At 41.5% G+C, this 63826-nt stretch overlaps 1 protein-coding gene across 3 annotated transcripts; it reads left to right on the top strand.

The window, feature by feature from the left end:
* The first annotated feature begins 5632 nt into the window (after positions 1–5632).
* Positions 5633–48128, top strand: GCGR (glucagon receptor). 3 transcript variants are annotated; one of them, XM_072403407.1, is made up of 14 exons: positions 5633–5853; positions 23064–23201; positions 26785–26881; positions 28173–28280; positions 29773–29894; positions 33175–33281; positions 35778–35931; positions 36789–36942; positions 38059–38119; positions 40979–41048; positions 42098–42186; positions 43193–43331; positions 44838–44879; positions 46466–48128. In XM_072403407.1, the coding sequence occupies exons 2-14, from the start codon at positions 23148–23150 to the stop codon at positions 46748–46750; spliced, it is 1482 nt and encodes a 493-aa protein (XP_072259508.1). In that variant the 5' UTR covers positions 5633–5853; positions 23064–23147; the 3' UTR covers positions 46751–48128. The 3 variants fall into 3 exon arrangements, with proteins under 3 accessions (XP_072259508.1, XP_072259509.1, XP_072259510.1); XM_072403408.1 differs by lacking the exon at positions 5633–5853 and adding an exon at positions 14199–14274; XM_072403409.1 differs by lacking the exons at positions 5633–5853; positions 23064–23201 and having other exon boundaries at positions 29778–29894.
* The last annotated feature ends 15698 nt before the right edge of the window (positions 48129–63826 follow it).

The following is a 63826-nucleotide window of genomic DNA, read 5'->3' as shown; positions in this document are numbered from 1 at the left end:
AGGGCAGAAAATGGGGCAGGAAAGTGATGCAGCAGAAGGGCAGAAAATGGGGCAGGAAAATGATGCAGAGAAGGGCAGAAAATGGGGCAGGAAAGTGAAAATGATCAATTATATTACACACACATATATATTTACATACATATATCTAATTATTGTGTACTGGCGTGTTGCAACGAACATTTGCTCCTTGCACATGCGCACTTCAATACACACAATGAATAGCAAATGTTCTTGGCACAATGGATCCCCCAGGACGGTCGTTCTGTACAAACGTCTCTCATTCATTGGCATCTTTGTCCTCTCGTTAGGCACTTATTTTGTTAACGATTATCGAAGGATCGGTCATTTATCGTTCGTTTCCACCAACGTTTATCTGACGTGTGTTCATAGCCTAATCCTTTTGCATCCTGTCCATGACGATTGTACAATGTTCCCTTCTGGGTAATTCTATAAATCTCCATTATTATCCAGCCCCCTTCTCATGCAGCTCATGTGGCCAGAGCCTATAGCGGGGTATCCGGACCTTTAAAACCTTGGGGAACCCTAGAAATAACTTTCAGGTCTCAGGGAACCCCGGCTATAATTACTATATCTACAGATCACAGTATTTTAGTGTGGTGGTAAGTAAGAAGAATGCCTCTTACATTGCCGGGCAGTGAGATGAATGTCACCTAAAATAAAAAAAAGTTGATGTACCCCTTTAATTGGGCAACCAATGGGCCGGGCACAGCACACGCCACTTGTATTGTCGCCCATTCATGCAGCGGCAGTACACAGCTTTCATTGTGCCTTTTATTAGACATTCGTCCCTATGGAAAGGTTGCCAGCAATTTTAACAGAAGAGCAGCAGATCGGTGTGTTTACACAAGCAGAACAACAAATTAATCAGCGGTTGCCTGGACATACCTGCTCACCCGCTGCTCATCCAAGTCCATCCTACGTTGGCCCCGGAAAGTTGCTGTTTTAGCAGATTAGGTAACAGATCTGTGCTTGCTGGGCTGTGCAACCCGAGCGACCTGGAAACTCATTAGGGGTCCAAAACTTTTATTAAAAAAGTGAATTAAAAAAAAAAACAACCCGAATCTTTTTTTTTTTCTTTGGAAAATAGCCACAGCCTGGAGTAAAAGAGACTAGCACCTGCCAGCATGCTGCACAGAAGGAATTGAGCTGTATATGTGGAAGTTGTGGTCTCTACAGGGCCCAATCAGCAAGGACCATGATCCCTTTTATACAGATGTCAATAGATCAGGTGAGCCCATTGATTTCTGCAAATTTTTTCACCAAAACAAACAAAAGCGACAACTAAAACTATAAAATTTGTCCCAATTACAGGTGCATCCACACTTGGCTTTCTCTGACTCCCTCTACAAAGTTCTAAAATACCTGTTGGTCCTGCCAGTAAAGTCCACATGTGGCTCCCTGTGGTGTAAGGGACAACGATGCTCCACTGCTCCTGAATTGAGGGCAGAGTTGTTGCTCTGCTGCTTGCTCCAATGGGATAAAAGATGTTGCAGAAAAGGGGCGTGGCTATTGGTGAGTCATATACTTGTAAGTTGTCAATCAGCACTTGGTCACACCCACTGAATTGACAGCACCACCTCTGTTGCTGAACCCCTCCCACTGTGGTCTGCAGTGTCTGGAAGGGGGAGTGTGTGAGTTACACAGGAAAGGTGATTTAGGAAAGTCAAGGAAGACTATTTTTTTTTAATTCATTTATTGAATATCAGCTGAATTGAATTAGTCATTCTATGTTACACAAAGCATCTCACCCACCCAGACAATACCGAGCATTAGTCAAAGCTGACATTACGCAGACCGCTCAGCTGAGGCAGCCAAACTATAACAGAAGTTGCATTGGTTGGGGTCCAATCGGATAATGATTATCAAAAAAGGGAACATGCTGCTGGAACATGTTATGAGGAACACGGGAAGAATCCCAACAACACCGCAATACACAAAAGCCATCATGTCATTTCCTCTTTTGAGGTTTAACTCATTAGAATCCCAAATTTAGAGAGCGACTGACTTATGGGGAATCGTGCACAATGGTGATTTGTGTGGGTTCTTAAAGCTGAACTGCCCCGTGCACGAGTTAAGCTTTCATTGTACCAGGGGGTGATAGATAATGAGATGTAATTACCTTATGCCTCCAGCAGGGTTCACTGCTCTTGGTGGGACTGGTCCCTTGGGCTCTATACATAATGTTGGGGAGGTTGCAGTGGTGCCTGCTCATGCCAATAAACTGCAGTCATAGGGGAGGCGCTACACGCAACTTCTACCCATGGCAGCCCCATTAGGAATGAATATAGGTGGCAGTAAATAGTTCAAATCTGCAGCTGCTGGCTCCTTAAGGACCGACACTATGGGGCCACCGTGCCAATCGCCAGGTGCTGCACAGGATCACTTGATTTTGCTGCATTTCTGAACCATTCCATTGCATTATATGGTATAAGAGAAGCCCATGGCAGTTCTCCTATACCATATAATCCAGTACTGGCAGTCATGCATTGCAGGGGGAGGAGGGGCAAAAGGGGCAGATTTTGGAGCAGAGGTGAGCACAGAATGCCATGGTAAGTATATTGCTTATTCATCATCCCTGGTTGAAAGTTCCCATTTCATCTTACAATAGTCTAACTTATATGTTCATAGTTTGCAATTTCTATAAATTTGAGCGGATGAATGACAAAGTCAAGAAGCCAGTTGTTAAAGTGCACACTGGGCAGTGTTTCTATTGGCTGGTGGTGGTGGGGGGGAGGGTTCATGACATACCTCTGAGAACCCCCAGCCAATGAGAAAATTGCACACCTTTGAAATCTGATGTCTATCTTGTTAACCAAGTCGGTTTGAGCGAAACAACCTTGGACATGTTGGCTACCTGTACGCCAAAAAAAAGCTTTAAATAGGCTGAATAATTTGAATTATTATATAATTTTGTTTAGAAAAATTGTAATTTTTTTTTTATTTAAAAAAAAGTTTTTTTAAAATTTAGATTTTAAATTCTTAGTATTAAATGTCCCCTAAAAATCCAAGCTTCCTGCTAGTCTGGCTCGCACTATTCACCAGATGTTTGCCATGAGACAGAAGTTGCATTTCATACTGATGGCATTCTCTATGAATAGCCATGGGCAGCATGGTGGCTCAGTGGTTAGCACTCCAGCCTTTGCAGTCCTGGGTCTCAGGTTCGGATCTTGGCCAGGACACTATCTGTAAGGTGTTTGCAGGTTCTCCCTGTGTTTGCGTGGGTTTCCTCCGGTTAGTCCAGTTTCCTCCCACATTCCAAAAACATGCAGTTAGGTTAATTGGCTTCCCTCCAAAATTGTCCTTAGGCTAGGGACATTAGATTGGGAGCTCCTTTGGGGGACAACCAGTGACATGACTATGGACTTTGTACAGCACTGTGTAATATGTTGGAGCTATATAAATACTGTGTAATAATAATTTTAATAGCCCCTTTCTAAAGGGATGCTGCAGCTTTTCCCATTACAGCACGGAGATTGCCCCACGTGGGTATAATGAATGCAGATCTCTCATTCACCAATCAGGACAGGTGAGACCACCAGCCACAGGTAAGTGCCCCCTTGCCATGTCTATAGTTCACCCAGAGGGGTTTGAATTATTCTTATATTAAACTAAATGTAAACCCAATCACCAAACTCTCATAAAAAGTTTTATTGTATCAATATTTGTTTAAGGTTTTATTATATTATATTTTTTTTGCAGCTTTTATTATATATTCCAGGTGATCTGCTATGAAAGTTCTTTTTCAGGCTCCTATAGGGCAACAATTCTATAAATTGACCTCCAGCATTGCCCCATGTATATCTCCTGTGTGTAATTTGAGGGACTGTCCCTTGTTACAGATCCCCCTGTCCTCTTAGTTCCTCCTTGGTTGTTCCTCTTTTTTTGGGTGAATCTATACACCCACGTATATTACTTTGGGCTATTTTGCATGAAACCATCATCCAGGCTCTAAATGATTCCATTGTTTTTTTAAATGTGAATAATTAATGAATTAATATTAATAAATATTTAAATATTATTATTAATAGTAAGGAAATGTAGAAGAAAAAAAGCAATTGAAGGTTTACCAATCATTTATTTTGTATTGCTTTTTATGGTTTGTAAGATATGGGGGCGTCATATACCTATATTACAAATAATGATCAGTATATNGCACCAACATATTACACAGCGCTGTACAATAAATAGGGGTTGCAAATGACAGACCGATACAGACAGTGATTATAGTAAAAAGTGTCCCTGTTCCAGATCTCCACAAGTGGGGCGCTATGCACATGGTTTGCTGGTGCGCAGACTTCAAGCAGCCATGCTAACACCTTTTAAGCTACGTACACACAACTAATGATTCTTACCTGGGATAGATGGTTGTGCTCAGGTTAGGCAAAAACAGTGGTTCCCTGGCATTGTTCATCAATCGGCTGATTAATGAAGATCAATCAAGAACCGCCAGTGTGCACTGCTATAGGGGGGAGCACAGCAGGGCACCCCAAGGTGATATATCCGCAATAAGTGGAGCCGATTTATATTGTCTAATCCTAAGCCCTAGATACTTCCCCTCATAAAGCATTCACTCTCAACCTTTTTACCCCTGAGGAACCCTTAAAATAAATTCCAGGTCTTGGGAACCCTTACTAATACCAATTTACAGTGGTGCCTTGAAAAAAACCTCCGTATTAGTGTCACACCTATTAGTGTTGGCCCAGAGCTATGCCACCATCATGAAATAGGAGGTCAATCAGCCAAAGTTCAAGGAGCTCTAAACAACCTCCGGATTGCAGCTTTTGTGGAAAAGTTCATCTTCAATCCCCTGCAGTACTGCTTCCTGCCACAAGATGTCCTCACTCTGATGGCCAGCACCATTCCACTTTAATACCAAGACATCCTGCACCTTTTTCTAAGCCTGTGAATGGATGGTGAAAAAAGAAGCAGCATCATGATGAGCTCATCTCTTGGTCACTGTGCTCTTTTCACCTATCAGCATGTCTTTGTCAGCACATGAACTGATTGGATACTCATACTGCTTCTTCCTCCCTACTATGTGGGTTATCTCTGCTGCTGAATTATTGGTCTTATTCAAATCAACTGGTCTAATCTTAATTTTTTTGCTTTTGAAAACAATGAAATTGGGCGTTATAGGCAGCATGGAATGAATCCACCAATCGTCTTGCAGTTGGGGTATCTAAAGCGAGTAAGAGACTAGGGGGCTGACTCATATTAATGATTAAATATAAATATATATATATATATATATATATATATATATATAAATGTTACTTTTGAGTGGACTTACCCTTTAAATATCTGTAGTTGCAATACATGCCAGGGTTATCAATCTTTTATGCATAAAAAGAAAAAAAAAAGTGTTTTAATTTATAAAAAAAGCGAAATGCGCCAATTTGAAGCTGCAGGGAGTTTACAGGTTTCTACTTGCTAAATAAAAATCTTGCATGATAAATTGCTGCAAAAAACCCCAAAATGCTGCAAAAGATTTCTGTCTTTTAGGACCCAGCAGCTGTGCAGCCTGCTGTCTCTGTAACCCCGCCCACAAGGCTAAGTGACAGGTGCTGGCCCCGCCCACAGGGCTGCCTGCTTGCAGGAGCTGTCAACTTGCAGACTTTGCTGGCTGCAGGAGGGGGCTGAGGGCTGCACTGGAAGAGTTCTGATCAAGGAGGAATTTAGTGGTCACCCAAGGCAGGAAGAATGAAGAGGATCTGCTGTCCTAACAGATGCTGATGGAGGAATTTTATAGAAGTGGAGGGGGGTAAACTGGAGACTTATGAGTGTGCAACTCCACAAGTGCCTCCTGCAGACTGCTGCCCTGCCAACAACTTTGTAAGTAATCTCCTGGCTCTGCCACCCTATTGCCTGCCAACTGGGGTTTGGAGAAACTTCCCGGGAATTTTTCAGCCCCTGGAAATGAATAAGATTTTTAGGGTACTGGCCCTTTAAGACTATATGATACAATGTTATAAAATGAGATAAAATTATTTTTATATTATTCAAATGGATTATAGTAACGTGGAATAAGATTGATAACTTATCATAGAGTAGAAGTGAGCCCCAGCTGAACGACCTTTGTTACTGAGTATTATGAGTTTCTTTTTTTTTTCTTTTTTTAGAATAGGTTTTTTTATCTTTCTTTAAATTCTTTGTAAAATGTCAGGGTTGCAGATTTTCTAAAGACCCACGGCAGCCACTTCTTGTCTATAAATACCCCAGGGGTGGCTACTTAAGCCTACAGAATGAAGCTGCCATAAGGTGACAAGGTAGGTATAAAATTGGAATATTAGGACAGAGTGTTGTCACCTTATAACAGCAGGTGGGTGAACCAGGAACAAAGATCACCAGGTAGATGAAGATTCAAATACATTAAAAAATTTAATCAATGTGTTTAAACTTTTCTGAGACTTTTATGATCGGGTTGACATCTGATAAGGATCATCCAGCTGTTCTTAAAGGGTCCGTTGGCTCCAAATCTGACATTTCTGATGCATTAGATTTTCAATCTTCGGAGATTGTGTTATTGCTTCTGTTCTCTATAAAAATGATAAGTTTTTGTGATTTTGTTTTTTGCATGTTTGCTTTGTTATACGGACGGCATCCTTGCAATTTTCTGCATATTTGTCATTCTGATCGATTATTGATTTCATGCCAGGGATCAGTTCACGCGCCTGGAATTGTAAGCTGCCATTTCGATCAGTAAGACTTCACCTGTTGCTGTCTGGCATGCTCAATTATTAGTCCGATCGCAATTCTGTACTCATGTGATTTCTATTGAATTCAGAGCAGATTATTGGGGATTTCTTATTGAATAATTCTGCATAGACCTGGGCGAGCTGGCACTTGTAGTTCAACAGCAGAGTCTCTGTACCCTGCAGATATGATTGCACATAACATTGCATAATTATCATTGTATATGATACCCACAAATTATATAAATAATGGGTTGGTGACACCAGCTCAGGTATGTGGGCACCTCTTACCAAATGATTGAGTTCAGGCCTCTCCGGTAAAGGAAACTACAGTATAAAAAAAATTGTAGCTGTAGGGTTCCTCCAGAGGTTGCTGGGGGTTCCTCCAACTGTGGCTGGTTGACCTCAGATTTGGGATTAAAGTCATGCTAAAGGGCCCGCTGCATGGTCATTTGGGTTGTCAAAAGATCATTGGTGCCACAGTAAGGGTGGCATTCTAGCTGCAACTGGGGTGGGCATTCTTTCCACTGGCTACCAATGTAAGAGCCCCCAATAAATAGGTTTAAGCAGATGTTCCCGGAGACCTGAACGTTATATTAAGGCTCCTCCAGGGGTAAAATAAATATAGAAATGCTCTTATAGACAATTATGAAAGAGGTAAGGGAAGATTCTTTGCTGTTCCAGCATAACTGAGCGCCAGTGCAATCTCAGGAAGACTTTACGAGTTTGGTTTGGAAGTGACCACAACCCCACCGGGCACCTAAGGGCTCCTTCTCACTGGCACCTTGGTGCGCTGGATGTGTTGATGATCCGGGGTGCCATTCAGCAATGGTTGACTTACCATCAGACTGCCATGCTGTCATCACACCTTCATACCTTGCTGTACTTTCAAAAAGTGCAGCATTTGTTCTATATGCATGCAATGCGCTGCAACCGGCTGCCCATTTAAATGCAATGCATGCATGCAGGTATGGTCAGTACGAGTATTGGAAGATTGTGAATCAGGTCTTACTGCCTAACATTAGTGGCTGATCTCACATATGAGCGCAAATTCCTAACAAGACCTCTTATGGAAAGCCTTTCCAGAAAAATGGAGGAGTTGTACCCACTCCTGGGGTATTGCACCATTGGCCACAGTAATGGAATGCTACGTCCGACAAGCTTGCATGGGTGATGGGCAGGTGGCACAGATGGAGATATATTGTGTGTGTGTGTATATATTGTGTGTGTGTATGTGTATATATATATTGTGTGTGTATATATATATTGTGTGTGTGTGTATATATATATATATTGTGTGTGTGTGTGTATATATATATTGTGTGTGTGTGTGTATATATATATTGTGTGTGTGTGTGTATATATATATTGTGTGTGTGTGTGTATATATATAGTGATTATAAATCCTAGGAGGGCTGCCATTGCTGACTTTGGCAAATACCCATTGCCTGGCTGTTATGCTGATCCGGGGGCTTCAATGCTTTCTGGCGCAGAATCAGCGAGTTGCATGCTGGAAATCTGTGCTTGTCGTGGGGGGGTTACAAGGTAGCGTGCAAATGCTGCCACATCGGCCTGTTCAAGACATAGAAATTAGTGAACCCCTGGGCTAAAAATTAAATTATTCTTGGAAGGGGGGGGTAAATTTTTGATTCTAGAAGGAACACGAGCTTAAACATTTGCTGCCATTTCTTTGTGTGCGGTATACGCTTCCCACAGATCTGTTGTTCCCATGGGAATTGTGGGGTTAGGAGGCATGTAGCCCAAAGTGGGGGCAGCCGCTGCGCAAGGAGCGCTCGCTAAACTCATAAGTGGAAGAAGTGAACGAGCGAAGAACCCAAGGCAGCCAGTTACCGAGATCCAAAAAATCCAAAAAGTTTGCTGGGTTTTTTTTCTTGCCGGGAATTCCCGACTTGCTTCTAGGGTACCAATGTGACCATTAGGAGGGGGGACTGCGGTGACCGGATTACAGGTGCTGCCTGATCACCTGCATGGGAACTGGGCAAATGTCAAAAGTTACTCAGGGCCATATGGGGCAACTAGGGGAGAGATGGCCAGGAAGAGTGCAGGGCCGGGGGTAGAAGGAGAAGAGGGGGTGATGCTGTAGTATGTGAATGGGGTTGGGAGGTACCCACTGATTTTGTCCCTATTACATAGGCAGAGCCCCTAGGATTCAGTCATCCTCATGCCAATTCTTTTTAGTTTTGCCACCCCGGTCCCCTTTTTTTAATAAAGAGGTGCCAAGTCCAAGGAATGCATTGAAATTAAAGAGAACCTGTCAGAATAGAAGTAATGCAGCTGTCATTGCCATACCTGTAAACCAGCCGCTGCTCCAAAATGCTGCTTGTCTGGCTCTCATTCTTCATCTGTAAATGGAGTTATCAGCATGCTGGTTCCAGGGCTTTTTTCTGATTTTTAAGTAGAAAGTATTGAATACTGAGAAATGGTTTGATAGCCAGGCAACTCGCATTTTTACGAGGAGCACAACAGCAGATTTCTCTCCAGACCAGTGCAAGCTCCAGATCTCCAAAACTGCACATGATTTTGCAGTTTGTTTTCTCTGCCAGAACCATTTATGTTCCTTGGTCAGCCAATGAAAGGGGAGGAATACTGGCAAAAACATGGAGAAATGCTGGATGGCGTCTTCTACTGGTGAGACTTCAGTTCTGTGAATTCTGTAAATTGCACCTGTACTATGGTTGCACTCAGAGCTGGTTTTAGGGTATGGCACAATAGGAAATTGACCAGGGCCCCCACCTTCTCCAGGGCCCTAAATTGACAGAGTGTCTAGAAATGCAGGAAGATAAAATCTTGGGAGGGGAATTGGCGATTGTTGAGGTCCCCAATCTTTTCTAAGCATTCAGCTGACAAAATGGCAGGGGGTAGCGGGAGCTGGAATGTTATGAATTCGGGGTGCATACTTGATATTAGCTCAGGGCCCCATGTTGTCTAAAATTGTCCCTGGGCCATGGGGAAATGGCAATGGCTTCTGGTCTACCACCTTCAACATGTCCCCAACAGACACAATGGCAGGGGGTGCAGGGAGCTGGAAAGCTGTGACTTTGGGGCGTCCACATCATAGTTGCCCTGAGTTCCATGTTGTCTAAAACTGTCCCTGGGCTGGGTAATGTGCAACAGTCTGGGCCATGGGGCAATTGCTTGGAGTCCTCCGAACTGATCTAAAGACTCCAAATGTAAAAAAAGCAGGGGTGCAAGAAGATGGAATCCAACACATTTGGGGTCCCCACTTCATATTTTCTCAGAACCCCATGTTGTCTAAAACTGTCCTCGGGGTGAGGAATAAGCACCTGCCAGGGCCATGGGGAAAGTTGAGGAAGTTGGAATTCTACACATTTGGGGTCCTCGCTTCATTTTTGCCCAGGGGCCCTATATTTTCTAAAACTCTCCCTGGGGTAAGAATTAGACACTTGTGTGGGTTCCCCACCTTCTTCAGGGCCCCAATTTATGGAATGACAGGGGAGCAGGGAGATGGAATTCTGCACATTTTGGGCACCACCACTCACAGTGACCCCCAATCCTGAGCCTAAAGTTCCCTAATGTGTTGTTGGCCAACGGGGCCCGTGTCACGGAGCTTGGCACTGCTGTGTCCCCTGCGGGCCCTTGTTTGGACTTTGTTAATTTATAATGCGTGTTGTCAGCTGTGTATTTCCTGAGTTGTGCAATGAGCTGCAGAATGGGAAGCAGCAGGTGCACGTCTGTAGCCATATGGAAAACCTTCCTATATACTGATTTGTGCACAGATAGCCCCATGGTGTCCCCGTCTTCAGTCAAACATTAATTCCTCCAGAATACAGACGGGGCGGCTCACACGCTCCCATTTTTATGTTCTCTTTGCATTCCTTGCTGGCTGACCGTGGTAATTCGCTTCTTAGCCTTAGAAAGATTTTTACCGCAGCGGGTGTCCCCATTAGGATATATTTCCTCTCTTCCTGTTCTAATAGCAATTATAATGTTCACTTCTATGGACAAAAGTATACCCCCCATGTAAAGGTGGGGGTCTGTTTTGTAGGTGACACATTGCTTCTCTATGGGCTCTGTGTTTGTAGATAGCGGGGGACAATGCAAACCTGTGTTAATTTTTTGCTATGTGCTGCGTTCTCTACTTATATCTGGAGGACCACAGAAAATGAGGGCAAATCCCCATTCATAAAATCATCTCCCTTGTTTCCATTTGTATTTTTGAGCTTGAAAATAGTGGAAAAGATTGGAAATGATTCTTCTTTTTTGCATTTCATCAAAGTGACTGTGGAGTTAAAAGTGTTGATTTTTCCAAACCAACCAATCAGATTCTAGCTTCCTGTCAAACATTTTAAAAAAGCCAACTTCTTTTTGGATGAGGAACTCCCCACCTTTTATTTTAAAGAGAACTTTATTTTGAATAGTGCTGCAACATGCCACAGTACACACATGAAATCCAGCTGTGCATTGCAATAGTTCAGAATGAATTGGCTTCCTTATAGCAATGCCTGGTAACACGTCAAATGGCACGCATTGGCGTGTGTATGTAAACCTGGCATTGATGCCATTTGCCCGCCTTTCATTCTCATCCAAATGCTTCAACAGTTAGGACCCTGAGCAGCACCAGGCATGCAGATAATGACCCTTCTCTGCCATTGACTCTACCAAAGGGTCTGGCACAAGTTCATTCTGAGGTCATCCATGACAGGTGTCCCCTTCATACATGGATCCCAACATGTAAAGGAACAATGTCCTAGAACAGGATATAGCTGTCATTGTTGTGTATGTTATTGCTGGGAGAAAAACGTCCCCATGCGGCACAGATCCCATTCACAAAAAATACATACATCACTTCAATTTTATTCCATTTATGAGGAATGGGGAAGGCGCCATTTTTGTACAATGCATGGCACATGTGGATACATAAATACTTGGCTCAACTGGGCTATTGGACCTTGAAGTTGTTTTATTAGGATAAAGGAGAGGGGCATATTCACACAAATGAATAGAAAAATGAAAGCCAACTGAGCATTTTTCCCCAGAGGAGGGTAAGGAAGAGAGTTGCATGGCCAAAATGCCCGTATGGGCTGTAGTTGTTGGAGTGGGATTTTTAACCCATCTTATACGCCATCCCCCAATTCAAGGTAGCTGCTGTGCACTTTATAAATCCTCTGTGTGACTTTGATCTATATTTGATCCGGCATAGACAGGTCCTCTTTATCTGTGATCTGTATAAGTCTCTATCTTCTAATTTTTGCTTCTGAGCTAATACCTTCTTGCTGGTTGTCGCCATATTCGCCTGAAGCTACACGGAAGGATGTTATCTCAAATTGGCAACTTTAATTGCTGCTTTGTATCTGATTATCGCTACCTAGAATAAATGAACAACTTTCCATGGAGTCAGCCAGGTGGGGTAGCATTATTTGAAGGTGGTGGAAATCTCTCTGCTCTCACTAATCCGTGGTCAGGGTGTGGGAATAATTTAGCTCCAAGGTTTGGCTCATATATGTGGGGGTACAACACCTGCCGGATTATTTTATACTGTTTCCTATTGGGGAGATTTCCCTATATTTCCCCTCCTCTCCCAAAGTGAGTGCAATTCCCATTTTACACAATGCTTACAAAAACTTTGCATTTCCTGTCTTGAGGACGATGACCACAAAGAGGGGTAAATTTTTCCTGATGAGGATGTAGTCAGCAATAAAAAGGTAGAACCCCCAACCCATTCTGTTCACAAGTAGAAAAAAAAAGTTTTGCTATGACGTACACCTTGTAATTGAGCTTTACTGACCTCTGTAGCTGTGGGTACTACGGAGCAATTCAGCATCATTAATCACAGCAGAAGTTCTGAAAGTTGTTCTTATTCATTACACACTATGGATACATATAGCTCCCATAAACATTATATCATTTTAGTTTTTCATTTAACACTTGAATAATGTTAAATTTTTCTTTAATGTTGAATTTTCTTTTTCTTTATCCAATCTCAAAATGTACATATACAGACCGTTAAGCTTGCTTACTGTCATATCCCTGAGGAAGCCCATTCAAGGCGAAATGCGTTGGAATTATTACACTTTAAGCACGGTCTTCTTTATCACCCTTTTTTGTATTCCTTGAATATAAGTATGTACATTGTTACCCATATACTGTGAAGTGTCAAACAGTTATGAGGTATAGATTTGTCTGAACTTGTTTACTAAATGTGTTTAAATACAACAATTTTGTTTCTCAAAACTATCTGCGAGCCCAAAACCTCTTTCTTTCCCTCCTTTGATTTGAATGAAAGTTGTTCTTATTGGTTCTCTCAGCAGCTCAGCTCATCTTGCCCCTCCCCCTCCCTCCCAGCAGTGGCTCAGCAGCTCAGCTCTCCCTACTCTAGGAAATGACATATTTCAGTGCCCTTCCATGTGCCACCACAATTCTGCCTGGACCATATTGCTTCCTCCCATCCAGTGCACCCTCTTTGGGTTTAAAAGACTGCCAAGGCACTGACTCACTCCTGAGGGTAGTTCATTGTGGTGCACTACAACCCAGTTCCATTGCAGAGCTGCATTGAAAATTGCATTCAAAATGAATGGCACGGCAGTATACCAACGCATGGAAAGGGCATTGCCGCAGTGCACGAGCCTAAAGCATACAGACCAGTTTGAAATAAAAAGATGGCATTGGCCTGCCAGAGGATTGGATAGACCCTCCGGTTGGCCCTAGTAAAATGAGCTTTGTTGTGCCGCCTCGCCCTCTAGTGGCCTGCCAGGGGTGTAGTGGGGCGGGCATGTGCGGGCGCCCTTACTTTTTCTGGCCCCCATCTAGGCTCTCCCTGCCATGGATAGCTTTCACTATTACCATGCCCCCTCTTGATTTTTTACAACGACACCCCTGCCTGCTGCCATACCACAATGTGCCAAGAAAGCTATGAAATCCAGTGGGCCCTCCTTCTCATGTTTTCGGGTGGCCTCCAGCCTCACTTTTCTGCTATCTCAGTTTCAGGCCACTGTAAGGAGCCTTGTGATTCCTTGCAGCCCCATCCTACCCCACCACCCAACAAGTGGCATTATGGGAACTACAGAGCAAGTTTCAGGGTCAGCTCGGGATACTTCCACCTTTAAACGGAAGTCAGAAGTGCAGAGCCAGGCACCGAGCTCACCAAACCAAGTGAGAAATGTCTTTGTGGTCATCAGTTTTTGTGCCTGGAGTAAGCAGCATTGTGAAAGGCCGGCTTTGAAGTGGTGAAGCTGGAGGCAGCGATCCTGGAAAGCCTGGTGACTTCTCTCTATACTAGAAAGAAAAAAACAAAATCTGCTGCCGTAATAAAATAAAATGCTAAAGTCAGAACTCCGGACACAAAAAACTCTTATTAAATATATTCCTCACTGGTCACAAAGGATAAAAATCCATATTGTGTGCACTGAATGCCTTTGCAGCACCTGTGGGAGGGACTTAGAAACCCCACCCACTCCAGGCTGCCTATAGAAAACTACAGGAGGGGGCGGATACAAGACCAGTCACCTTGTACACATTGAAGGAGCAGCAGTGACCGGTCTTTATTAGGTAGAAACTCCTAGCAAGAGGCAAAGGCTGGATTGTAAGAATACTCGTATGTTGTATTTGGTCAATATTCACTTATTCTGGAGTTTAGCTTCAAAATTACATTTGCTGTAGATTTTGTCTGCATGTGAATAATGAGAGCTTGATGCAGATATAAAAAGTCAGTGCAGTTCTGTATTTATCGATCTATGCTGCAAGGGAGGGAGAAAGAGTCAAAATGATGTGCTAATAGGAGGAGAGGGCAGAGTGATCGATCGGCTTGTTATTGTCCTGCTTCTGCGTTCACTGTCCAGTCAAAGGTTGAGGAAGTGACCAGACCTGTAAGTAATAACTATATCATATAATACTGGATGGACAGGAATACAAAGCAGATAAATCTCCACCGTATGTGTATTATATTTCTGTATTTAGCAGGTCCGGTGTTATTTATTAGCTGTTTTTGTTTTCTGCTTTTCTGTCGTTTGCATCTCACCCCAGCTAAGTCTGCGACTGGCTTACCAGATATAGCGGTCTGCGGTGCGTTGACCTTTTCTCTAAGCAGGTCACACAAACTTAACGGGGATTCCGTGCACGCTGAGGCTGCGACATCATAGAAATTCTGGGTTATTTGTGGTGGAAATGGGTTTCCTGCAACTCTTTACAAAGTGCAAAGTCTTAATAAAGAGAAAAAACAAAGGTTGTGTTGGACTTAAAGGGATATTCCGCCATAACTAAGCACATCCCTATAAGAAATAAAGTTATCACTGTTCATCGTATTGTAAGGCAGCAGTAGAAGTGTAAAACATTGAGATTATTTTTATTCCTCGGCCACCCCTCCTGGTGCGTCTGACCTTTGAGCCATACAAATATTTTCCGTAGTGCAACATTCCGATTCTTGGCAACAATGTAGCGGTTGATGTGACTTTTGGCCCTCCAGTTGAGTGTTGTTCTGCTTCGGTACATGCTGCGGTTGGCACCTGCTGGCTGGCATCTCTCATGCTTTGGCGAGCCAAGAAATTCAGTCCCTTTATTATTATTATTTTTATTTTTCGTTCCTCTCTCACTTAGATCTTTGGTTACGGAATCTTCAGATATTAAAGGGGTTAAGCCTATCGACCCCCTTTGCCTAACTGCCAACTGGACCCCAGTGGCTCTCCATTGAATGGTTGGTGCAGGTCATTGGTCTTCGTATTGGCGCCCGACTTCCTGGTGCATCTGACCTTTGTGCCATACAAATATTTCACTCAATGTAACAGATGATGTAACTTTTTAATTTCTGGTTCAATGTTGTTCTGCATCGGCACATCGGCTACGGTTAGCAACTGCTGGCCGGCTTTTCTCTAACTTTGGCGAGCCAAGAAATTCTGTCTCTTTACCATCATTATATTTATTATTTTATTATTAATATTAATATATTATTTCCTTTTTCACTTACTTTTGGTTATAGAATCCACCTATATAAAAAGGATTAATCTTATCCAATGATTAGGTCAGCAATGCCAAACTGGCAACTGGACCCCAGTGGCTCTGCATTCAATGGCTGGTGGAGGTCATTGGTCTTCACATTGGGGCCCCACGTCCTGGTGCATCTGACCTTTGTGCCATACTAATATTTTCCATAGTGTGACACTGCAATCTTTGGCTACATTGTAACAGTTGGTGTGACTTTTTTGGCTTCCCAGTTGAGCATTGTTCTGCGTCGGAACATGCTGTGGTTGGCACCCGCTGGCTGGCTTTTATCTTTGCCGAGCCAAGAAAATCTATTCCTTCATCATTCATCTTCTTGTTATTATTTATTATACTTTTTTTCTTCTCCTCTCACTTTTGGTTATGGAATCCTCCGATATAAAAAGGGGTTGCTCTCATCCAGTGATTAGGTCGGCCATGCCAAACCGGCAACCTAACCCCAGTAGCCTGGTTCATTGAATGGCTGGTCGAGGTCATTGGCCTTGTGTTGGGGCCCCATTTCCTAATGCGTGTGACTTTTGTGCCATACTTATATTTTCCATAGTGTGACACTGCGATCTTTGGCTACATTGTAGGCGTTGTTGTGACCTTTTTGACCTTCCCGTTGAGTGTTGTTCTGCATTGGCACATGTTGCGCTTGGCTGGCCTTTCTCTTACTTTGGCGAGCCAGGTAAAACGGTCCTTTTCTTTTTTTTCTTTTCACTCTTTCTCCTACTTAGATCTAAGCTATGACACCCTACAACAAAAAATATTAGCCAGTCAGCCATGTCTAAATTGCCAACTTGACCCCAATGGTTCTGTACATTGAATGGTTGGTTGAGGTCATTGGCCTTTGCGTTTATTTCCTCTACTCCCTGTGCACGTCACCTTTTTGCCATACATTTTCCGTAGTGCGGCACTGCAATTTTCGGTAACAATGTAACAGTTGATGTAATTTTTTGAGTGATCTGTTGGTACATGGTTCGGTTGGCATCTATCATGCTTTTGGTGAGCCAAGTACTCCAACCTCTTTCCTTTTTCTCTCACTCCGGAATCATCGGATATGAAAGGGTAATTTTTATCCTGATTTAGTCAACCGTAACTAACCGACAACTTGACCCCCGTGACTCTGCATTGAATGGTTGGTTGGTGGAGGTCATTGACCTTTGTTGTTCACCCCATTATCCGAAGACGCCACATTTCCATTACACGGCACAGGTAGCATACAGAGGGCCGCATATGAGTCTGGGTATTTTTTTTTTGACCGCTGCTTCCTTCTATAATCCCCTAAAAACTGCGTCCTGAACTTGCATCCTTGCTCCCTCGCTCTACAGGTGTCCTGGCAGCCTGTTTTGGTTTTAGGAGCTCAACTTAGACCGAGGTCAGGGGGTCACCTCAAGAAACGACAACTCATTAGCAATTATTTAGCAATTAGAGACGTTTCCTGAGTGCGCCTGGGGAAGGTAGCAGCTCGCGCCGTGACCTTATCGTGAGTGCTAAAGCCTGCCGAGGCAGCAGAGGCTCCCTTTTGTGCTGAGAGCTGCGTAGCTGGCTGGAGGTGCCCGCCGTGGAATCTGGCTTGATCTGGCCCTGGAATGCCACCCCTAAGGCTGTATAAGAACAATATTACGTGTGTCTGTGTTCCGCCAACATGGCAAATCTTCTCTCCAGCCAGATTAAACATAGAAATGTGAAAGAGTTTAATCTGCCTAATGAACAGGGCTTTTGTTTTAGCAAAATACAAAGCTCGGCCAGGGGGTGCAAAAAACAGGTATAGCGCCCTCAACGGAGACCAAATCTGAATACAAGCACCCAGTGTAACTCGTGCATGGCAGGTATGGTCAACATTGATCCTTATCCCCAAAACAATCTGATTGGGTGCTGCGGTCAACACATTTTATTTTTTTTATATCAATTTTGCATTCTCTGGCTCCGTTCCTGCGTCATTGGGTGTCACCTTATATCTATATCTTGTTTATTGCGTCAGAAGGTTTTGGTTTTCTTGTTTTGATGAGTGCATTGAGGCTTTTGTTGTTGTTGTTGTTGTGTAACTTTTACAAATCTCCTTCCAGTGCCATGTGACTACACAACCAACCTGAACCTCTGCTGCCTATCCCCCCTTCCAGACTTTGTTCACCCTCGCAGTATTTGCAGTGTTTTCAGCCCTCCATTCAATGCAGAATGGATAAATGCCAAAAAGTCACTTTATAACCCCAGATAACTATGCCAGCCTTCAATTGCATATGTGTGTATGGGGCCATTCATATAAATAGTCCATTTGCACACAATTACAACATTTAAAAAAGAAGATCACATGACTTTATGTTTATTTATATTTCTATTATTTAGGTGAATTATTATAGTGGACTCATCAGGGTTTCTCTGCTGATCTGAATCTTTAGGCGTCTTGCTGTCCCTTTTATTGCACGCCAGCAAGGCTTAGCAATTGCCCAGCATGCTGATCAAGTTTCCTATCTTACTTTAATATTTAATCCTAATTCTTTAAATATGAGTTACCATTTTAATGGTAATTTAGATCAAGTGCCACTTTAATATCTTTGCATTTATTTAGATTTCCAGAACAACATGGTTGCAATGCTTGCTGGACTCAATTAGCTGGTAGTATACAATGGAAGGATGCTGTAGTCCCCTGCGGTCTGACCAACGAGTCTGATTTATGAAAGCTCTCCAAGAGTGGAGAAGATAGACTGTCATGAGAGAACCTGAGTGATCCAGCAAACCTAGAATGGATTTTTTAATCCTGGGCTATGTCAATTCTAGTTTTGCTGGATCACCCAGGTTTTCGCTTGATAGTCTATTTGCTCCAAAGCTTTAATAAATTGGGCTCAATGTGTTTTTTGACTCATTGGCCATACATATACTTTTCAGCCAACTACATTCTAATCACTAGACATTGCAAATACAAATGCAAGTAATTGCCAGAAACCAAGCAATGGACCACCCAAACTCAGTTGATCATAAAAACCCAATTGGAAGAAAAAAAAATTAAAGCAATGATGCAATTTACTGAGGGAAAGAAGTTTAATGGAGTCTAAATAATGGAAAAGAAAACTTTGTTAACATTTTTTCTACAAATAGAGCAGTTTTCATTTCATCACCTTTGATTGATCATTTTACATCATTAGTTGCTTTGTGATTTTTGGCAAAAGTTGAATTCAAAGATCGATCATTCAGAAAATAATGTGAATGTCATTTTAATCTTTTGCGGCTGAAAAAGATGTAACCAAATCCTGGCAATCACCTACGTATGCCATACTGCACCCCAACGCTGAATATCCATGCACCATTATTAAACAATATTTATATAGCGCCATCATATTCCACAGTGCTGTACAAAGTCCATAGTCATGTCACTAGCTGTCCCTCAAAAGAGCTCACAATCTAATGTCCCTACCATAGTCATATCTCATTACCACAGTGTAAAGTCAAGTTTGGGGGGAAGCCAATTAACCTCACTGCATGTTTTTGGAATGTTGGAGGAAACCCACACAAACTCCATGCAGATAATGTCCTAGGCAAGATTGGAACCTGGGACTCAGCACTGCAAAGGCCAGAGTGCTAACCACTGAGCCACCGTGCAGCAGTCTGGAATGAAATGGTTCATGGGCCAATTTCCAGTCCCTTGTGGATCATTTCAATGGCCCACCTCATCACAAAGCTTGTGGACCACTTGAAATAGATCTAGTCAAGGCTCTAGAATGCTCCAAATACACAGCGGTCATAATAATGGCACTCAAAGGACCTACAACTGTGCATTATCCATGGAAAATCCACAGATTAGCTGCTCCTCTGTTGCAAAATGGAAAACATGAGAGTTGGATATCTGTAAATATAGATGAGTAGGGTAAATAATGCCGTAATGGCCTCTTCTGTCCAATAAATCGCCCCTTGTATGCTCCATGTAGCTAAATGCTTCCAAAGCCCCTTTTACCTGTTTGCACACCTGTCCAACGTCATCCTGTGTGTGAATAGAATGGCATTGTATCTCCCTAATACACTAAATGTGTGTTTAGCGTTGTATTGTAAAAAATGACAATTCTATTGTCTTGTCTTTTATGATCTGCATTGTTAGAATATGGATTGTCATTGCACAGAAGGGTTGTGCATTTTTTTTGGTGCGCTGCCATGGATTAGGCATTCCGCTTAAATGAACGGGCTACCTTGCCATATGTACGCAGCAGATTTATTGTATGGATGTTGCCCAAAGGGTTGGTCTGCCCAAGCTGGATAATAAAGCTATAGGTGGTATATAATAGGCTGGAGGGCTGATTATAAGTTTTGGTGAATATTTTAGGATTGGGATTCTGTAAATAAGTTTTTTTGGAGTCTTGGAGTTCTCTTGCTTTTCCTGCCACATTCCTTGTAACATAAGATCACAGGGAGAATGTAACTTCCAATTGATGGGCACCATTGTTCCTGATGAATATTAGATTCAGGAAATTCTGATGGTGACCCTGGCTGGATTTATGGAGGCTGAAAAAGTGAGCTAAGAAGACAAAACTGGCCAGGGAATGTAGAAGCAAATACCAACTTGCACCCACTAGGGATCCCCAAATCATACCACTGCCCCCATGGGTAACCCCAGATCATACAGAGAGAGAGTTGAAATGTGGTGGAAAAAAATTCCGTTCTAACCTCCCGCTTTCTAATGCTGGCCATGTGCCAAAAGCCTAGGCATTGGTCATGTGATCCCCGTTGATGTGATCTCTACTTGACCTAGGTTTCAGCAGAGGCCAAATGCCCAGGTGGCAGGGCAACTTGCAATTTAAAAATGAGACCGGCAATGGTGCCTACCTACTTCTTTTTCTTAGCCATAAACTTTTTACAACCACTGCCTTCCCATCAGTTTTTGGCATACAATGGCACAGGAAGGTGCAGCTTTGTAAAAGCAGTTCAATTATAGAGCAAAGATGTGCAGCTGGTGTATTTTGGGCCACATCGGACCTGATAGTTCCTTTTCGTGGCCCTCGGCCAGTGTAAGGTTTTTTTTATATAATGATCCTTCAGATGGCTCTGCCAACAATTTGTTGCATAATTTTGCACCTGGATGCTTCTGAAAATGTGGTTTGCTATCATCGATGCAATCGTGGCCTTATTTCAGAAAAGATGCTGATTGCACTGGATCTATAAATCTGCATGTGAAATGCAATTGAGATTCATGTACCAATGGGAGTCTAATTAAAATGGGTTACATGCCGTATGGTTTCCCTTTCACTCCACGGAGCAGATCACGAATAAACACCATGACCGGAGCCAGCACAGAAGCTCAGACTTCATCCGACCTGCAGGGTTTTCCATTATCTCCTAATGTGTACTTGTTACTCTGCCACAAAGCCAATTACGGGGCTGATGGAAGCGTTTCCCCGCAGATGTGCGCACTTGGGTTTGTCTAAAAGTGTTAAAAGTAAAAAACGCAAAGAGGAAATTGTGTTTACGCAGAACTTCTGCCTGTTAAATAACACTCGGCTTGAAAAGGAAACCTGAAAGCTCAATTTTTGAGAAGAATTAGAACCTCTCAGGGTTTTTAGTGCTTGATTTGCTCTGGGAAAGAAAGTGATGGCGAAGCCAAAATTTTGAGTTGTCACCTGGGCTGGAATGGAGGGGAAATCTCCCAATGTTGTAAAGACCACTGGCTATGGGGGTTACCCATTGGAGAGAATTCCTATGGGATGGGAAGTATAAGGAAATCTGCAATACAAAAATAATGAGATTTAATTTAATTTAATCAATTATGTTCTATTATATTCATAATTGTGATAGCAATCTGTCAGGGTCTTCATTATTTATGGGGGAACCAAGCAAACCTGCTGTTGGAAATCCCATTGCTTGTTATTTTGGGAAGACCTTGTTGTGTGATTCCCCAAGGGATTCATAATTTAGCTTTCCTTGACGTCTCATTGGTCCTATATTCGTACCATTTTGTAATATGGCAACCCTAGGGCCATGGGTTTGAATCTTGGCCAGAATTCTACTTGCATGGTATTTTTAAGCTGTACTCATGTTTGCATGGGATTTCTTTGAGCCCTCTTCTGGCATTTCAAAAACATGTTGGTAATCCTATTGGCTCCCCCCAAAATTGGCTGTAGACTATGTTTGGGACATTAGACTAGAACTATGGAAAGCTAATAAAATATGAGCTCCTTTTGAGGACATTTATACACCTGCAGTTGAAAACTGTGCGGTTGGCAGCTCTTGGGTGCACATAGGATTGCTGCCATGCACAGAGGAGCTGCACACCGCAATGCAGGTAATCACATTTGCACATGGCTGTGGCATGAAGGTTACAACAGGCAAAAGCTGTGTGCAAAAAAGGTTCCACCCACTCCCATTCACTTTAAAAGAACCATTGGGGACACAGTTGAGGCCAGAGTAGAGCGCTGTAGCTCATCACGGGTCTGAAATGGCCCGTAGTGCAATGCTACAGAATATGTAGGTGCTATATAAATACATTATAATGTGTGTTTCTAGAAAAAGCTTAGAACTTGCACTCATGGAAATTTCCACTGCCTAAGGGGCCGTGTCGATTTTATTTTTGATTGAAGAAAATTTTGTATTGCCTTAGAAGTTTATAGGATTCGAAAACTCAAAGCAGGTCAAATGCCGCTGTCAATGAATTTGTATTGATCTCCAATGTGCCTGATATTGATATGGAACTAAAGTCATCAACACAAACCCACAGCTGCAAATAAATCTGCTCCATGCGTGCATGCACTCCTGGAGGATTCAAGTGGCCCTGTATTAAAGACGGCTTGGAGTGAATGATGCTGATATTGCTTTTACGTTCTCTGGGCAGCTTTGCCTTCAAAGCCCACTTTATCAGCTTTCAAAAAATAGATAGAGATAATTATGGAATATCCAGACAGGGCCACCATCAGAAATTTCCAAAAGTTTCAGCATTGCAAAAGTCAAGGTTCTTTTGATTGGAGCCCGGTACAGAAAAACACCTTGCCTCCTCCCATCACAGCAATGCATCCCACTATGGGACAGGTGTTTTCCCTCCCTGAAATACCTAGAGTAACTACATGACTTATATTAATGGGACTTCCAGCATGCATTGCTTGGTTGCCTTCAGTTTTCCAGGGAATTAGGGAACACAGGAAGGAGCAGAAGCAATATGGTGCCCTCTATACCCATGTGTTTGTTTTCTTTGTACAAGTAAGACTTAGCAGAAATAACCTCACCATTCTTCTCCTGCTCCATTTTTGTCTGGTCACAGGGAGGTGACTAAGTTGTGTTACAGTACAGAACAATCATGGTATAAACCTGACTGTGCTGCATGGTAGGGCTGCACAAATCCCCATGCAGGCTGAACAGCTCTATTTACAGGTCCAAGTATTGGTTTGAGATGAAGGACTGACCCATCTTTGTTATTATTTTCAGCTGTTTCAGCCGTGCACACTTGTCCTGAGAGCTCCATTGCAAGAGATCACAAAGTCCTCCAGATGAGGTTGTCGGCGCCCAGTGATGCTCCAGCGTATCCGCCTCCGTATCTTTCTGGTGCTGATTGCGCTATATCAGGTAAAAAAAATGAAAGTATATTACACCTGTGTCCATTAACATATCATTTTGTATTATTTTTGCAGTGTAAGTTCTTGCATTGAAGACTAGCCCTGCCAAATGTTCATTTAGGTCAGTAGGGGAAAGGTAAAAGCAAGTTTTTCTCCTATGCCCCCCTGGCGTCTGCTATGGCTCCTTCTCCAGTCAATTTAGGGATTGTGGGTGGATCCTCATTGTTCTTACCTACAATGCTAATGGTCCATAATCGGAGGTGATGACATCATTGCCTACAACTATAGCCCGGAGCGTCTTATGGAAGAGGGTGCAGGGGACCGGGCACATGGCCGAAGAGCCTGCAAGGGTGGGACAACCTTGTTCTTCACATTACTCTTTGACCTATATGAGCAGTTTATTTTTGTGATACAGGGGTATTTTTTTTTTAAGTAACCCCTAGAGTTCAGCCCACCTACCTTCCAAGTCCAAATGGTTTTTAATGCATCTGTGTTGTGCAGCCTTTGCAAAAAAAATCTTTTTGCACACCACAGCCCCATTTATCCCTATGGATGAGCGGCCCTTAGTCTCCAGCACTGCACAAGGATTGAGTTACGTCTTAAACATCCTGACTAAACATGAAGTCGTCCTTTACTAGTGGGGAGAACTAAAAGAGAATTGGGTGACTTTTTTGGGGTAATAGGGGGAAACCTTTTTTATTCTCCAAAATTGCCACTTAAACAGAGGACAATCTTCAGCCATCTTGATTGGCAGTGATGGTGTAACCCCCACATACAAACCCTTAAAATTGTTGGGTGATTGTCCCAGGTCCCGGCACCCAACCATTAGGATACTATAGCACTCATTAGCTATTGGCGCGGCAGATCGGTGAATGACAATGTGAGCCGGGTGAATATTTAATGCAGGTACAGTTTCCCTAAAAACAATTGTCTTGAGTGAACAAAGCCTAACATGTTCAGGGCCCTTTAGGCACTTTCATGCCTCAGTCCCCAGAGTGTCCCCAGTGATCGATTTGTGCGCGTCCAGCGTTTCTTGGAAATCTTCCAATGGTTCATAAGAGAGGGAATGACCAGGAGTGCATGTCACATCCTCTGTTTACACAGAGCCACATGTATTATCCAGAGAGGTAAATAAGAGTGACAGTTCACAGACAATATCTCCTCCGGGCCTCACCACAGGGATCAGCAGTGCCGTAGCAGACATTTCTTTTAGATTTCATTCATTTGTAATAAAGTTTCAGAATACAAAAAAAATTATTTTTTTCCTTTGAATAAATTTTGTTTTGTTACTTCTGTATCCTTCTTATTGTAATGTTTTTTTTTTTAATTTGAAGCACCAAAACAATGCACCACAGCAATCATCAATGCCAAGTAAAATCTTACCATGTACAATGGCACGATGGAAAAAAAAGGGGAAGATATGATTTTTGGTTTGGTGGCAAATAAAAGGAATGCAATGCTTTAAACACATTTTACCACGTGTTCTTTATTGCAACAAGACAAAAGATTTAATGGAAACCTTTTTTATTTTCCATTGTGCATTTTATATTTGCATTGCCGATGAGCATGGTGAATTGCTGATAATGAGGAGGGTAGGACAAGGTGAGGGGAAGGGGCAGGAACAGAAGGCTTTTGATGTGGCACTAAAAATAATAGTTTTGAAAAAATGCAAACTTTATTATAGTATTCCAAAAATCAACTATTGCAAATATTAAAAAGTTCAGTTGTTACTGAGCATATATGCATATACAGATACAAAAGCAGATGGTTCAAATAACAGTTGTCTGTTACAGTGCAAAGTCTCCTGTCCCGACGCATTTCGCCCTTATGGTCTTCCTCAGGGGATACGAAGAAAAGCTATTGACCACTGTAAAAGTATATACAGAAAATACATGTAAAACAAAACAAAATGCAGCGGATATGTAATACTATGTCATTCATAGGTCAATAAACTAAGATTCTTTATCATGTTTTGTTTAGTTTTTTTGTTTTGTTTGTTTTTGCCTAACTGATATATTTACATGTATTTTCTGTAAAGGGCGAAACGCGTTGGTACAGGAGACTTTGCACTGTAACAGACAACTGTTTTTTCAACCATCTGCTTTTGTATCTGTATATGCATACATGCTCAGTCACAAGTGAACTTTTTAATGTTTGCAATAGTTGATTTTAGAATACTATAATAAAGTTTGCATTTTTACAAAACTATTCTCTTTAGTGCCACTTCAAAATCCTTCTCTTCCTTCCCCTCCCCTTGTCCTACCCTCCTCATTATCAGCATTCCCCAATCTAGGCTGGGCACGGTGCACATTTCTTTAGCTCACACCTGAGCCCCCTTGTACCCCTTCCTCCTCTCTCTCTGAGCATAGCGAATTGTCTAGATTATATTATTGGGTCCCTAATAAGGAGAATAACTCCTTGGGTCCTGGTTACCATTTTTTCTTTTACTCTTTACCCCCTTTAATCATTGCATTACCCTTATAATAAAGACAGGTCACAATAGTTCAAAAAAGGAGCATGCAAGTAACACTTGCTAAGCCCCCTTAAAAATATAACTATACTATTGAAAGAACTACTGCTGATAATAACTTATAAGGTGATGAGCACTTTTGGTAAAAAGTATTGAACATACAACACAGCTAAAAAAGTGCGGAGGTCAGGGGTAAATGCCCCTGCTGGTGGTTAGTGGTATTTGCCTTGTGGGCAGTGCTCTTGAATCTTTGCAGTCGGTGGGCTTTAATTGGAGGCCATTGGTATGTGGCCATTAGTGCCAAGTTTTCAACGCCTCCCTAAGGTTATGTACACACTGGCAGTGAGGTTGCAGGGCATTTACTGCTTCCTCGTGCCAGGAAATTACTGCCTCTCAGAAGACTCTACATGTACCGTCTCCCAGCAGAACGAATAGGGGCGGCAGTGATCAGTATTATTACAGATGTCAAATCTTGCAGACACTTACATGTAATTGGCTAGCAAAGTGCCAGCCACACGGGATAGCTGAATCCTGAAAGCAGGTCCAAACCTCCCCTAAATGTTGATGGTAAGTGCTAACTCCACCATTGGTGAGCCAGTAGTCCCAAATTGGCCGCCATACTTGGTGGTCTTGGGGGCTTTTAAGAAAAAATCATTGCTGCTCCATGGTTACCTAAAAGAACCCGTAGAAGTCTGGTGCCACCGGCTCCAAACTTCTGGGTCTTTCCTGGGTGCCAAGGAATAGTCTTCGCCAAATAACAGCCCCATAACAGAACAAACAAGAAATGGATCTTCATGTCCGATGATAGCACCAGCTTAAAACCACTTTTAGATTCCCTAAAACTTCTTGATGTGAGATTTCTGTGTTTGACTTTACTTTTACTTTAAGATTGAGCATTCAGATCCTTGAATAAGTCTGACGGTGACAGGTGCTCATTACACTGCGCTTCTTGAAATGATTAGTATGGCCGGGGACCTTTTATTTTTCACCTTTGGTGAAAGATTTGGTATGTTAACAGACTGTCATTTAGGAAGCAATGATACTTAGGGACAATGATTAGACTTTTATATAACACAACTGTTTGCTGTGCCCGTGACTTGATTTTTATGTCTTCTCTGGTTAGGCTCCCTCTGCTCAGATGACGGATTACCTGTATAACAACTGGAAGAAGTATGAGTTGGAGTGTCTAAACAAAATGTTGAAGGATCCTCCTCCAGCAGGTGAATGCTAAAATTCTAGGGTTTTGTAAACACTTATAATAAACTGTACATTTCATTAATTTTAGAAGGTTTGTAATCCCCAACAACATTTCTTTTGTTCTTTCACTTAATTGAAGTACACAACGTGTCTGCAGTACCCCCCCCCCCCTTCACTTTTTTAATTCCCAGCTGTTGCAGTAGAATAATAAACTACATGACAGTGTTTATAAACCCTGAATGAATGAACTAGAGAGGTACAAGGTAATACTGTTACTTTTGCATCCACTTTGTTTCATTTTTCTGCAAATCAAAAAGATGAGATTGCTCTGCATATGACGCAGAAAGGACAAAGGCTAAGTACACGTGCAAAAGTTGTCAATGGAAAAGTTTATTCACTATCCTTTCCAATGATAAACAACTGCACGATGCATGAATGCTGTACATAAATTGCTATTCTGCTCTATGGAGAGGGGAGAATGACTGAGCGGCACCCCGCTGCGCTCTCTCCCCTTCACTTTCATTACGTTAGTTTGCTGTCCATCGTCCGGGGATCTGCCAGGGCAGAGCGCTGTACACATGCCAGATTCTCGTGAGCCCTGAGCCGATTATCGGATGAGAACCTCTGCACATGTGTAGGTAGCCAAAGTTAGGTCTTTGAAAAATGTTTTTATTTAACCTCTTTATTTGTCTATGTATAAAAATATTTTGCAAGACAAAATCGCCAATATGAAAAAACAAAAATGTGTTACTTTGTAATTTTCTGGTCCTAAGGGAGTGCAGAGTTGTATTATATAAATTATTTAACATATTTTGCTGTCTGTTGATCCCATCGTAAATGTTGTCAACTACCATTTCCAAAATAGCATTGTTATATCTGTTACATTGTTCCTAGCTATCTCTGAGGACTTCTGTAGCCCTGTCCTTGGGTGACAACACTAATTGTCTATGGATATAATATGCTGAGTGTATGTTGTCACCCTCGGACAGGCAGGATCACCAGATTAAAATAAAGGGGGGACAAAAGCCAGAGAAAACTAATGCAGCCAACACATCTCATTACTAGTAAACTGGAATATAGTGCAATGGTATTCTTGGGTTTAGATGGGAATGAGCATGCTCCAATAAATAAGGAAGCTTTAATTGCCTTTTCCGTTGACTCCATTGCATTTCGCTGACATTTCTAGGAAATTGGAATATTTTATTTGGCTCCCTAGTAATGATCCTATCGGTTTGATTTAGAAAGGCAAAAAACATGTACAGTACTTCAAACTCTCCCCTGCAGATATCAGTATTCTGTGCATTCTGTTTGCAGGGCTGGTTTGCAACCGAACATTTGACAATTTTACCTGCTGGCCTGATGCTCAACCCAACACGACAATCAATGTCTCATGTCCTTGGTACCTGCCCTGGTATAATAAAGGTAAACCATTTTCAGTATGTGTTTTGATTCCATCAGTTTAATTAGGTAGCAGTGTTCTTTAATTTTATTTTGTTGGACCAAGGACCAACTTTAGGTTGGGATCACCAATGCTTTTTTTTGGAAAGATCTTTGGTCAAGTCACATGACATCGTTTTTCTCTTCTTGCTGTGGCCCTGTCCGGGGTATCATGCCATGTAATAACGGAGGTGACTTTCTCTGCATCATCTTCCTGTAAGCCCAGGGCAGCTTAATGATGCACCTCTATGGGACGGTGTTCTTGACATTCTGGGCTCGCAGTGGGTTGAAGGGCAAAGGGTATCACTTGGAGGTACAGCAGCTGGGACTAGAACAAACCTAGGGGTGCAACACTAAGGCATGGATAAGTTGTTAACCCGTGCTTTGTCCTTGTGAGGCAAAGTAATACATTTGTCTTAAAGGCCAACTCCAGAAAATATCTTGGCCACAGTTGGCCTTTATTACCAGCCATTCTGCTTGTATATACTTGTATATATATCACCCTTCCATCGCCCCAGCACAGACTCCTTCATTGCCACCAGTGAAGCAATAAAACCAGAACTTCTAGATATTTGGATTATTTGACTTAACCTCAACCCTCCTATTTGATAGTGTTTGGCCCAAACCTGTCACTTGATGAGCTCATGATGGTCCCCAACCAGTCAGAGGTGAAAGGTGAACAGAGCAGCAAAGGGAATCAAATATACAATGCTGCAAAGACTTGATTTAAAGTCAACCTGTTGCTTTGCCATGCTTGGTCAAAGTTCACTTTAAAGCTTTGGGCAGCATGGTGGCTCAGTGGTTAGCACTCCGGCCTTTGAAGCGCTGGGTCCTAGGTTCGAATCCCAGCCAGGACACTATCTGCATGGAATTTACAGGTTCTCCCCGTGTCTGTGTGGGTTTCCTCTGGTTTCCTCCCACATCCCAAAAACATGCAGTTAGGTTATTTGGCTACCCCTAAATTGACCTTAGACTACATTAACAACAAATAACTATGGTAGGGACATTAGATTGTAAGCTCCTTTGAGGGACAGTTAGTGACATGACTATGGACTTTGTGCAGCACTGTGTAATATGATGGTGCTGTATAATAATAAAAAAGGTTTGTCCAACATAAATTCAGATTTCACTGTTAGACAGAAGCTGGAAAATCAGGTTGCCCACTAGGTTTGAATATCTATGGTGGACACCAGTAACCATATTTCTGCATGTTGAGTTCCCAGCACCACCTCCTTGATTTATCCACTAATCTCTACCCAACTGTTGGAATTTCTGGAAGGAAGTTCAGGACTTCTTTTGATTGAATAAAAGAACTAGATCTCTACTGTTAGTATTCTCAGTGCGGAAAAGCCCCAAAATGTGTGAGAACCCAGCTGGTCATTCCAATCTTCAGCATCAATTCATAGATAAATTACTGGTATTTGGTGGACTCGCCTTTTAAATCCTTCTATACAATAACAAATATGTCCCTTCTCAGTGCAGCATGGCTTCGTGTACAAGTACTGTGGCCCCGATGGGCAATGGATGGATTCAGTCAATGGTGCTTTCCAGCGCGATGCCCGGGAATGTGCACGGGATGAGCAGGAAGAGAGAGAGGAGGTAATGTTTCATACATGGGTGAAAATGAAGGTGGAGCAGTAACTGGTTGCCAGAGGGAGAGGCAGCTTCGTGTGAAGAGGGCATTATGAGAAATATCATAGATATAGCAGTACCATGGCTATTTTTAAAATCCTTGCCCTTCATCAGAATAGTCACATGACCACAAAAACTGGACTCTCCTGGGTTAGTCTGGACTTTACCCTGCTAAAACCTTTGTAGTTGTTGACTATGCAGTGAAGCATACATTTGGGGACTTTTTTGGGGGTATCACGCTATTGGCTGCTTGAAGTACTCCAATGGAAAGTGAAGAGATCCAATAGGAATGTCTCTGTTGGCTGCAGAGGTACCCTATTGAATAGTAGGATGATTTATTTGTGCATCACTCTGTTGGCAGCTGCAGTACCCTATAAAATCCAATTGAGTGTCCCTGAATTGACTGCGGATATACTCTTTTGACGAATGGAAGGATCCAGTTGGGCAACTCTTTGTTGGTTGCTGACATTCCCCAATTAAAAATTGAGGGGATTCATTAGGGACATCTTTATTGCCTTCTGAGTTACCCTGTTTACCAATGGGAGGATCCATTTGGGCATCTCTCGGTTAGCTGCTGAAGTACCCTATTGGATATGGGAAGGATTAATTTAGACATCTCACTGTTGGCTACTAAAGTACCTTGTTGGATAGTGGAAAAATCCAATTGGTTGCCTCTCTATTGGCTGTTGAGGCATTCTGGTAAAAAATGGGAGAATCTATTTGGGACCACTTTATTAGCTGCTGAAGTACTCTATTGCAGCGTTCCCCAACCTGTGGTCCGTGGACCACTGGTGGTCTGCGGTTCTAGCCAGTGCACCCTCCAGCGCAGTCAGGAGAAGGACCCTGCTTGGAGAGGTGCACCGGCCAGAGCCGAGGACCATGTCACTCGTATGCATCACAGGCTCAGGGTAGTAGCTGGTTTGTGGCCAGAGCCACAACCCCGCCACTACCCTGAGACTGTGATGCATACGGGTGACATGGTCCTTGGCCATTGCAGGCTCAGAATTGCAATGGGAGGGTGGGCAGGTTCTGGCATTATGATGTCACTCTAGGGGAAGTCCCTTCCTCTTTGGGTGACATACAGCTCCTCATGCGTGCATGGTCCGTAGTTCGTAAATTTAGTGGCCCGTGACGACCAAAAGGTTGGGGACCACTGCTCTATTGGATAGTGAGAGGATCGAACTGGGTGCCTCTCTATTGGATGTTGGAGCACTCTATTGAGGATCCATTTGGGCACCATGGTGTTAACTAACCAGCAAAAGAGACCGAATGGCCAAGTTTGGCACAGGGACACCGTTGCAAATATAGGAAAACAAGAATATCGGGGGCTGTAAAACTCAACTTGTACAAGAAATTTGGTCAAAAACAAATGCTTTGATGACCTCATTTTTAAAAAGCCGGCGGTTATTTATCATTTAGCCTCCATTAACAACTCTTTCCTAAATCCATGGCACATGGAATACTATGATTTATAAAGCACGCATAATTGGGAAAAACAAGTTTGTATAAACACTACACAACCCCGCCAAGGCCAATGACATAACTGATTAGTGTCGGACGTTCTTAAAGAATGATTGTTGGTTCTGGGCTGTTCAGACTGCCGGGCCCTCGTTGCCATTGTAGCCCCAATTCCTGATAAGGTGCCTGTCTCCTGAGTCTCATTGTTCTCTCATCGGGCAGTTCCTGATGGGTGGTGGGATTTATGCCAGTGAAATTCCTCAGCCCATTCCCACCCGTGGGTCTCAAGTTTTGGCCCTTCTTCTGCCAAAGCTGTAAGAGTTTTGAGTTGTTACTTCCTGCCGCTGGCTTTTCAGAAGACGCAGCTATAAACAAGCCGTTCACTTGAATTCCTGGTTGTATATGTTTCAGATTGCAGTTTATATAATAGGTATGCGGATGTCAGGGCTTGTATGTAACAAATTGGCTCATTTTAAAGTGGTTTGAATCTTTAGTACATAATTCAACGAGGACCCGTCAGGAAACATGGAAACGGCCGACTTATATTCAATGCTAAACTCCGGGTAGATCTACAAGAAGCAAAGAAAAGCAGCTTTGTGTTCCTTAAGATCCATAGGACAAATTTAAAGAAGGGTCTCCAAATGCACAGCATTCAGGCTCCCTGCACCCCTGCCATTCTGGCAATTGGGGTCCTGGGCACTTGACCAAACTGCCCTACCCTAAAACAAGCCCTGATGCCTGGTAAAAACATAAGAAATGCAAAAAAAGTAGCAGTTTTACGTGCCAATTGATTGGTTTTTCTTTCCATCAAGTCCTTAGATGTCCCACACAGACCTGATAGCTGTTGCAGTTTTTCTTACAGATCCCATCCCTATAACTGTACAGTAAAAGAGGAAGCAGCAAACTAATAAACTCATTACGCTCATCTCACGGTCATTCTATTCTCCCCTTTTACTGCAGCACACCAGCCCTATTCTGTATCCTGCAATTTCATTAATTTGCAATGAATACAATTAATTTGTATTTTTTTTTTTTGCAAGCAGCATTAGGTGCCTGGGTTTGACTTGGTATGAAGCTTCTTTAAACCAAAAGAGGGAAAAGCAAAATAAGTATTATTTGGGTGTGCTCCATTGCAAGGAAAATGCTTATAGGAGAAAAGAGTGATCGATACATGAGCTTCTATGTGTGCTGCTTGTTCTTTCACAGTTCATTCACAGGTTGAGAGGAGCCGGTTTGTCCAATCATAATTCAGATTTTTGTCATCCATGGTAGGAAGCCATTAGTCATACATATATAGTGTTATATCTGTTTCTACATACTTGTTGATCATGCCAGAAATACAATGAAGTTTTGAGTGAACCAGGGCTCGTTTTGCATTTTATTTGTGCATTCTGATTTTTTTTTTCCAATTGAGACTGCAATAAAAAAAAGCAAAGGCCCCTTCTAGATTTTTATTTCCATTATGTCCATGCTGCAGATTTGGCCTTACTTCCTCTCTGGTTAACTCAATGAGGCAGGAAGTGAAGGTAAATCTCTTTATTGGAGATTAAGTTTTCATTCTATCCCAAAAAAAATCAATTTTAGAAAAAAACAATTTTTGGCTTGACCTACTTTTTTTTAAATTTCAAACCCGACCTATCAGGATTATTAAACTGTTGGCAGCACAAACTTTTTTCCTTTCATATCTATTTGATGTATGAGGATCTGTATTATTTTATCAGACTGCATAATGCATTAGGATCGTTGAGACACAAGAGCCGCCTGGTAATTGTCATTTCACATTTTACAGGAAAAGATTATCAAGACCTATGGAATATTTATGATCATGTACACCATAGGATACGCCACGTCTTTAGGAACTCTGATCCTGGCTCTCGCCATCCTGGTCAGCTTCAGGTATTGGAAGGATTATGTTAATGGGGAAATGGTTTCTATATCCTTGTGCTTATTTCTTTCCCTTTTCTACTCTTATTACCCATAGCTTGTAATGTATACCTAAATCCCCTGTGCTGCACTCAGACTGTATTAAGGAAAAATCCAGTTTATTCAATCAAGCAGCGCATAGAGAAATAATTGTGCAGGAAGTCATCAATCAATCAGAAATAATCTGATCATGGATTCTTGAATTTGATTGGTTGGCACAGGATATTGCTTTGCTACACCAGAATTGCTCTTGCACAAATCATTCTTCAAACATTTTATATGCAAACTCTAATGATGAACATTTTGCTTATTTTGACCCTTTATATAGTGTTATGGTATACTTGGTGATCATGCCAGAAATACAGTGAAGTTTTGGGGGAACCAGGGCTCTTTTTGTACATTTTGACTTTTTTTTTTTAGCAGTTTGGAGTAGAGCAGGCAAATATGTATTGTATATGACCCATTGGGAAATGTTTCCCCTTTTGTTCCCTGAGTTCAGACTGGGAACAAACTTTTCACAGCCAGCCGTAAAAACCTCACAAGCTGTTCTAAGCTTGTTCAAAACCAAACGTTTTGACTAGTGTTAGATTTTACAGAAAGAAATTTATATCCATTGTGGGCCTAGGGACATTTTTTGCCTTCCTCTTGATTAAATGAGTTTATAAAGTCAAACTACACTTTTTATTTTTTTTATTTAAATTGTGGGAAAAACCAGGCAAGCTCTAATTACAGTAGTTGCTGCTTCTCCAATGCTACCCCTTTGACTCCAGAGTTGGGGGTTTGACCCCTTTTTGGGGCTTGAGGGGGTCCAAGATGCACCACTTGAGGAGTAGTTCATGCTTCTGACTCTGCTTTACTTTTGGCCATAATCTTTATTACACATCAGAAAAGAAGCACCGCCCAGTGCGGAGATGATAGACAATTTGATATTAGGCAATCAGAAAATTGTGGAAAAGAACAATATATTATGGGGATGGGTTTCAGGTTGCAGTAGGGCTTCAGCTAGGAAGGACAGAAAGTAGAGGGGAAAGGGGAACTGGGCTTAAAGAGATTTTACACATACAGGGCCTGAACCAAAGTGGCAAAGTTTCCTTTGCCAGGCTTTCTTCTACCTCAACCAGTCACTTACTATAGGGGTAAAGAAAGTCACATTTTTCAGATGCCTTGTGGGTGCAGCACTCTGCACTTATTTTTTAATGTAGTTTTATGTTGTCTCTGTCCCTGGTGTGGTTTTTGTTGCCACCTTGTTTGATGGAGGGTGCTATTCCCTTTTGGGCTAGCCCTAACATCTTGGAGAGAGCTTTGGCCTAACAGCCAGGCGCTTTCCCTCAGTGGGAGCGTCTCTTCGGGAGAGCTCCCAGCTTAGTATCTGTTGGGACCTGCTTAGGCGGTCCCACGGAGAAAAGGTCTCCTTCTTGCTTTGGCCAGTGGGGCAAGTAAATCTATTCCAGTTTTGGCTGGGTAGGCTCAGTACCCAGCCCTCGTCTGGAGCTTCGCTTCGGAGGGTTTGGGCATAGGGTGGCCCTTCCTCTTTAGAGGTGGGATCACAAATAGTACCCCAGTGCACGTTTTTTGTGGGGTGTTTTTGCACTCACACTTTTTTTTTACCTAGCCAAGGGTGGGATGCTTCCTCTGGCTTCTGGAAAATACAGAGCAACCAAAAGCTTTGAGAAGATGCTGCTGCAATGGAATGGTGAATCTTCTCCACATTTCACCTGCTCTGCATTTCCCACAAATCTTGGTGGCATCATGTCCAGCAAAGCTGAAGATGGGGGTATGGGAACTATAACATTTACCATTTTAGATATATTTGTCATCTACTAACAGTGGGTTACTTGGTATTTGGGAAGGCACAAGGGTTCCAAGATTCATATTTAGTGATAGAACACGAGGGACATGAGTGCTTTCAACCTTGATAACAATGTCGGCAAAATTAGTAAGAATTGCTAATCAGATTTCATCATTCTAATTGGGCCACATACCCTGATGTGAATCATGTAAATGGTTTGAAAGAAGGCAAAGAAAAAAGCCAGGGTATTTGTATTTGTGGCATTTAAGTTTAGAAAAGGCGTACAGGTTTATTCCCAAAGATAGGAATATGCATAACACAATAGAATAAGTGTATTTACAATACAGACATGGCACTGCGTATAGCAGCACAGGGGTTCCTTTTGACCTATTATCTACACATTAACTCCTTAAGTAAATTGAAAGTAGTTACATAATCTTTGTCCCAACGCTTTTCGCCTCCAAGGGCTTCTTCAGGGGACTATTGTATATTGATGATAATTTGCGATATTTCAAGAAAAGGGAAAAAGGAAATTTCTATAGAGAAGGTCCAAGGATGAAGCAACCATATCTGATTGTGCTGTGGATGAAAGATGCAGCGTTGTGGCGTGCAGCAGAGGCGCTGTGTGAGGAGATTTTCCATTTCCTTGATAACAATGTCACTATGGTGTTTTGTTGCAGTAAACTTCACTGCATGAGGAATTACATCCACATCAACCTGTTCATCTCCTTTATTCTGAGGGGAATCTGTGTACTTGTGAGTGATACCATATGGAAACCCAGATACAGCGAGAAGATAGATTATTCATTCCAGCAGGTCGGGATCAGCAACGAGGTGAGAAGGGTCACAAGTCAATGCCGAATAATTATTAACAGGCTCTGTCCTACTTGCTTTGATGTTCGTTCCAAATAGAATAAAGAGTAAAGGACAGAGATCACAGAACAATGGGAAGAACCCAAAGAAATGTTGTATAATAACATGACTAGCTACAGCACATTTCGGGGGATCTAAAGGGCCCCTTGATCAGGGTTATAGGGCAATAAAAACCAATGCTAAAGTTTTGTGGTGGTTGGGTTTATTTTCCAGTGGTACTACTGTAAACATCGAGCAATCTTCGCCAGGAAACTCTGCATGGCTTAATATGGTGGACTTCTCTAGCTATTTGAAGGCATATGCAAAATTTACATTGTCCCGGGGATTTGAATGTGGTTTTGTATTTTTGGAGTTTAGGTCCACATTAAGCAATGATGGATCAAAGATACTTATTGGATCTCCCAAAATCACCATCCTTGCTGCCAACTCTTCCAAGTCCACCATGCTTCTCTGCTGCCATTGGACAGCCACTGATGATGCAGTTCCTGCATGTGAGCATGAGTTGCATTGCTCCCATATATAGATCAATTATCACCCAGGCTCTACACTGCATGGCACATTCATGGTGCTGTGTAAGCAAATAAAATAACCCACTAGGAGCAGAGGAAAAGGTTTTACAAGAAAAGAGAACGTACATGTCTCTGCTGCCAAAAAACCTCCACCTCCCCGGCATCTTAAAAGGTGCAATGCAATAAAAAATGTTTTAAATTTTAAAGGTAGGCTTTTAAAATATTTTTTCCACCTTTTTTTAAATTTGTCAATAAGGTCTTTTTATAGTAAATCCTAACTTTTGCTTTTCTCCTGTGTTGATCTTGCAGACTGGATGCCGTGTTGCCATTGTGGTAACACAGTATGCAATAATCGCCAATTACTACTGGCTGCTGGTGGAGGGGATCTACTTGCACAACCTTCTGGTGTTGGTGGTGTTTTCGGAAAGGAGTTACTTTTTCCTGTACATCTGTATTGGATGGGGTGAGTACACACATTGAGGGATGCAACTTACATGAATGGAATCGATTTGCATGAACCAACTTATGTAAGGCTTCATAAACCCTAAATGAAGAAATATTTGGGACACATGTAGGAATATTTGTCCATTGAAACTTAACATGCATGTTATGGTGCATATACTGTACATAGAAATGGTGCAAGAATAGGAAAATAACATGGGTTAGCCTTTGTCCATGGTATACCACAGTGGATTACAGTTTATTAAATCTCATTTCAGTCCTGCACAATTTTAGAGGCTTCTCCCCTTGATTTTATTGCACACTCTGAGCGTCTCCAAATGTGCACATTACATTCCTGTTTTAAGCCCCTAAACAAAAAATGGCTAGATGCATTGCAAAGGAAGTTTTTTTTTCACTTAATGTGGCATTCAGCTTTAAAATGCTAAAGCAAAGTGCCAAAGGATACAGCTGATTTAGCCAGATCCAAATCAATTAGCTAAGCATTATAGGAAGCGAAAGCTGAGGTTTCAAGGTGGAAATTTTGGGGAACTGAATCTTGCAACTATTTTCTCCTACACGGCCCATTCCATATAATGTAGCTTGAAATGAGTTATAGGTCAGCCTGCCTTGGGAGGATATTAAAAAAAGTATTTTATAATGGAATTTACACATTTTAGGGTCTTTTCAGTTACTTTGAACAGGCTAATACTCAGAAACAGACCTAAAACCCAGTGTTTGGTCATTATGCATTGACCTTGCCATGTGGCTCCTGCCAGTGCAGGAACCAATCTGGGTAGGGCCACCATCAGCCTGTTCATACCAAGATCCCACCTGGGATTGGTTTTTCTTTCACCATAGCACAAAATAATACCGTACCACATCAATGACACAAGAAGGCACAAAGAAGGCGGCCACCACTGTGTAGCATTCAGGAGGCAGATCTCATCTATGGCTATATGTTGCAATCATTTCCAAAAGGAAACTTTAAAAACATTTACAAAAGTTTTTATTTCCCTGTAAAACAGTACATTTAAACGTGTATATGGATAGCAAGAAATTGGGAAGTATTAGGTAACAAGGCAAAGAAAGTACATTCCGATCTTGTAAACTTCTCTCTCTTTCATTCTCTACTTTCCAGGTGCTCCAATTCTATTTATCGCTCCCTGGGTGGCTGTCAAGTATATGTACGAAAATATAGAGTAAGTATGTATTGGAGGGCTAGGGTCTCTAGAACAGGGGTGCCCAACAGGTGGATCGGAAAGGCAACACGAGTAGATCGCGGAGCCCTTCCTTACAAAATAAACTCTACTGTGCAAGTCCAAGTTTTAATCGTTGGTAGATCATTTTGTCTTGGTCATTTTAAAAGTAGCTCACAAGCCAAAAAAGTGTGGGCACTCCTGTTCTAGAAGGTATCGTCCAAAAAAGAGACCACAAGTTGCCTTCAGTAACAATGCATCAAGGACTTAAAAAAAAAAAAGACCCAGAAAATCATTTGGTCCACAAGTAGTGTAATAATAGTAGTATTCATAAACAGCACGCTTTGGGATATAGAACACACCTTCGTCAGGATTATTGTATTGGGAATAGATCTACCCAAGAAACAATGACCTGGACACAATTGGATGTTGCATCAATCTCATCACTTTCATTTATTTGACATGGGTTCATAGGTCTTAAGTTGGGAAAAATTGATTGATTGCACCAAGCTGTATTCTCCATTACTTTCTAGCCTGGTGCCAAATAATCAGATATAACTCCAGCAAGGACACAGACAGTGATACAAACCGGACTGGGTATTCATTTCCTACTATGTCCAAGATGAAAGATACACTTTCCCTTTTCAGTATATTCATCAGAAACTAGAATATTTACCACCATGATTGGGGATAATGTTTTTTTTACATAACAAGGGCAAATATTGGCTGGTACATTTTATTTGCCTTCCTCTGTATCAGCATTTATTAGAAATGATAAAGTCCATTGGCTTTAACTCATACTATGTGTATTTTTTTATAAATACATAAACTAGAAAGGTTTTACCTGGAAAAAGACCAGTTTTTTTTTAAATATCTTCACTTAGGGCTGCTAGACCAACCTATCTTCTAAGTCCTAGCTCAAGGGGCAAATCCCCTCGCCAGTCATTTCCTCTGGTTCCATGTCGGCACACCTGTAAACACCAGATCTGAGCTTTGATATATAGAAGATTGTGGGAGCATTACAGAACTGCTAAAGTTAACAAAAAAGATACAAAATAATAATTTATAACTGAGGTCAGAGCAACATTCATGCGTGTTTTTTGCATATCTGCCTGGATTTTTACATTTAAAAGTGCCGCTGGATTTATGTTTTGATTGCATACACATTCACGCTAGATGAATGACTTAATTAAATCTCAGAGCCAGTTTATTGCCCAGGTTCCAGCCATGTCTGTTGGGAATGGAAGGTCACTATGGGCTGTACAATCTGGTGCTGTCTGTGGGAGCAGATCGGGTATTGCTGTACCGCCATTCCCGAGCCCCAGTTGTTTGGCGTCCTGGTTCCAGGACATTTAGCTGGTGCCAACGTTAGCACAACATTGACTAAGTAAAGAGATCGCAGGTGATGCTCTCACCGCTTAATTTGTATGAAATGGCTTCTGTTTATCTAGGAGCTGCTGTACATGATAAGACTCATTACGCCTGTCACGCAGACTGGCCAATTTCCTGGAGCGCTGGAACACAGCCAGATGTCAACAGAGCGGCTCAGAAACCCGTAAATCTCCACTTCTAATGCTGACTTAATATTCCTGCCACTTAGTCATCTAATACTCGTCCGCATGTAGACCCGTAAAGGGCAAAGCCCATGAAATCAATAGTTCGGAACCATTTTAGCCCTCCAAAAACTTGTAAAGTTATGGCCATAGTCATGATCGTTCACACTTGCTGTGCTGCGTGGATTAGGAAGTTGGAGATCATTGCAATTTAAACCCTGGGCTATAACCTTGTTTCTTTGGAGTCCAAGCATTCTTTGGACAGAGAACATTGCTGCTGGTGACACCCAACCTCAGCCTTTGGAGTCCACCACTTATCAACTTGCAGAAATCGGATTTCAAATTTCTGTTTTCTTTACGGGTGGTTGTAGGCAAAATCGGGAAATTCTGTCTGGGCTCCAAATGCACAGCTCTCCAGTTCCCTGCACCCCTCAGCCATTCGGTCAGTTAGGGCAATGAAAGAAATTGAGAACTCCTGGGTAATTGTCCAGTTTGCCCTACCCTAACACCAACACGGGTCTAGCAATTTTGAAGGAATCCATAAAGAAAAATGTGTTTATTTTTATATTTTTGGGAGTTACTCTCTAAATGACCTCCTCAGTACGAGATTACCTTTACACCAGGTATCCTAAGCAGCACTTCACTTTCCAAGCATACTTGCTACTTTAGGTAAAGTGTTATAAAAAGTTTACACAAAGCAAAGATCATCACTTTTGGGTGAGCGGAATTGTCTTTCAGCTTTCTTGTGTTCGAAAAAGACTTGGCTCGAGACAGACTTTGGCTACTTAGTCTTAGAGGGTTAGACTCTGTCCATAAAGTGGGCTGCTAGTAGCGAAAAAGAGGATCTTGCCTCTTTTTGCTGCATTTTCTGTAAGACCAGAGAATAAATGGTCTACCTGGAAGCAAAGGTGATGCATCATATGTGCATTGCATGATTTCAAAGAGTCATTTAGGCCTGGAAGATTCCTTCTGTGCACTATTCTGTTTCTCATATTCAGCCATCTCAATGGGACTGGAAGCAAAGGTTCACAGAGCACTGTAGTGACTGTAAAGCTTAGTCTTGTGGCACTTTGGGCCAGCGTAGGATTATAGGCATAGGAATGTTTAAACTCTGATACCAGAACAGGTGACCCCAGTAGAAGAGTTCTCTTCACTTGGTGTCCCATTGACAATGACCATCAGCGCAAGTAATGAGAATGAACACAGACAGCCATCAAAACCCAACAAATCTCAGATTCAATAAATATCTTTCCAAACCAATGTCTTTACATGCAGCAATGCAATGCATACTTTTTGTGTTCTTATACAGGTGCTGGACCATAAACATTCACATGGGGTACTGGTGGATCCCGCGCTCAGCCGTGTTCCTTGCAATATCGGTAATTATGGGTTTTGTATGAAATTTTTTTTTTATATCACACTAATTTCTGATATTATTTCTATGGTATCATTTATACAAGATAACAGGGTGGACAACTGCTTAGCACTCAACCACAAAGACTAGGGATATGGTGTTGCTTTCCTTGAAGGGCATTGTCTGCATGGAGTTTGCATATTTTCCCCTCGTTTGTGTGGGCTTTCTTATAGTTGGATTTCATAATATTAATATAGAATTGGTTGCATTATAAAAACACAAATAGGCTAACTGGATTCCATTCAAACTGACACTGCAGTTGGTGCATATGTGATAGGAATATTAGATTGTAAGCTCTTTTTGTTACTCTCTGCAATGGATGGACTGGTTCTTAAGAGGACTTTTGCAAATATCAAAAAACCATGATGGGTGAATATCAGTTTGGAGTACCGGGAAGAAAAGTTTTGTCCAAACATATACCTTAGAGCAGCCATTCCCTACCAGGGTTCCTCCAGGCTTTGCTAGTGGTTTCTCAAACTGTGGTCCATTATCCTCCCATTTGATGATGCCTGCATAGTTTTGGAGCCAACACCACTTAGTAGTGCCAACTGCACGGCTCTAATGAGGTTTTTATGGGTCTATAAAAAGTGGTATTCATCACTACAACACTCTACATCAATTTAAGAGGCTCCCCGGCTCCCACTGATTCCCAAAAAATGGTTTTAGCATGGGTTCCTTGAGACCTGACACTTTAGGGTTCCTCAGGGGTAAAAAGGTTCAGAAAGGCTATATTAGAAAGGAATAGCTTATTCTCAGTATTTCAATTTTAAACACATCCTAAAACAAAAAAGCAACTTTTATAGACTACTTTCTTTAAAGGCTCTTACAAAAAATGAATTTTTTTTATTTTCTGCCCTGCAATTTAGCTTTATTTAACATTAAAATTCTGTTTTTTATTTGCAAAAAGATTCATGGATGGGGCAGTAGCTGTGTTCTAACAAATTATTGTAAAATAGGAGCACGCCAATGTTTAGAGTTTCACGATAAATGCTTTTTTTCCCCTTGTGCTTGTAGATCAACTTTGTAATATTCATGCGGATTATTCAGATTCTGTTGTCGAAGATGCGAGCCCATCAGATGAGGTACACAGACTATAAACTCAGGTGAGACACGTGTAACACCCGCAAAACAGCAGCACAAGCCTCAGAGACCGCCATGGTTCTGCAGAGGGCAGATTGTAAAGTTAAAGTGTTCTTGTGTTGTAGTAATAAACACTGCAAAGGAGGAGAGGAGGATGAATTGGTACTTTTTCCAATGGAGAAAGTTATGGTGTTTTTTTGCAAGTGTCATGTTAATGCTGATCTCCGGGCAAAGTACGAGACAAACTCCAGCACAACCACCAACTCCAATCATTTCCTATCCACATTTGGAAGAGTAACTTCAGCCAAGGGGTACGGGCAGGGACCAGGAGAATGGGTGCATGTGGCATGGCAGTGGAGCAGTAGGCTCTCAGACAGGAAGCGTTGCTGGTAAAGGTTAGGGTTTATCTTCCTTTAAAAGGTAGGCATCTGCAATGGATTGGGGTGGTTTGTAAGTATTTTGCTTGAGCTTAAAAGTTCATTCTGCTTACCCTGGTTGCTCTTTTCCCCTCTCCATCAACATGTTATAGATGCATGCCATCAATGGGTCTATGGGTAATGTAAACAGATCATGGCTGGTGCGAGGATTCTGTAAAGTACTGTACATAGCATCACATCACTTTGGCCTTCTCTAGAGCCCTCATGCAAGGATTAGTTATGCAGGAATCAAAATGCCTTGTGTAGAATTATCTCTGGAGGATTTGCTGTCCCTAGGAGCACTGAGTTTTTTATGTAGAGCACCCTAGGTAATGCTACATGTCTCCATGAGATTCACTGAATACCAGTGGTGGGCCTAGATGGCGTCTAGCCAGGAAGCACAATGGCTTGCTACAGCTTCTAATGTACATAGTAAGAATCTTGTAGTGTGCAGTGAAATCAGAGCAAGCAATTTCAGTTTAGAAGGAAAACGTCCAGTCCCTATATTCCTCTCCTCCATTTCTACAGAGGCACTTTAGTTTAGCAGGGGTGAAGTCACATAGGTGAAGATGGTATTAAAGTCTTCAGCGGTCTATTAATGTGTCTTTACCAGGCTGGCCAGATCCACGCTCACCCTGATCCCTCTACTTGGCATCCATGAAGTGGTGTTTGCACTGATCACCGATGAGGCGGCACACGGAAACCTGAGACTAGTGAAACTTTTCTTCGACCTCTTATTCAGTTCATTCCAGGTGAGATAAAGTAGACATTTAGGTTTTTAGGAGAACATGTTGAAAGATAACTTGTTGCCCACCCAAAAACTGCAGCAAAAGTATTATATGTAGAGTCAGCTGGCTTCACATCCATGTTAATGGTGGCCTGCAAGTCTTGTAACTTTGCATATCTGAACAAGGGATGCTTTACCAATAAATAATATATATAAAATATGCATATAATCATATAGGAAGATTATTGATGAAATGAATGGTCTGGTGACAGGGTCTCTTTATTGGGAATTGTAAAAGACATCAGCCTAATATATTTTTGTGTTACATGTAATGTTTAAAAAGCCTTGTTCTTGCATTGTATGTAATTATCATTGCTCATTGCTCTGCTCCCCTCTTTGTACTCCTGAACAATGGAAGTGTTTTAATGCCGCTTCTCATAGACACTCATTGAAACCAATGCTCCAAGTCCAACTCCTAAGGCTTTATTTATAAAACAGGGAATCAGCCATTCCCTCAAACATTCCCTGATAGAAATCTATTACTGCCATCAAAACATTTAGACCTGGAAGATTCCCACAAAGGAATGTTTGAAGGAATATCCAAATTCCTGTTTTATTATTATAGCCCCTAACAATCCATCATGGTTCACCTTTCCTATCCTTTATAAAACCACTGCTTTAATTTTTAATACAGTTGCCGCATACTTTTTTGTGCAACTTTCCATGACAGCATTGGTGGCTGTACTGTTCCCATGATGAAGTTGGAATTTACTCTTTATTGGGCAGGGCCAGGATAGAAAGTATTGGGAAGAAGTGGGCATTCAACCCAGGCTTCATTAAAAGCCAGACTACCCAGTGCCATGCCTCCACATGACGCTGCCTTTCATTGAGCTCATAGGGTCAGGAATAGGGGTGGGATGCTGACAGTGTGGATCAATAGGGTGGGGGGGTAAAAAGGTTTGATCCCAAAGGAAATAGACCAGGTGATATGGGAGTGACTAGACCAGCCATTCTCAACCAGGGTTATGTAGAAGTTTATGGTTCCTCCAGAAGTTGCCAAGGGTTCCTCTGATTGACCTCCCAAAAGATGGTGCCTGCATAGTTCCCAGGCCAACACCCGGTGGCAGGGCCAGCTGCAGGAAACCAAGGAACTTTTTAGTGATTTGTAAAGGTGGCATTCTGACCACAAATGTATGGGGGCCATCCTTTCCCACTGGCAACCAATGGAAATTGCATTCTTCCCATTGATTATAGCAGGAGTTTTCCTAACACCTTATTTTAAGGCTTCCTCAAGGTTAAAAAGGTTGGTAAAGGCTGGAATACAATTTTTAGGGCCCTGCTGAGTACTACCATGGTAAGGACTTTCAGATGTACCTCCCCAAGGTACTGACAGCACATGACCAAATGGGAATAAAAATTCTACCCTGATCCTCCCATTACATTATTTGGGCAGGTCCTCTTCCCCCTTTCCCTGGACTGTACCCATTAATGTTCCTATGCCCGTTGATGTGACTCTTGTTTCTTTCCGCAGGGAATGCTGGTGGCTGTGCTCTACTGTTTTGTCAACAAAGAGGTAGGTGATGAAAGTTTCCCGTAAACCTTACCCAACTGTATAACCCAATATAACAATGCCAACAAAGGATAACAATAATAAACACAGAAAGCATTATCTGGTAGTTTTGCCAACGATCTGTAGTAGCAGGGTCGTAGAGTTGCCTTTCAGATTCGGGCCGACAGTCATTTCTACAAGAACCAACCAAGAACAGAGTTTTTTCTCAATTGCTCCTTCATGAATTGGATTGATGAATGACATTGGGGGACTACTGTATTTTTTTGCCCAAGCATGACCGTTCATCTCGAGCGACTATTATCTGACCTGTGTATGTAGCTTTAGGCACAGGACGAATCCTTGCTTACTGGTTTCTATACGTATTATATACACACACATTTTTGTAAGTGATACTTTTCCCTGCAATATCTGTCACTTGTGACATTCTCCACATTTCAGCAGCTCCTTCCTCATCTTCGGCTTCCTGTTCCGAACATCTGCCGCCGTTATTTATAGTAAAACATGTAAATCAAAGTCCATTTGTAAATAAAACTCTGCCGCCAAATAGTGATGGAAGCTTTCTGAAGGCCAGAGGTTAGAGGGCAGAGAATGTGCAGAATTACGTGAGGAAACCAAGAATTACAAGTAAAGGGTCATTGGGCCAACAACATTGCAAGACATTGATAAGTAAGGGATTATTTATGGGGGTTAACTTGTGTTTAAGAGGGGAATAGACCCTATACTATATGCATTAGCAAGAACTTATTGTTAATATGTTATTATTAAGAATGTTGTGGAACTGGAACAAGTGCAAAGAAGACAGGTTCATAGGCGCACCTTTGGCAGCCAACCAATTTGGAACTGAGGGCTTACTTTAAAAGAAGTCTTGCGGGAGCTTATACACCATCAGGATCCTGGCAAGGAAGCTCCAGGTCAATCCCAATTAGAGCTTACATATTGTGGAGGACTCCCCTTACCCCCGGTGATGGTAATGGGTCACTTAGGCACCAGTATTATCACAATCTCAAAAGAAAGGAATATCACATGATCCCCGCGGAAGCACCTTCCCTTCACTCCCATGTTGGTCTTCTTCCCGTTCCCATCACAGGCGCCAACATATTCTTTCTTTTCTTAATGGTTTGGATCTTTGGCTGTTTTGATTGGCCAGGCGGAGATGGCATAACTCCCACCCAGGATTGGTTTAGATCCCACACAGAAGTTCATTCAGTTCCAGCAGCCGCAGGGGAAAGCTGGAGTGCACCTGTGCATTTCAGTGATTTTTTACAGATGAATACATACATCAGGCCAGTAATTATTTTATATTGCAGAAGGAACATCGTCTGCCCCATTCTGCAATAAAGACCGGCCTGATTGCAAATTTTTAAAGTGGAACTTGAGTTCTGATTTAAAAGGGGAAAGTCATAACTTAGCATGCAAAGAAAATCCAGGCAGAAGGTGAGGAGGGTAAATATTTAGCAGATGAGAAAACCATATGTTGGTAAAAGGTTCAGTCTGACTGATTTGTGAGGAGCCCAGAACATCCTTGGGCAGAGTAGTTATCTTTATTCCATACGCCTGCCTTAACAGCCTCTCATTATGTCCTCCCCCAGGTTCAGTCTGAGCTCGTGAAAAAATGGAAGCGCTGGAAACTCGGAAAAGACATCGAGGACGAATACAAACACACAAACAGTCAACCTCCACGGGTGGGGCCCGGAAGCATCTGTGAAAAGCACAACCTGTTTGATGGATGCAGCAACGGGGCCAGCAAGTCGAGGAACAGTGACGACACTTGGTACAATGAGAAGATGGGCAGCAGTGCGACCGAACAGATCATGCTGAGCGAACGCCAAAACAGCTTGGAGTATCCTGACAGCAGCTCGGAACACATCTTTTAAGCCAAAACATGCAAGACACCCAAAAAATAAAGGTATCCATGAACAGTCTCAGACTGGCCATCTGGCTTTTCTGGTTTGTGCCAGATGGTCAGTGTGTTTGGGTTTAGCTGGATACCAAAGTTCACTGCAAATTGACACATTCTGCAATTGGGCTTCACCGTGCACTGACTTTGTGATCGTGTAAAATAAGTTCATGGTTCCTAAAGCTCAGAAATTTGGACTGTGTAGAAAAATGGATGCTGGCATGCTTCATGAGCCAACGAATGGAAAACTCAGCATGGAGCCGTCACCCAAAGAGACATACCAATATGGCTTCTGATATGGTCAGCAAGGGGAGTTGAGAAAAGAGCTTACCTGTCAACACCATGGTGACCATTACTTTGCCCTGGAACTTGACTTTGCCTTTTGGAACCTTATTGAGTATTGGATATTTCTCAACTGTCTGATCAGCAGTATTAAATGGGTAAACCAATGTTCAAGGAACCTTAATGGTAGGCCTGATGGAGATACCCTGCCATGCACACACACACATAGGGTACCCTACTGCCCAAGGTACTGGGATGTTACTGCCTTTAAAGCACAACTGTTTTTTGACCATTCCAAACAAGTTGATGATAAAGCAAGATGGGTGAGGAGCACATATTTGCCCTTTCATGTGTTTCCCTTGCCTAGTGGTGCCTCCTGCAATTGTCAATTTAGACCCAGATTCAACATTGGGATCAGGCTATGGGAAGACAAAGCACAACCTTTTGCATCTGAATCAATATGTCCCCCTTACCCATCCCGCTCTGCATAGGACCTGTTACTGTGTGGGAAATATAAATTGCTTTATGGACCCAAGAGAACATGCACAAACTGGTAAGGGTGGTAACCATTGTGGTCATTTCTACAGAAATATACCAACATGAGCATTAATCATCGTCTCTTGCTCTTAGCATTGCCCCTCCTCTAGAGTTGACGCGTTGAGTTTCCCCAACCTAGCCATTTACTAGTTCTTGATATCTGTGGATATGAAACATGACAAATGAGTAGGCAGCAATACTTGACCTCCCCCATGGAAAATGATAGTTTCCTGGCCTCCCATCTGATTTTCTGGCCTAAACACATGGATGTATTTATAACCTGCATTTGCTGCATGCTTTTTCCATATGAGAGATTTAGAAGAATTGGACAGTCAACCAGCACTTCTAAAAGCAGGGTATTTAATCTTTAGCACCTTCCATATTTTGCTCATGCACTTTAACCATCCAGGAACAATGACCATTAATAAACAAGAACACACAGCCACAAACTGTTAGATTTCAGTGCAACCAACTAATTGGTTATGATGATTACTAGTAAAATTCCAGGCAGCTTTATAAAAACTAGAGAAAAGAAAGAGGTCTGAATTGCTCATGAAAACCAAAACCGGAGTAATGTATTCTTACATATGGAGTCTGATTTATGAAAGCTCTCCAAGGCTGGAGAGGATACACTTTCATCAGTGAAGCTGGGTGATCCAGCAAACCTGGAATAGATTTCTTCAAAGTGATTTGCTATTTGTTAGCAAATGTTTTCAATCCTGGAGCAAATCCAATATTGCTGGATCATCCAGGTTCACTAATGAAAGTGTATCTTCTCCAGCCTTGGAGAGCTTTAAAAAATCAGGCCCCTTGTGACAGTGTTAAAGGGTCTGTCTACCCAAATATTATTTTTTTACTATAGGAGCGGACCAATAATAAGAAGCCAAGGGTTCCTTCAATCTATATTTTGTATACTTTAAGGCCTTGTACACATTCAGAAGGGCAGATATCATACACGTGTTTTGGGACTTTTACCATCCAATTAATGATTGCACTCAACTCAACTCCTAGCCACATGGGCATTCTCACACTCAACTCCTATTGTTACATTCTCCATAATATAAAATCAAACAGAGATGGTGGAAGCCCCTTACCATGGGCAGGAGTGTATATCTGGCAGTGGGACCACCACCCCTTGCCCCCCATAAGGTGTCTGCACCCCTATCTTACAGATCCCCACTAAAGGCATCTTTCTTTATAATGGAGGACCAGTAGCACTGCATTGTAGGGGAGGATTCTGAAGGCCAAGTCACAACCTGGACCATGGAGGGGGAAAAGAGCAAAATGGCTGTGGGAACAGTAAGGAATATAGTCCTTTTTACACCCCCCTGACCAAAACGCATTTAACTCTTGTAGTATGGGTAGAAATCTATATAGCTGTAAAGAATAAACTATTTTTTGCTTTATTGACTCTAGCCCTGTTAAATACTAACCTGCACATGGGCAAACGTCCCTGGAGAATCAAGCAATTCCATGAATGTCAAGTCTTTTGGGTCCTTCAGTGTTCTCTTTGTGACCTCCACATCAATGAGTTCTATTAGGATCAAAGGCTGGCTGCAGGAGCCAAAGAGAATGGCAGTGACCCAGGAGATTGGCTGGATGGACCAATGGAAGACATGTTGGTTTCCAAGGGTTCCTTTTTGGCGATCGGGGTAGTGGCCATTGGCAAGGGACAAAAGCAAACAGATTGATTTGTACAAGTGCCCAATATGCTCGCTTTGTTTCTTACATTGTAAACTCTAGAGATGAGATATCCCACTTCCATTTAACACACTGCGCCAATGGTGGTCCCATGCAATCCTTATGCAGCTTTCATATGTCAAAATAGTTGGACATCCAACTGCGGCACTGGCTATGGCCTTGTGGATGAGGGTGAAGACAAAATTTACTACCTCTTTATCTCTTCTTGGGCCGGCTCTGTGATATATATATAGAATCACTAAACGAATGCACTCAGGGTCATTAGCCAATGTCAATGTTTAATGAATTACTCACACTGACTGATCTACGCTGTTTACTGCGGCTCGGAAACACAAATCAGATTTAACCCCCCCTGCTCCATCTATATTCTAATGCACACATAGTTTCTGTGTCCCATAGGTATGCGGTAATGCATAGCCCACTAGGACCTGTAATGTACATTTAATGAGCGGCTAGCAGAGTACGCAGAGTACTAGTTGCATGTTAACAGATCATATGCCATTTCCGAATAATAACCCATTTTGTGTACTGAAAAAAGAAGATAGCGCCTGTTTGAAACCAGTTCAAAGCATTTTGTTGTGTGGTAGGAAGATTAGCAGCCATTAGGAGCAATTTAAAACCCATTGCACCCTTAATAAACCATCTTAAACGGGACCTTATAGTACCAATACCAGGGTACATAAATTCATGACATGTCACAATGTAAAGTTACAGCAAACTTTGTCACAAAGTGCCAACTTTTATAATTTAAAAGCCATCTTTAGGGTTTAGCCTTGGGCCATTGGCCAGGATAAAATGAAGCTACAAGTCTGTAGACAGGAGGAAGCAATTCCATTGTTATCTCTTTTTATGCTACAGCAAAGATGGCACATTCCTCCTGGCATTGCCAGGGAGAGCTACAATCTCGTAGGGGTAATAAATGTCTGGAAGTGTTATTCTAACACAATTCTTTGCATATGTGAATCTAACATGGACGAATGTGTCCAATCTAGTTCTACTTATTTCCTCTGCCTGTTGACTTAAATGCATTTGCAATGCAAAAAGGCAACATTTCATCAAAACGCCCCAACTGTTGCCAAAATCCTAGCGCGGCAAACACCTAGCTCAGCTCATCGCTCGTCAGCGTGTTTCCATGTCTAATGGCAGGAAAGGTCTGAATAGAATTAAGAAAAACAATTAATGATGCAATTGCAGCTTATCTCGTCTGCTTGATGTTACCTGTGCTGTTCACCAAAAAATTGGGGCAAAGAGGATCAGATACTGTTTTTTTCTGTGTTATTTTGCAAGGACACAAAGACAGTTTTGTAGATTATATGGGATGTATTACAATGGGAGGTTTGCTGTGCTTAATTTTTTATTTTCCCATTTATCAAGGGAAAAGGGGTGGAAAAAGTCTCAAGGGTGTAGCCATGGTCTTTATATTACGTGCCAAAAAGTGTCCTTCTTCGATCTGAGGTTGACCATGGCATGCCAAAACTATAGACCATTGGTTTATATGGGCCTGACCCGATTCAGACATGTTAAGAGCGATGTCCGCACACCAGTCCCATATACAGAGTTCTACACAGGGCTGGTAACCTCCTGGCATTGCATTGGGGTTAGATCATTCAGTCTGTTCCTCACCAAGAAAAGACCAAGAAGGTGCCATAATCTTCAGCCATTAAACACTAAAGCAAAACATTAATCTGCTTATTATTTTGCCGTTCCTTCTTTTCCCTCCTTAATAACACTCTAATGGCAAGATTAAATGAAACCTTTCCCTTTTCATTACAAACCAGACCCAGTGACATTATTACTAGGTCTATGTGCAATGGTGGCACATTATGGGTTGTGGAGAGGGCCAGCGGAGTTTGGTACATGGCTTCCTATACACAAGAAGCTGTGATAACTCCTATGGGATGCGGAGTCATTAAATAAAAGAGCTGAAATCCAGTGAACAAAAAGGGGAACCAGGGACAGTAAAGCTGGGAGAAGAGGGCTGGATGTCCACTTAGGAAATGTCAGGCTCTATATGATTTGCTGCACACAGGTGAGAGTTCATGCAGAAGTCAGCCTGGAGCGATTGGCCAGGTAGAAGGGATTATTGCAGTAGGTACATTACTTGTACCTTTCAGCAATAGTGACCTGTCTGATCCTGGATCATTCAAGTGGAAATTTAGTTCCGCTTTATTGAACATTGTGATAAGCTCACAGTGTGCAGTGAATTCAGAGTGAGAAATTTTAGTCCAGGAGTGCAACCTGTACGAGACTGGAGGGCCAAATATCATTGACAAAACTTTGTTTTAGTCTTGGATAAGAGCAGAACTCCTAAAAAGCAGGGGATAGTCATGATAGACAATTGTCAGAACAGGTTTACCTATTGGGACATTTCTCATCATTTTTCCTATCAGTTTTCCTCTCCTTTTATAGAAAATTATGTATTTTCCCTCACTCTCTATACACTCAGTAATGGCACCAGGACCAATAGAAGAGATGATACTCTTAGGAGGCAACACAGATAGCCGGAGTTTATCCATACCCAGCTGTATGGGTGCAATGGTCTCCCATATCTACCTTAGCAGGTGAAGAAGCCGATTTATAAATACCATTGGAATTATGTAAATGGTTTGACTTGCTGCACTTGTTTCTGCAAACACTGGGAGAGGAAGTAAGGGGAATATTCTCCAATGGGGTCACAGACAGCAAACTTTTGTAATTCTCCTAGATTGTAAGCTCTTCTGGGCAGGGTCTTCACCTCCTGTGTCTGTCATTTGCAACCCCTATTAAATGTACAGCGCTGCATAATATGTTGGCGCTATATAAATACGGTTTATTAACAATATTATTAATAATATTAATTCCCTGTACTACAGCACAGTTTGGGAACGTGAAGGGGGAAATTTGGGGCCAATTTAGGTGCAATGTGCTCAGAGGAGGAAGGAGCAGAGAAATGATCATAGCGGCGTCTTGCTGCTCCTGCAGGGTCCAGTTATAGGCTGGGGGTGGAGAGGTGACCTAGCTGTGCTGCCTAACAAATCCGGTCACCCAGCTGTAAATCTCTGGACTAGATGGAGAGAATGAATACTATGTCAAGTTAAACATAAATAAGTTTGCTATGGGATATTGCATTTTGCAGTGGCTAACGGGTCTTCTTATTTTTGGCGCTGCTACCCTGCACGTACCCCATGCTGCCTCTCTGCTCTTCCTCTTAGCATAGCTTACTCATGTTGTCTGAGATAAATTCTGGTTTTTCCATCAGGCTCCCACCGCTGGCTTCTCTCATTTATAACCCCCCCACCCCACCCTCCTTTTACTCTTTTCAGTCTCCTAAATTTAAGTTCTGTCACCACTGCGCCAGCTACTGTGCAGACATCTTTGAATCCGGTCCAATCCCCACTGCAGAACCTCCCCCAGCGACCTTGACCCTTTTCTCTTTTTTTTGGCATTAAATCTATGCTCTGGTACATGATTAACCCCTTCTCTGGCATCAGACCGAGATCACGCCGCCGCTTTTACAGCCGAAATTCCTCTCTTTGTCTTCTCTTTAGTTAATGTTATTTTCAAAAATTACACATTTATCTAAGATGTCCTTGTGAGCAAATTTGTCAAAATTTGCTGGCTGCTGTGGGTGGTCTGCACAGATAGGAGCTCAAATAGGAGCAAAATGACCCTAAAGGTGCTTTCGCATTTTGCCAGCCCTGTTGTGTTATTGCTGCACATTTATTTCCAATGGGCTTTGAGATGAGAAAGACAACTCATATGCAGAATTATAGCATCACAATAGCACATGTGCACCAGAACTGTGTTGTCTTGGAAAAGAATTGCACCACAACGGGCTGCATCACAAAAATGGGTCGCAGCACTAATTTATTGGTAACTGACCAATGCAGAAGACAACAACCTCAGGGGAGCGGCCGTGCATGCAGGGATAGCCAAAAGTCATTTTTAGATTCTACATTTTTTCAAAACCCATAGATAAACCCGGTTATGATATTTGGATTCACGGCCCTATACAATAGGGAGTGTTGGAATAGAAAAATTAAAACTTTTAGATTTACAATCATATTCATTTTCAAAAGAAAAATTAATATGTATGCAAAACCAAACATTTTTTGTGATATATCATCAGGACATAGGAAGCAATCAGGACAACTATGAGATAAATGTCTACTTATATTGCAGATATTTTCTTTAACTTCCTTTCCTAAAGACAGAACAGGAAGAGTAAATATCTTCAAGGAAACAAAGAAAAAGTGTATGTAAACCATAAACTTTTTTTTTTACCATTTGGTCTAATAAAGGGGAAAAATTAAAAACCATCCAGACCATTACATCTTTGCAGTTCATGCAAATTTCCCTATGTCTTTCCCCTTGAAAGTTCCTGCAAATATAGAATAGCTGGTGGTCTGCCATCTTTTCATTGTGGGCCGACAACACTCAGTAATTTGGGGACCATGTGGTGCCAACCCTGCACAGTGTTCTCTTACTTGGGCCAGGTTCTTACGGATGGTTTAGTGGGAGGTTAAGACTACGGCTGCTTATTATTATCCATAACCTTTGTGCTCGAAGAAGAAGAGTGTTCAAGGGAAGGTATAGATATATAGTGCAGCAATATACTGAATAGGGTTTTCCTAATTTAGTTTTGAAATATCCCTCCGTTAGTTTGTACTCTATTCAAATCTGCAACAGAAGAGAGTTACAGAAAGGGCCGTTTTGCTACATTTGCTACATTTGATTGTCTTATTCCAAGAGCAAGCAAATTAGTGTTGCCTTTACCAACCATGTTTTGTTGCAGAGATAACAGCCAACTTTTTTACCATTTTACCCACCTACAGTTTTTAGAAATCAGGCTTGCTGCCATTCATAGGTCAACTGCCAACCCTTGAGTGCCGGATGACTGCCTGTGCCTTGGAAGTGGTGTTATATGCCAATACAAAGTGACATGTCTGTTCCAAGAACTTGCATCATTTTTAGGAGGCTCCTGGGCCCAATGCCACTTCTAGGAGCCTTCAACGGCCAGAACTTTTTCCAGGACCCTCCCAGGTCTAATGGCCCTTCCAGAAGCCTCCCGGGCCCCTCAGACAGGTTACCATTAGGACTGAACTGCCAAATGCCCATCAGGTTTACTCAGTATTCCGCCAGTGCTAAACTGTAAATATGTATATAATAAATATATAATGTGACATTTTATATGTATAACACCATTGCCCTGCAGAATGTTCAATAAATATATGTCCATGCAGACCACAAGATGTGTAGCGTGTCTTCTGTTTGTACCTAAGGGTTTCCAAAGGGAAGGATCGCCTTTCAAGTGGAACTGATATGGGGAACATTGGTCAGAAAGCAAACTGTATAAGCTTTTGAACCTCTATGTAGTTATTTAGGTGTGCAAGCAGCTGCAAAAGCCTAGTAGTATGTTTTTTCTGCATTGCACAAACTTAAAGGCTTGCACAAGCTTGAACCGTGAATTTAGGTATTTACAAGCGGCACCTATTAAGGTTTATGGGGGCGGTAGGGTTGGACCCTCCATGCAGTGTTAAAAAAATGATGCTGCCTGTCAAAAAAAAGGATCCATTGTTATCCATATTTTGCCAAAAATGCTTTTCCAAATCCAGCCTTAGCTGGGCTGGGGTTGAGATATTACAGAGAAAGCAAATGCAAAACACAAACAGCCATTAAAAGCAAAACCTACATATTGGTATATGTGAGAAAATTTAGTACAGCACATAAAAAAAATAAAGTATATAAACATTTTTTAACTTTTCAACAACAGCAATCTCTCAATGTAGCCAAATAGTCAATTATGGAAAAGATAAAAAAAACTGTTAATTTCAACCATTTTGGTAAGGTCTTCCAAAAACATCAGGATTAAATAAAAATGTATTCCGTATGATCCGGTTTGTGGGAATCAGTCGTGCACACAAAGACTTGAATAGAGATCTGATTTATTGCCGAGGAAGATAGCTTTTACATTCCACACTGAAAAATATGGAATTTTATCAGGAGATATAATTTTCCATGGCCAAGCCAAGTCTTGTAAATTCTGAAATTATTTCAGAAAGCTTATACCAAAAACTGGTATACCTGAGCCAAAGTTGTCCTTGATATACAATATCATAGATAAGGGGTAAAATACCTTTCCAGGGTCTTAAAATGCAATGTTTGTGCTTTATAATAATGGTTACCCCTGCCTAGTGATGGAGCACCTCCTGATTTCTAGTATGGCACTGCAGGATATTTGACCTGTTAGGAGGAAACACACATGCAGGTATTCCACGCATCCAGAGGCAGCAAATTCGTGGCATTTAAACACACAAACCTATGCAAAGCATGTTGCCTCTTGACCAGGTATGATATATAGAAGTTCATGATGGTATAATTGCAGGGTAATTTAAAGTGTATGGCAAAAATAAAAACACCATATACAGGAAATCTCTAAAAAATGTAAATGTATCTAAGTTTTATGTGTTTAAAAAATGCTGGAAAAAATTGATTATTAACATTAAATCCTTTTGCTTGGAGGCATCAACTGTGCTTCAGGTCATTACCTATTGGGTATAGTGCAACATCCAAAAGCAAGGCAAGGTTCTGATGGGCCGTTTTTCCAATATTCAGCATTGGTTCACTTCTTTCAATCAGTACTGAACCAATCAAACCCCTGAATATCATTTGAATCAATAGAAGCTGTTGACCCCCCTTCCGCCATTTTCTTGGTTTTTTTTGGTCCTTAATGTGGGTTGCTACTCAAAAGGAATGAATACAACAAGGAATGCCTTCTGGCAAGCATATGAAAATGTTCTGAGGCATAGGAGATGTCCACTGATCTTTGCAGAAAAATACAACTACACTAAAACTGTGCACCACCTCGCTGCTCCCAGGTGCTAAGGAGGCTGAAATTGAGCACCCAGGAGCACTTCTAAAATAGTTCACTGCCCTCCTGAATTTAGGATGATTTAAATCAGGGGTTCTTAACCTTTTGATGACTCCAGACGCCCAATGGATTGTCCAATATGGTCCCATACCTCCTTTAGTTGAATTACTGTCGAAATAATCATCACCATTCCCTATTTTAGTTGCCAGTATGACTTCCAAATATGTCAACAGCTTGAGTTTACTGTCATTTTGATATGGATAGTTAGGAAGAGAACATGAAATAAAAACATAAGCATTGATAACTTTATCATATTACTACCTGAGTATAAATTAATACATTAAATAAAATAAATACCAGTACCCAGAGATTGAGTCCCATACCCCCAGCATTTGGTTTCCATACCCCCGGTTAAGAAGCCCTGATTTAAAGCAAAGCAGTGTCCTTCAATTACAAAAAGAATGATTCTGCTTTTTTTTTGGTTTGGGAGTTTGTAAAGATCAGATTTTGTTCCCCATATATGTCTCCGTTGAATAGATTCACCTTCTTGGTGCCCATTGTCATCCGTATATTGGGGGAAATTTTCAAATTTTGGGACTTGTCACCGTGACAAGAATGGGTAAAAATCTCCAAATGATGATCTTATACTGGTGCCCAGTGGCAAAGGAAAAATTTCCCAAAGATCTCCCTATGCCTTCTTGTCATGCACTAGCCAGCAATGGGAGCTTCCATATCTCCAGCACTATCACCCCTCTGTCTGTTCCCCATTTCTCTATCACAAGGCCATTTGAGCTATTTACTTCCAGTATCCAGAATTACACAGTTTGTTTTCCTGCCCGCCAAGGCCCAAAGCACTGTCTCCACAGAGATGGATGATACCCGGAGAGACCTAACATCTGGGAGCAGCCTGGTACGGTAATTAGTATACGTGATAACGCCTGGAGCCCCAAACACCTTTGTTCCTAAATGACAATTAGTGAGATCATTAGACTGTAGAAGGGGCATAATTGCGGCAGTAATTGGTTGCCAAGAACATTAATAAGTTCCCAGTAACAAAGTGCGCACAAGCAGGAGGTGCTGCCATGCACAACTTATGTCAACTTGCTTACAGCCAGCCACTAAGGTAATACATAGGATCATAGGAATGTCCCATGTACTAATTGGTTTCTGATAAATAGAACACAGCCATCTGGACATGTAAAGAAACTATAAAAGATAGCTCTGTGAATGCACATATAATGCACAAACACATACCACATAGACAGGGGAGCAACAGCAAATGTATATGGTCATAGGCTTAGCCCAAAACCATTAACTTCATGCAAAAGAGTAGAATCTTGGATCTTCCATCTGGCTTTTATTGTTCTTTCCAAATAAGTCCAAACAACTATAATAGTTCAAACTTAGAAAGCACATGATTGCATTTCAGAGGTTAATATATGCCTTTCATCAAGGCTTAAATAAAAAAAAATATATATATATATACACATTTAAAGATGTTATACAGCCCATATTGGGATATTCATAGATTTGTCCCACAGGTCGGATTCATTATAGATTTATTGGTAGCTCTATTCTACAATATCCCTTCAAGCTTTGAGAAGGATTTAAGCCCCGATGAAGGGAGAGTCTGTTGGTGTGGGTTGTCCTGTATGTTCATAGGATAAATCAAGCGGCTTTACCTATTGGTTTGGGGCTCTTTTTGTGGCCCTACATTCTAATTCACATTCGTGGTACCCAAAAGAGTAACCTTGCTTTACAACAGTACCCTTACCAGAGCGAGCAAACTTGATTAAATATAATGCTTTAAAGTTACGAAACTTAATGTGCCGGCACTATGTCTATGTCTTTTTTTATTGCAAACAACTTTTTATTGTTGCCATTTACCTTTTGGGTGGGGAAAGAGTAATTGCTGGGGTAACTGGATGCCAAAACCAGAGTGTTCCCCAAAAGAAGGGCACTGGTGACCATATTCAATGAGAAAGAAAAGGGATATCTAAAATTTTACATTTTCCAATAAGGACACCTATAGATAACTATCTAAACCATCCAATAGGGGAAAGTGGAATTTCCTCCCCAAAGGGAGATTTCCTCAATTTTCCGGATTCCGAACTACTAAAAAAAAAATATAAAATGAATGCACGTCCACAACTTTGTATTTAAAAGGTTTGAATCAAGCAGTGAGAGATGGAAACCTCTAAGGTTTTAGATCTGGAATACTAGTAGTTGCCTGGCTGGTAAGCTGTCCAACTAGTTTACAAAATGCTTGTCCAATGCAGGAAAAAAATGGCGGCTACGTGTAAAAAGTGCTAATCACCTAGCCACGGAGCCGCCGATAACATCTGTCCATGATGAGTTTTTTTATACCGTATATATAAACTTTGAATCCTTGAACTTATTTTTATCCAGTCTATTCTATTATGTGTTCTACCATCTAAAGGCTTCAAATGAATGAAAATAACCTTTCAGCGCTTATTACGGCAGCAAGCAGAAAATTTGGGTAATTAATATAGTGAAATGAGATTATTTTCCTGAAAAGAAGAGAAAAAACAGCAAAACACCTCTGCCTACATCAGACTTGTTGATCAGGCAATGTTCTGTTCCTGAGGCTGCAATTATGACTTTTCGTTGAAAGTACAACGCTTTATTTTCTTCAGTTCCCTTATACCTTCTAATACAATGAAATGCCAGATTTTTAAAGAGACTGTGCAAAAATAAAATGGGAAACGGTTTTAATTGCAACTTTCTAGCATTTAAGATCCTTTACTAAGAGACCCAGTCCAGCCAAGTTCTATGAATCAATGGAATGGCTTTAGCCTATAGAACTTGACATCATCTTAAGGGAGCATCGTAAGATCCCAGAAATGTGTTGGAATTTTTTTTAAAATCAGGCTTAGCAAACAAAAAAAGGACAAAACTTTTGTTAAGCTTCATTGCACAAAGACTTTCCAACTGCAAGGCCAGCTTTTCCATACAGTGAAGCCCAAAACCTTGTAAAAGTGATTCCAAAATGACCACCACCACCTCCATGTAATCTAGTAGTATTGGACTTGGTGTCTAAAGAAGTAGGGATCTAAATTTTGTCCATTTCTTCTGTTTAATACATTAAAAATATTGTAGTCACTGCATTTTGGGTATGTAGATTGTAATAATTGAAGAGGGTAGCAAGGTAAAATATTTAAGAAATGAGAGAATTGTGATTTTCCTCAGGACTCCAATGCAAGACAATTAATAAAACTGCTAATTAATTAATTTACCCGCCATGCAAGAGGCAGCTCCTGTCCTGCCCACCGATGTATTTAGAGCTCACACTTAGGTGACTTGACATTTGACAAATGTGATAATACATTTGTTTTCCTGAAGGGTGTTGAAGAAGCTATTCAGGAAATGTGGAGTATGTTAAAGAGACTTTCATTCCAATAGAAAGAGTTCTTGAGAATTTACGGTTGAAGATAGATTTTTGGGATGGCCAGCAACATAGAAGCAAACCTTTGGTAGAATTTTTTAAAGAGGCACAGTTACCTAATTTAATTGCAGAAAAAAGTACAACAAATAAAAGTATTTTTAATGCTTACTTGCATTGTTCTTTTTTATAAATGCTTTTCATTAGGATGCAATGTGCTTCCGGGAACAGTCACATAGACCTCTCCTCCTAGAAGCATTTAATGGCTGTAATTACTGGTTTGGACCCTCTACTTCCATCAGCTCCCTACATAAACCTTTGTACCTGTCCGGGGGGGGGGGGGGGGATAGGAATATTATGGAGACCAGTGACAGCTCTGGGTTTGCTGGGACTGTGAACTTCACATTCAAAATGGTGGAACCCACCAGTAGCCCCAGGGCTCTTTGATGTCAACACAAGGGAAGCTTTTACAGGTCAATGAAATGCATAAAATGTGTTACCTTCACATATACCCAATGAAAAGATTGGTCACTAAGGGTGAACTCACCCACAATGACCTACCTACCCACAATGGCATCAAAATTCCTATAACGTAGGTGTGTGTTCTGGGTAGAGTGCACAGCAAAAACCATAGTGTATGTAAAATGTATCTTAACTTTAATAAATATTTCAAATAAAAACATGGTTATATCCATTTTCTTAGTAAATTGTTTCTAGCTTTTTATCCCAGGTCCCACTATAGGCATTTTAAGGATTTAGGGATATATCACAAAGAATACCGAAACTTGTGCAATGAAATCTGAAAAAAAACAGGATTTTTACTTGATTAGGTGGCTAAAGTCCATTGAGTTTTATCTCATTCATTATACTAAGATTATATCCCTTAAAAAGTAAACAACTATATTTCTGTAGTTAGACATTTCCCTTGCTGTCTCTTGCTCATTCTCTCCCCCATTCTTTCTTGTTTACCCTCTTCTATACTCTCCCTCCATATTTCACTCTACCTTTTTTTTTTGGTGAAAGACAACCAAGCAAATAGCAAAATTGCAAAAGCCATACCATTCAACCTCGTAAAGACAATACAAACCCTAAATCATTCTTGAAATCTAGTAATGTATTACTAGAAAGCACCAAGAATAATGTAATGGCCTCCTGCTATCCTTGTGTGTGCATTTTGTGGTATGAGCCTTTATAGCTTTTGGTTTTCTGGCAAGGCTCCCATTATCTAAGCAAATTCCGGCACAAAAGAAATAAAAGCAAGCCTTTTATCTGCTGTCTCGCACACCAATTAGTAAAAGTCCGGTACAGAATGTGGATCTAAGTTCCTAATGAGAAGAAAGGCCAGGAAATAAATTGCAGCACTTCCCAACCCTCTTGTACAGCCCGTCAAAGAACACAGCAGCTGAGTACAGTATGCAACTGACCTTGCCACGCAATGACTCTGCAACAATGCTGGAAGAATTGTTCTAATTATTCATAACAAGCCATGCAATTCCATCTTTTATGATTACAGTAAAGCAATTGAAACTGAATCTGGCTGTAATGGGCAACTTATTATAAGCCATTATTATAGGTAACCCAGGAGGAGTTATGGATGAATGCAAGGGGACCCTTGATGGTCCATTCATTATAACCATGGATCTCTAGGTATAATTGTGATTTTTTTAAATAACCCCCAATTGTCTAAGTATGTTAACTCTGATTCTTTCAATGAATGCAAACTTGTAAAATAGATTTACCACTGGGGAAAATTTCCATCACATTCTGGAAACAATAGTCATCCAAAATGGTAAAACAATTGGTTCCAGTTTTTTTTTTAAAGCCACTTTTGAATGAGCCCCCTCAGATTAGCCAGCGTTAGGCAAACACTTGCTGCAGCAAACACTAGAGTTGAATTAGAGTTAAAGAACCTTCAACTAAAACAGAAGGTCATTCAATGCTGGCGGGTTCTCCTCCCCAAAACATGTCCTATATATAGGTGAAAAATGGAGACCATTACATTGGAGCCTTTCATATCTTGGGATGAATCCCAGTAGTTTAAAGCTCCTGGCCAGCCAAGCAAACCTCACAGAGGCAAAAAGATCTTGCCATAGTCCAGATATTCGGCCGTCCACAAGTTCCACTTGTGAACCACACAGCGTTCCGCATCTGCAGCTGTGTACAAAAAGAAAAGAGTCCCAACTGCTCCCACTTACTTGAATGGAAGAAGCCAATGGAAGACCACGGAGGCTCAATGCAGGTCTAAAACTAACCTTCTGCAACACCTAGGTGAGGAGGACATCATTGCCCTTCTGGGCTGAGTCTTTTAGAATAATGAGCAGGAAAAGCCTACAGTAAAGATGCCCATGCAATGGACCAGAGTTTATTCTTGCAAGATTTGCATGCTCCGCTGGCTTGAGTCAAGTACGCAATTCTTTAAGACACAACCTGAAATAAAAAGTGACCTCACCCCCAGCAATGTAGGAGATGGGAGCAAAGAGAGTACAATTATAACTATTTCCATTACAGGTAAATTTTTTACTGGAGCCCAGCCAACACAGGCAGAACTTCCATTTTCGTGAAAGGCCTGCCCAATAACCGCATGGGTAACCGCTGTCCAAGAAAATTAAACAAAAAGTTAACATTGGACAGGCCTAGCAGCTTTTTATGTCCTATGGCAGAGAGATAAACCATCCTTAAATCTCTTTAGATGTTACATTTTACACGGAAGACCGGAGTATAAATGACAAACATTTACACATATTTCAAATAGCAGGAAACACCCAACTGGTTACTGAGTGACTCATCTTTGTATCATAGAAAGGAACCTATTCAACAAACTGGAGATACTTTAAACATTACAAACATACACATTGGGGTGGATTTACTTTAGGAATTTAGGCTTATTAAGTCAACAGGTACAAAGTTCAGTCTTAAAAAGTATATATCCCTGTTTTAGAATAATTAATTTTTCCAAAAGTTGGAACAAATAGCATACATTATTATAAAGAGCCAACATAAAAAAATCTATCAATACACTGATATACAGGAAAGCATACAGGTATTATTATTATTATTATTAATATTAATAATAAACAGTATTTATATAGCGCAACATATTACGCAGAGTGTTCCCCAAAAGAAGGGCACTGGTGACCATTTTCAATGAGAAAGAAAAGGGACTTCTAAAATTTTACATTCATCCCTAGAATAGGAGGAGAGGGAAAATCTGGAAATCTTCTAATAATGACACCTATAGATAACTATTATTTTTTTATTATTATTAAACAGGATTTATATAGCGCCAACATATTACACAGCGCTGTACATTAAATAGGGGTTGCAAATAACAGACAGATACAGACAGTGACACAGGAGGAGGAGAGCACCCTGCCCCGAAGAGCTTACAATCTAGGAGGTGGGGGAAGTATCACACAATAGAAGGGGGGATATGGAACACATATGGTGGATCTAATAATTATTATTATTAATAATAATAAACAGGATTTATATAGCGCCAACATATAACGCAGTGCTGTACATTATATATGGGTTGCAAATGACAGACAGATACAGACAGAGTCACAGGAGGAGGGGAGAACCCTGACCCATAGAGCTTACAATCTAGGAGGTGGGGGAAGTATACACAATAGGAGGGAGATATGGAATGGTGCGTGAGTAGTGAGGGTTTAGGTGACAAAAGAAGACGGGTAGGTGAGGTTGAAGCGTTGGGTTTTGAGAGCTCTTTTAAAAGGAGCAGAAAGTAGGAGCAAGTCGAATAGGAGGAGGAAGACCATTCCAGAGAGTGGGGGCAGCTCTAGAAAAGTCTTGGAGTCGTGCGTGTGTAACAAAGTTATGAGAGTGGAAGTTATTAGTAGGTCATTGGAGGAGTTAGAATTTGATTCTAAAGGTATGAAAGGGTCCATTAGACTTGCCAGTTATTTTAATGTGCAGCACGTATTTCACCAAGAATGGCACCCCAATACACAAGTACCATAGGTGCCAATGTATCTGTGCTGCAGTATTCCACAACACGCAGAGTGCTAGGGGCACTGCATCAAGAAGGTGCAAGTACGTTTCTTTTTCTTTGCCATGGCTTGGTTTCTTATTGCAAATAAATGGGCTGCTTTAGTGCATTGCAAGGGACCACTAACGGCTGAATGGGACCTCAAGATAGTGAATGTAACAAAATCAACTGCAACGAAAAAACAGAATATGCAAAGTTAAAATGTTGCTTTATCTTCTCTACCAGTCATTCTCAACCAACATTTAGTGGAACTTTATGGTTCCCTCAGATATTG

This window comes from Pyxicephalus adspersus, chromosome 3 (assembly GCF_032062135.1).
Source record: "Pyxicephalus adspersus chromosome 3, UCB_Pads_2.0, whole genome shotgun sequence".
Lineage (NCBI taxonomy): Eukaryota > Metazoa > Chordata > Amphibia > Anura > Pyxicephalidae > Pyxicephalus > Pyxicephalus adspersus.
The sequence above is the reverse complement of the archived record's forward strand: the minus strand, read 5'-3'. Positions and strand labels throughout refer to the sequence as shown.

What these genes read in the sequence shown, in the direction of transcription:
- GCGR (XM_072403407.1), top strand. Translation starts at nt 23,148, where the DNA reads ATGCTCCAGCGTATCCGCCTCCGTATCTTTCTGGTGCTGATTGCGCTA. An exon ending in GAAGGATCCTCCTCCAGCAG is followed by an intron (nt 26,882 to 28,172) that starts GTGAATGCTAAA and finishes TTCTGTTTGCAG; the next exon opens with GGCTGGTTTGCAACCGAACA. An exon ending in GTACATCTGTATTGGATGGG is followed by an intron (nt 36,943 to 38,058) that starts GTGAGTACACAC and finishes TCTACTTTCCAG; the next exon opens with GTGCTCCAATTCTATTTATC.